Source organism: Silene latifolia, chromosome Y, assembly GCF_048544455.1.
Source record: "Silene latifolia isolate original U9 population chromosome Y, ASM4854445v1, whole genome shotgun sequence".
Classification (NCBI taxonomy): domain Eukaryota; kingdom Viridiplantae; phylum Streptophyta; class Magnoliopsida; order Caryophyllales; family Caryophyllaceae; genus Silene; species Silene latifolia.
The window spans coordinates 442731108-442803196 of NC_133538.1; the positions used below are offsets into that span (position 1 = coordinate 442731108).

Genomic DNA, 72089 nt, shown 5'->3' on the forward strand with positions numbered 1-72089 from the left:
GGCATCACCAACACGATAAATAAGTTTAGTTAGTTAAATTTAAGTTTACAACACAAGTCTATTTATTGGGGAAAAGATATCCCACGAATTAACATAAGTTCAAAAGTAGGTGAGTCTATCAAGTGATAACTAAATAAGGTCCGAGGTAAGAACTCGCTAGCTCACACGGTCTTCCCCACTTAGCTTCATCACCAACCTGTCATTCATAATAGATATGAAAGCCACGGTCGGTGGGGAGTAACTCGGGGTTCTCCCACCACAATATGTCAAAATGCAAGTAATTAAGAATTTAATTAAGCAAACAAGCATAAGAGTAAATACTTACGGTATTAAGAAAATCATGATTTGTGGGCATAAGAAAATAGGAATGGTAAAGCACAAATGAGAGAAGAATTATTAGGTCAAACTGTCACATATCAACTCGACTCAAATGTAAGACAATTACAAAGTATAGACTCAAACAAGACAACCCTCTAGACTCCAACCTCTTGGTAGGACGACGATCATAATACGGTCCTAGTCTAAACCTGGCCAGAATCTCGGGATGGACGACACCCGATTCGACAAACGATACCAAATCGTATCCAAGACTCGAAATATGGTACACCTAACCGTGCCCGAAAGTCGAGTAACCCATCACCGTTACCTTTTTGCACTTCAATCTTCTAAAGACTCGTCAATGATGTAGCTATCCTCCTCCGGGTTGTCCAAATTCTCCCCTAAACACAAAAATAAAGATATTAAGTCAAGAATCCACATCCTTGTAAGATGAGAATTTCGAAATAGAGGAAAAGATGACAACTTTCTTACTTAGAAAGAAGGGAAATGAGAAAAGGAAGAGAATGGCGCGAAAAGGAACGAGATTGGTGAAGAATTGAGTGAATTATGGTGATTTTAGGGTTGAGAGCAAAGGGTTTAACAATGGTGGAGTGGTTGTTGGGGAATTTCAGAAATTAGAATGAGGGAGATGAAGTTGTGAGGGTTTAGTTGGGGGTTAGTGTAGAGGAAAGAGGAGGGAAAAGACCCATGAGCCAAGTTAAGCCCAATAACTCAAAATGAGTCGGTATCCACTAGAATTTTCGTCCCAAGTCTACTATAACTCGAGACGGAGAATAATATTATTAAAATCTACACTATTATTACCGTTACACGGCTATGACGATGTTTTATGAAAATAAGCTTTAAAAAAATAATTATTTAATAAAAATTACTTAAAAATTTATTTAAAATATAAGGAGAGCGCGGGGTGTTACAATCATCCCACCTTTTAAAAAGTTTCGCCCTCGAAACTTGTAACGAAAGGGTATTACCTCAAGAAAACAAACTAGGGTACTTGACACGCATGGAAGCTTCCGGCCCCCAAGTCTCTTCTTCTACATCACCACACTTCCACAAAACCTTTACCAAGGGCACCACTTTGCTCCTTAGCTTCTTGTCCTTCTTATCCAAGATACGAATCGGTCTCTCCTCGAAAGAAAGACTAGGCTCAAGCTCGGGAATCTCATTTTGCAACACATGACTAGGGTCGCTAATGTATTTCCTAAGTTGAGAAACATGAAAGACATCATGAACTTTACCCAAACTCGGGGGCAAATCCAACTTATAAGCCACGGCACCAATCCTCTTTATCACTTCATAAGGGCCAATGTACTTTGGACTCAACTTCCCTTTGACTCCAAATCTCTTTACTCCTTTCATCGGGGACACTTTCAAGAATACTTTATCTCCAACTTCAAACTCCAAGGGTCGATGGCGAACATCGGCATAAGACTTCTGTCGATCTTGGGCGGCTTTCATTCTTTCACGGATGAGCTTCACTTGATCAATCGTCTCGGCTAACTTGTCGGGTCCTAGGTCACGAACATCACTTGCTTGATCCCAACAAATTGGACTTCGGCATTTCCTTCCATAAAGGGCTTCATAAGGGGCCATGTTGATAGAAGCATGATAACTATTGTTGTAAGAAAATTCCACCAAAGGTAAGCTCTTCTCCCAACTAGAATGAAAATCAAGGGCACAAGCACGCAACAAGTCTTCTAAAGTTTGAATCGTCCTCTCGGATTGTCCATCGGTAGCGGCATGAAAAGCGGTACTCATCAACAACTTACTACCCATAGCATCTTGCAAAGCTTTCCAAAATCTTGAACAAAACCTCGGGTCACGATCCGAAACGATTTCCTTAGGAACACCATGGTAACGAACGATCTCATCAACATAGGCACTAGCAAGACGGTCTAAACTCCAAGTCTCTTTGATAGGGATGAACCTAGCACACTTGGTCAACCTATCCACAACAACCCATACGGCATCCTTTCCACCAACGGTCTTAGGCAAAGCCATCACAAAATCCATGGAAATGGACTCCCACTTCCATAAAGGAACATCCAACGGTTGTAGCAAACCACCGGGTCTCTTATGCTCAATCTTTACTTGTTGGCAAGTAAGACATGTTCCCACATAGGACACGATGTCATTCTTCATGTTAGGCCACCAAAACTGAAGCTTCAAATCCTTATACATCTTGTCTCCTCCGGGGTGAATCGAATAAGGTGATAGATGAGCTTCATCTAGAACTCTCTTCCTCAAGTCAACGGCATCGGGCACATACATGCGTCCTCGGTAACGGAGGTAACCTCTAGCATCAATCTCACAATCCTTTGCTTTCCCTTCAAGAAGCTTGGCTTGAAAACTTTTAAATGTAGCATCGTCCACAAGGCTATCTAGAATCTCACGGTGAAGAACGGGTTCGGCAACTATAGCACCAAGATAATCAAAACCACTCTCTACAAGTTGCAAACTTAACTTACGAAACTCGGCACAAAGGTCATCGGGGAGCACACGAATAGCACTCAAGGGATGAGTAGACTTCCTACTAAGGGCATCGGCAACTACATTTGCCTTTCCTTCATGATACAACAACTCCATGTCGTAATCATTCACCAATTCCAACCATCGTCGTTGTCTCATATTCAAATCCTTTTGGGTGAAGATGTACCTCAAACTCTTATGGTCGGTGTAGATACGGCAATGGACTCCAATGAGGTAGTGTCTCCACATCTTCAAAGCATGAACGATGGCGGGTAATTCCAAATCATGAGTGGGATAGTTCACCTCATGAACTCTCAATTGTCGCGAAGCATAGGCAACAACTCTTCTATTTTGCATGAGAACACAACCCAAACCCATCTTGGAAGCATCACAAAACACATCAAAATCAACTCCATCCTCGGGCAAGGTCAACACGGGGGCGGTAGTCAACCTCTTCTTCAACTCTTGGAATGCACTTTCACAAGCTTCGGTCCACACAAACTTGGTCTCTTTCTTCAAAAGTTGAGTCATGGGTCTAGCAAGCTTGGAAAAATCTTTCACAAAGCGACGGTAGTAACCCGCCAAACCCAAGAAACTACGGATTTCACCAACATCGGTTGGACTCTTCCACTCGATCACGGCTTCAATCTTCGAAGGATCTACCATGACACCATCCTTAGATATCACATGGCCTAGGAAAGACACCTTAGACAACCAAAATTCATATTTGGAGAATTTGGCAAACCACTTTTGACGACGGAGGATCTCCAAAATGATACGAAGGTGATCGGCATGCTCTTCTTCGGACTTGGAAAAGATGAGGATATCGTCAATGAAAACCACAACACACTTGTCTAAGAACTCACTAAAGGTCCGGTTCATTTGGTCCATGAAGATAGAAGGGGCATTGGTTAAACCAAAGGGCATCACCTTAAACTCGAAATGTCCATATCTCGTGCTAAAGGCGGTCTTAGGGATATCGGACTCACGAACGGGAATTTGATGGTAACCGGATCTCAAATCAATCTTGGAGAAAGTAGAAGCACCTTTGAGTTGATCAAACAAATCTTCAATCCTTGGTAGAGGATACTTGTTCTTGATGGTAACACGGTTAAGCTCACGGTAGTCAATGCAAAGTCTCATGGATCCATCTTTCTTCTTCACAAAGAGAACGGGAGCACCCCAAGGCGAGGCACTAGGTCTAATGAATCCTTTCTCAATCATGTCATCGAGTTGCTTTCTCAACTCCTTCAACTCGGTTGGCGCCATACGGTACGGGGCTTTAGCAATCGGACCGGTTCCGGGTACAAGGTCGATAGAGAACTCAACATCTCGCTCGGGAGGAATTCCGGGCAACTCTTCGGGAAAGACATCGGGGAACTCACAAACCACGGGCACTTCTTCGATCTTTGGTAAGGAAGGGGAGGTAGAAGTCACCACGCATAGAAAGATTTGGTAACCTTTCCTCCTCATACTCATCAACTTCAAAGCGGAAATCAACTTCACACCTTCTTGGGAACGGACTCCTCTATAAGACACACGAGTGCCTAACGGACTCTTGAGGCGAATCTTTTGGTCTCTACACTCGAATCTTGCATCATACTTTGACAACCAATCCATACCCAAAATTACATCGAATTCCTCAAGGGGAAAACGAAGTAGGTTAGCGGGAAACAAGGTTTCCGAAATAGAGATAGGAATGTCGGAGAAAGTGAGGGAACAAGAGAACATCTCTCCGGAAGGTAAGGATATAGAAGTTTCCTCACTAGGAATAGGTTCAATGGCTAGCTTTTCGGAGAATTTGGAAGATATAAAAGATAAAGATGCGCCGGTATCAAATAAAATGAGGCAAGGTTGATCAAAAATTGAGAACATACCCGTGATGATATCGGGATGAGCGGCGGCTTCGGCTCGACTCATGACAAAGATGGTTCCTCTTGGCCTAGCATTTGGAGTAGGAGCATTCTTCTTCTCGGGGCAATCGGCAACACGATGTCCGGGCTTCTTACAATGAAAGCAAGTCAAGGGCTTGCCATAGCATCCAACTCCGGGGTGTAGAGCTTGTCTACAATGGTAGCACTTACGGTCCTTCTCAAGTTCATTAGTTGGTGTAGGAACTTGTCCTCTAGATTCTTGAACTCTTGGTCCTCGTCCTCCATGGTCTTGTATCCTTGGTACAAACCTTCTCTTGTTGGCATAGTTGGAAGTAGAAGGCACAAATGGTCTTTTGCCATGAAAGGTAGAACGATAAGAATGAGAAGAGGAGTGGGTTTTGGAATCTTCTTCAATGGCCTTCAAAGAGCTTTCGGCCCAAATAGCATCATCATAGACTTCCACAAAGGTAGTTGAGCTTCTTCTCACCATGCTTTCCACTTTAGGATTCAACTTGTTCTTGTAGAAGTAGACACGATCCTCTTCATCTTTCACGAACTTGGAGGCATAATGAGCAAGTTCATTAAACTTGTCGGTGTAGGCTTGAATTGATAGCTTCCCTTGCTTGAATTCCATGAATTCCTTCAATCTTTGTTGCTTGAGCTCCTTAGGGTAGAAGCGAGTCTCCACAAGTGACTTGAAGCGGTTCCAATCAAAGTTGGGGTCTTGAGTAGCGGTAGGACCGGTCAAAGTCCACCACCTATCGGCTTCCTTCACAAGAAAGTGAGAGGCTAACCTCACCTTGTCCTCCTCTCGGGCATCAAAGAGAGAGAAGTTCTTCTCCATATCACGAAACCATTCCGAGAGAGCAACGGGATCCACTTCACCACCATAGGTCTTAGCCTTGTTCCTTGCTAGTTGACTTGCAATCCAAGCATAACTTCCTTGACGGTTGGCTTCATGTGTAGGGGGAGCGGGTTGAGCATTTTGTTGATTAGTAAGCACTTGGGTGAGGGCTTGCATGATCGCATTTTCCACAACGGTTGGTCGTGCCATCTTCTTTGCACAAGAGTAAACAAGTTAGAACCTATCACAAAGCATACACAAAAAGGCTACCGACTTAGGTCCTTAATTCTACCCATCTCTCATTCATTATTCAAGGTCAAGTAATAATTTTAAGTTGGGGTACACGTGTGTGCGTCGGGAGCAATATATGCTCTGATACCAACTGTGACACCCCTCGTTGAAGTAACTAAAAGTAACTAGTAAATCGTGGCGGAAACACGAGATTTTTAAAACTTTTAAGGCTTCTAATGAAGTCCAACGCGAGGCATCACCAACACGATAAATAAGTTTAGTTAGTTAAATTTAAGTTTACAACATAAGTCTATTTATTGGGGAAAAGATATCCCACGAATTAACATAAGTTCAAAAGTAGGTGAGTCTATCAAGTGATAACTAAATAAGGTCCGAGGTAAGAACTCGCTAGCTCACACGGTCTTTCCCACTTAGCTTCATCACCAACCTGTCATTCATAATAGATATGAAAGCCACAAACAAAGTGGGGAGTAACTCGAGTTCTCCCGGCCACAATATGTCAAAATGCAAGTAATTAAGAATTTAATTAAGCAAACAAGCATAAGAGTAAATACTTACGGTATTAAGAAAATCATGATTTGTGGGCATAAGAAAATAGGAATGGTAAAGCACAAATGAGAGAAGAATTATTAGGTCAAACTGTCACATATCAACTCGACTCAAATGTAAGACAATTACAAAGTATAGACTCAAACAAGACAACCCTCTAGACTCCAACCTCTTGGTAGGACGACGATCATAATACGGTCCTAGTCTAAACCTGGCCAGACTCTCGGGATGGACGACACCCGATTCGACAAACGATACCAAATCGTATCCAAGACTCGAAATATGGTACACCTAACCGTGCCCGAAAGTCGAGTAACCCATCACCGTTACCTTTTTGCACTTCAATCTTCTAAAGACTCGTCAATGATGTAGCTATCCTCCTCCGGGTTGTCCAAATTCTCCCCTAAACACAAAAATAAAGATATTAAGTCAAGAATCCAAATCCTTGTAAGATGAGAATTTCGAAATAGAGGAAAAGATGACAACTTTCTTACTTAAAAAGAAGGGAAATGAGAAAAGGAAGAGAATGACGCGAAAAGGAACGAGATTGGTGAAGAATTGAGTGAATTATGGTGATTTTAGGGTTGAAAGCAAAGGGTTTAACAATGGTGGAGTGGTTGTTGGGGAATTTCAGAAATTAGAATGAGGGAGATGAAGTTGTGAGGGTTTAGTTGGGGGTTAGTGTAGAGGAAAGAGGAGGGAAAAGACCCATGAGCCAAGTTAAGCCCAATAACTCAAAATGAGTCGGTATCCACTAGAATTTTCGTCCCAAGTCTACTATAACTCGAGACGGAGAATAATATTATTAAAATCTACACTATTATTACCGTTACACGGCTATGACGATGTTTTATGAAAATAAGCTTTAAAAAAATAATTATTTAATAAAAATTACTTAAAAATTTATTTAAAATATAAGGAGAGCGCGGGGTTTACTGTCTTTGATCGAGAGGTGCTATAATGGAGGTCCTCGATCGAGTAGTCTAAGTACTCGATCGAGAGGCATTTGTTGGGATGTGTTCGATCGAGAAGAATAAAGTTGCTCGATCGAGCACTTTTCTATCAATACGCGAGATTTTATCGCGAGAACTTATTTATTTTATTAAGTTGTGTATTTAATAAATATCTTTCCTATATAAAGGAAAGACGTCATTACGTTTTAATCATCTTTTTTATCATCTCTTAATTACTCTTAAGCATTCAGTTTTCCAGCATTAATCTTGTTCGGCGTTGCTTTGCTCTATATTTCCGGATCTCAACTTTTATAATCTCTCTTACTCTCTTTATTCAATCTAATTCTCTCTTGCATACCTTTAATCCTTGCTTTTAATTTCTGTTTTAATTAGTTTTGTTATTAGTTTAAGTTATTTCTTCTTAATCATCTCTTTATAATGTTTATTATTGCTTTATTAATCGTTATTAGTTTTATTACCATCATGAGTAGCTAATTTGTTAGTGCTAGGATTAGGGGAGCCATGATAGTAAAGCAATAATGTTATAATTGGATTAGGAAGTTTATATGTGAGAATTAATTCATAGCAATTTAATTGTAATTGTTTAGTTGAGTGCACGCTTCTAAATCAATTAACCCGGTTAAGTTCAGACCTAGATCGGAAGATTGGATTGAATAGACTTTCTATGAACAATAGATTACTCTAATGCGGGCGGAAGCTAAGTTAGTAGTATTTTGGGGCGGATAGCAGACCAAAAGGACCTTTACTTTACCCTTCTCACATCAGACCGACTGACCTACCCTTAACATAATTGTGTGATATCATGGTGAACCGACATCCTAGCATTTCTCTCTATTTTTGATCACATCCTCTCATCTTTATTAAATTTTTTTGTCGTCTCTCTCTCTCTCTGCCTTTTATTCCGGTTATTAGTTTAGAAAACAACTCAAACACTCCCCCAATTTGTTACCGTGATGGACTAGAATAAGAAAAAGATACAATAGCCTCCCTGTGGAGTACAATACCCGACTTACCTCTGCTATATTAGTTAGAGCCGGTTGGTTTATTTTTGATAGGGGTGCGACAGCCGTGTCATTTACTAATGTTTTATTACATATGTTGGATGATGTGTTGTATAGAAATGTTGGAAAATGTTTATGGAGGAATGTAGGATGTGGTGAAAAAGGTGAAGTAGTTCATATGATGAAATTTTGTGAATAATGATATGTTGCATGATGGGTGATTTATAGAGTGGGACAAGGTAAGGAAGAGTGTCCTAGATCTGTATCTGAAGCAAGGGAAGCCAGCTATACCGTGGGTTGAGCTTAAGAGAGCTATGCGTCGGGAGTTTGTACCTGCGCATGTTCGTAGTAAGATGAGGGAAGAGTTCGATGCTTTCAAGATGACTTCGGACATGACAATGGCTAATTACTATCATACGTTTAATGAGAAATCGAGGTATGCAAAGGATATGGGGCTGAGTCAGGAGAACTTGGCACTGAGGTTTGAGAAGGGGTTGACCTACCAGATAATGGAGAATTTACCGGTTGGGGTCCTTACGAATGTTAAGGAAGTTTATGAGATGGCAGGAAGAGCTGAGAGATTGGTCGAGATGGCCAAAGAGAATAAGGAGAGAGGTCCTGAAAAGAGAAGTGAGGGTGGTGGACAATCCAGTTACAAGAGGGGTAACCATAACCAGGTGAGGGCTTACTATTCGGGATCGGGTTTTAGAAGTGGAGCTTTCTATGGGCGTGGTCGTGGTAGTAGTAGTAGCAGATGGAGTATATCTTGCTTCAACTGTGGTGGTATGGGCCACAAGAGGCATGAGTGTACTAGTGCCATGGGCAGAGGTTTTCAGAGGCCATCACATGGGAGGTTTTCGCAGGGTCCGTCTCAGAGCTATGCTAGTAACCGACCGGCGGGATCATGGAATAACCAAGGAAAGTCAGAGTAACAACAACGGTGGATCTAACCGCAATGGCGGTAACTCTTATCAGAAACCGGTGGCTAACAACAATCAGAGGTCAGCTGCCAAGCCATCTACTTCAGCTAGTACCGTTTAAGGAGGTGGACAAAAGACCAGTGGCAAGTTATTCATGATGGACAAGAAAGCTGATGAGGATGATGCTCACGTGATCACGGGTACCTTTCTTGATAATGATGTTTCTACCTTTGTTTTGTTTGATGCGGGGGCATCACATTCTTTTGTATCGTCGAGTCATGCTAAGCTTTTAGGTTTGAGAGAGTTTGAGTCTGTAAAAGATGAGGTTTTTATAGCGTCAGGTGAGTCAGTGTCTTGTGGGAGGTTGTATAGGAGTGTATCTATGATAGTTGGGCAGGTTGACCTTCCAGTAGATTTGCTAGAGTTTCTTATGGATGGTTTTGAGATGATAGTTGGTATGGATTGGCTGGGTAAGTACAAGGCTAGAATAAATTGTCACCAAAAGAGAGTCTCTTTGAGAGGTCCTAAGGGAGTTAGTGTGTCTTATCGTGGGCTTGTTGTCAAACCCAAAGTCAAAGTGATTGCAGCGGTGACATTAAAGTCTTATCTGAGGAAGGGGTGTCCATTGATTCTATGCCATGTGAAAGACCATAGTATGGTGGGTCCGACAGCTGATTAGATACCAGTAGTGGGAGAGTTCCCAAATGTTTCAGAGGAGATACCAGGTTTGCCACCGAAGAGAGATATAGATTTCAGTGTGGAGTTAAAACCAGGGATGGGACCAACCGCTAGGGCCCCGTACCGCATGGGTCCCAAAGAGTTAGCAGAATGAAGAAGCAGTTGGATGATTTGATAGATAAGGGATACATTAGACCTACTGTATCGCCGTGGGGAGCACTAGTTCTGTTTATGAAAAAGAAATATGGAAGCTTGAGGTTGTGCATCGACTACAGAGAGCTGAACAATGTTACAGTGAAGAACAAGTATCCTTTGCAAGGATAGATGATCTGTTTCACCAGCTGAGTGGGGCAGGAGTCTTTTCAAAGATTTATTTGAGGTCAGGTTACCATAAGGTGAGGATTCGAGATAAGGACATACCAAAGACAGCTATTCAAACAAGGTATGGTCACTATGAGTATGTGGTGATGCCGTTTGGGTTGTCTAATGCACCGGCAATGTTTATGGATTTGATGAACCGGGTCTTCAGTCGGTTTTTGGATCGGTTTGTGGTAGTGTTCATAGATGATATCTTATTTTATTCCAAGACTAAGGAGGAGCATGAGGAGCACTTGAGATTGGTGTTATAAACTTTGCGCGACAATCAGCTGTATGCAAAGTTGTCTAAGTGTGAGTTCTGGCTCGAGGAAGTTGCCTTTCTGGGGCATGTGATTCTCAAGAGGATGTGTCTGTGCACTACAAGAAAAACTGTTTTAGGCAACAAAACATTTCGTCGCACAAGGCGTGTATTTCGTCGCCCAATCATTTGTGCGACGAAAATAAAGTCGTCGTGGGCTCGATGCCCATTGTAGCATGTGCAACGACATTATTATTCGTCGCCCATGACTTCCAATTAAGCGGATGTGCAAAGAAATAATGTGTTTGTCGCCCATAAAGTACCTTTTGACGTCGACATTTTTTTGTTGCCCATTCCTATATGTCCAATGACATGTTGTCCTTCCTGAACAGCTTTGTACAACAAAACATTTCGTTGCAGAATACTTGTTTTGTGCAACAAAATGATGGTTTTCTTTTCATAATATCACTTGCCTCCGTTCATGCATTTGTCTAGTTATAACAATATCCTACGAAACTTATAACTATCCTACGAAACTCGAGTCAATTCATTTTGCAAATAAATAATTTTCTTAAAAATAGAATACATACAATATGCTTCTTAATACATATTTTATCCACTTCAAAAAGTAAGGTTAATACATACAATATGCTTCTTCATACATATTTCATCCACCTCAAATAAGTTTAATATGTCCCAAAAATAAAACCTTAAAGGAGCTAAAACATTTTACATCTATGGCTTCGGCAAAAAGAATCTGATGCTATGGTGGTAAACTGAAAAAGGAGCTTCAAACGTTAATACAACTTTCAACTGTCCATTTGCCCAAAAATCAATGAAGCGCTTCTGTAACCCCATTTACCGCTACCTCCTGTATGGCTGTATATTAAGACATAAGATATTAAATAAAAGTTTGACATAATTTTAAGTTAAGACGTCGAAGAATGAAGCTTTTTGTATACTAAGATCTTATTGACTACCTTGAGCATTGAAATCAAAAAATATAAAATGAGCTAGTTTAATACTACAGTTTTATGTGTCTTGGTTTGAAAAGTATTCTGCCGGTAGGGTACTCAATCGAGCATCCTGGGTACTTGATCGAGTAAGTGGCACTCGATCGAGTACGTCAGCTACTCGATCGAGTAGCTCGGTTTACGGGTGATGTTTTGTCGGGTTTTGTTAATAACACGGATTAATATTTAAATCGTTCCGTCATCTTCATAATACACTTTTACAAACCTAATCACATTGAAAAGAGATTCAAGTTACGTTCTTCGCATTCATCCGTGTTATTGACAAATCCCGGAGTTCGAGAGGTCGGATTTCATCGTTCTTTACATTTTTGTGATCCTTGCGGCGAGGGTAAGATCTACGTACCGATTTTATAGTATTTAATCAAGTTTGCTTAAACCCTAATTTGGGGGATTGGGTAGTTGTGTTAGTTTTTGTATGGTTAGTGATTATGTGATGATGTGTTAGGAGGAGGATTCGTAAAGGAGGCTTTTTGATACAACTGTTGAGATCGTCTGCGTGTGTTGCATTCAAGGTAAGGTTTCCCTACTCAGTATTAGTCACATAATGTGTTGTTTGTTGGTTGTGATTGTTGTATAATATCGTATTCGTATTGTGACGGTTGTTGGAATTGGTTACTGTTGATAGTTGTAATTGATTGTATCTGTCTGTGGTATTCGGGGTGCATCACTGGCTGAGTGGGGTCACTTGCGGGTGTGGCTTCACGCCCATTATTCGCCTTCTGTGGAACCCGCCACAAAACTGATATGCACAATAAAGGATTTGGGTTATTCGCTCTATGGTATGAGCGGGGCTTAGGTGTGAACGGCTGTGGTCCCCCACTGGCGGAGTGGAGTTACCTGTTGCGACGGGTACTCTGGCAGGACTTGTGTAGTCAGTGATGAGGATTTGATTGTGGAGCTTGGGTTATGTGACGATTGTGATGTATTGGTTTCTGTTTTATAGTAATTATATATGATTGTGTGATTAGTACTGACCCCGTTTAAAGTTTTAAAAAACTGTGGTGATCCATTCGAGGATGGTGAGCAGTTGTTGAGCAGGTATGAGTCGAGACATATGGGCTAGCTGGGATGTGTCACCACGAGATGATAGAGTCTTCCGTTGTAGCTTGAGTAGTTTGTGAGACATTTTATTTAGTTGATTAGACAGTTGGTTTAAGAACATGTAACCGTACTTAATCAGCTAGTTTTGGATTGTATTCACTAAACTTTATAATATTTAAATGTTGTTTCTTTATTGTCTTTTGATTATCATTGCATCGGGAAACCGAGATGGTAACATCTTTATACCTGAGTGGTCCTGGTAAGGCACTTGGAGTATGGGGGTGTCACAAAGTGGTATCAGAGCAGGTTGCTTTCGTGTTTTGGGTTATAGTATGTATGTTTATATCTACCTTTTCTTATATAGTTTCAAGATGCCGCCAAAGAAAACCACTTTGTATGCGAGAGTTGAGAGCATGAACGTCGATGATATAGTTAAGATGTTGGAGCATCAAGATGCTCTTACGGAGGCCCTAAAGAGAGTGGGGAAAGATAAGGAGGTTGATCACTCTAAGATCAGTCTCTATATAGCGAGGTTTAACCCGAAAAAGTATAAGGGAACCGGGGAGCCAATTCTTCATAACAATTGGCATCGTGAGATGGAGAATATTCTGGATCTGGTACATTGTCCGGATGAGAAGAGGGTAGAACAAGCTGCGTTCTACTTGAGGGAGGCAGCAGGAGAGTGGTGGGATAAGGTGAAAGTGAGTGCTAGAGATATGTATGAGAAGCAGGGACTGCCTGCTATTCCTTAGGAAGAGTTTAGGAAAGCTATGAAGAGGGACTTCGTGCCGGAGCATGTGAGGAGTAAGCTGAGGGAGGAGTTTGATGGGTTCAAGATGACCTCTGAGATGTCTCTGGCTGAATACTACAATCAGATTAATGAGAAGTCTACATATGCTGAGGATATGGGATTGAGTGAGGAGAACCTAGCTCTGAGGTTCGAGAAGGGGTTGACCCCCAAGATAATGGATAAGTTACCCGTGGGTGTCCTTACTGATGTTAAGAAAGCTTATGAGAGGGCTAGGAGAGCTGAGAGGTTGGTAGAGATAGCCCGGGAGAGAGGTGATGAGAAAATAAAGGCTGAGAGCGAGGGTGGTGGCCAATCTAGCTACAAGAAGGGCAACCACACTCAGGCTAGAGTATATTCTTCTGGTTCAGGGTTAGTGTCGGGGGCTTCATACGGGCGTGGCCGTGGTAGTATTGGTTGTAGTTGGGGTGTGACCTGCTTTAACTGTGGCGGTGTGGGCCACAAGAGACATGAGTGCACCAGTGCGGTGAACGGGGGTTATCAGAGGCCGGGACAGGGGAGCTTTTCTCAGGGGCCGGCATAGAGTTTTGCGAGTAACAGACCGGCTGGGTCATGGAACAACCGGGGAGGTGAGAGCAACAACGAGGGAGGTAACCATAATGGTGGTCATTCTTATCAGAAGCCAGCTACGAACACCAACAACAACCAGGGGTCGGGTGCTAAGCCGACTACCTCTGCCAGTACTGTCCAGGGAGGTGGGCAGAAGACTAGTGGAAAGCTGTTTATGATGGAGAAACAAGCAGCTGAGGACGACGCACATGTTATCACTAGTACTTTTCTTGTTAATGGTGTTTACACCTTTATTTTGTTTGATTCAGGGGCGTCGCAGTCGTTTGTATCTTCGAGTCATGTTAAACAGTTTGGTTTGAGAGAGTATGAGTCTGTAAGTGAGAAAGTTTTTATACCTTCGGGAGATTCTGTAACATGTGGGAGGTTGTTTAGGGATGTATCTATAATAGTTGGACAAGTTGATCTACCTGTAGACTTGCTAGAGTTTCCTTTAAATGGTTTTGAGATGATAGTCGGGATGGATTGGTTAGGGAAGTACAAAGCAAAGATAGACTGTCATCAAAAGAAAGTGTCTTTGAGAGATCCTAAGGGCATTAGTGTGTCTTATCGTGGGTTTGTTGTCAAACCCAAAGTTAAGTTGATTGCACCTGTGACTTTGAAGCCCTATCTGAGAAAGGGGTGCCCGTTGATCTTGTGCCATGTGAGAGATGACCGGATAGAGAGTCCGACAGTTGATCAGATACTAGTGGTGGGGGAGTTTTCAGATGTCTTTCCAGAGGAGATTCCGGGGTTGCCGCCGAAGAGGGAGATAGATTTCACGGTTGAGCTGAAACTGGGGACGGGGCCAATCTCTAAGGCACCGTACCGGATGGGTCCTAAGGAGTTGGGGGAGCTCAATAAGCAGTTGGATGATCTGATAGAGAAGGGATACATTAGACCTAGTGTATCACCATGGGGAGCACCAGTTCTTTTTGTGAAAAAGAAAGATGGGAGTTTGAGGTTGTACATAGATTACAGGTAGCTAAACCGAGTGGCGGTGAAGAACAAGTATCCTTTGCCAAGGATAGATGACCTATTTGATCAGTTGAGTGGTGCATCAGTCTTTTCCAAGATTGATTTGAGGTCGGGGTACCATCAGGTGAAGATTAGAGAGGTGGACATACCAAAGACAACTTTCACGTCGAGGTATGGTCATTATGAGTATGTGGTGATGCCTTTTGGGTTATCAAATGCACCTGCTGTGTTTATGGATTTGATGAACAGAGTTTTCAGTAAGTTTCTGGACAAGTTTGTGGTGGTTTTTATCGATGACATCTTAGTGTATTCCAAGACTAAGGAGGAACATGAGGAACATCTGAGGATTGTGTTGCAGAACTTGGGGGAGCATGAGTTGTATGCTAAGTTGTCCAAGTGTGAGTTCTGGTTAGAGAAAGTTGCTTTTCTGGGGCATGTGATCTCTAAGGATGGGGTAGCTGTGGATCCTGCAAAGATTGAGGCAGTTACCAAGTGGGAAGCACCAAAGAATGTAGCTGAGATCGGGAGTTTCTTGGGTTTAGCTGGATACTACAGACGGTTCGTGAAGGATTTCTCCAAGATTGCTAGACCTATGACAGCTTTGATGAGGAAAGAGAACAGGTTTCGTTGGGATGAGAGTTGTGAGACGGCGTTCCAAACATTAAAGGAGCGTTTGACCACAGCTCAATCTTAGCATTGCCGAAGGGGAGTGAGAACTTTGAGGTTTATACAGATGCCTCAAAGAATGGGTTGGGATGTGTGTTGATGCAGAACGGTAAAGTCATTGCCTATGCTTCTAGGCAATTGAAGCCTTATGAGGAGAATTATCCTACACACGATCTAGAGTTGGGTGCAGTGGTGTTTGCTCTCAAGATTTGGAGACATTACCTTTATGGGGCGACCTTTAAGGTATTTTGAGATCACAAGAGTCTCAAGTACATCTTCACTCAAAAGGAGTTGAACATGAGACAGAGGAGGTGGATGGAGTTTATTGGCGATTATAACGTGGACATTATCTACCATGAAGGGAAAGCCAATGTAGTTGCAGATGCTTTGAGCAGGAAGAGTGTACATTCCTTGTGCACAGCTATATCTTTGATGAGTTTGAGAGATGAAGTTGGGAAGTTTGCGATACATATGATGCAGAGAGGGGATGCCATGGGAGATTTGACAGTGCAGCCTGATCTATACGATGATATTCGAGGTAAACAAGTGTTGGATCCTAGGATGGTAGAGTGGAGAGCTGGAGTAGAGAAAGGGACAGTGTCTAGATTCTCTATTCATACAGACGGTAGTTTGAGATTTGATGGGAGGTGGTGTGTCCCTAATGATGAGGAGCTGAAAAAGACGATCATGACAGAGGCACATTGTACACCATATTCGATACATCCAGGTGGTGACAAGCTGTACAAGGACTTAAAGAAGACGTTATGGTGGCCTGGGATGAAGAAAGAAACATCTGAGTTTGTGACCCATTGTTTGACATGTCAGAGAGTTAAAGGGGAACAGCGACGACCACAAGGTAAGATTCAATCTCTTGAGGTACCTGAGTGGAAGTGGGAATCCATCTCTATGGATTTTATCGTGGGTTTGCCAAAGAGTCAGCAAGGTAACAACATGATATGGGTTATAGTGGATCGACTGACTAAGTCCGCTCATTTTGTGTCAATGAAAGATACATGGACTAAGGCACAATTAGCTATGGCTTATCGGAAGAATGTGCTAAGGTTACATGGGGTGCCTAAAGACATAGTATCTGACAGAGATGCAAGGTTTATCTCAAGGTTTTGGAAAGAGTTGCAGGAATCTTTGGGAACGACTTTGAAGATGAGTACAAAGATTTCATCCCGCAATGACGGTCGATCGAGAGAACAATCAAGACTCTTGAGGATATGTTACGAGCTTGTGTGATGGATTTTGGTGGTAGCTGGGAACAGAGGTTGGATTTGATTGAGTTTTCTTACAATAACAGCTATCACACTAGTATAGGCATGGCGCCATTTGAGGCCTTATATGGGAGGAGATGTAGGAGTCCGATTTTTTGGGACGACAGTGCAGAGGCAGTGGTTTTAGGGCCAGAGATGGTACATGAGATAGTTGAGCAGATAAAGATGATCAGGGAAAGGATGAGAGCAGCTCAGGATAGGCAAAAGAGTTATGCAGATCTACATCGCCGGGATATCGAGTTTCAGGTTGGAGACAAGGTTCTTCTGAAGGTGTCTCCTATGCGTGAGGTTATGAGATTTGGGAAGAAAGGCAAGTTGAGTCAGAAGTTCATAAGGCCATATGAGATCCTAGACCCGGTTGGAGAGGTTGCTTATCGTTTGGCTTTACCGTCTTATTTGGATAGGGTACATAACGCGTTTCATGTATCTCAGCTGCGCAAGTATGTGAGTGATCTGTTACATGTGTTAGAGGCAGAGCATAGAGCTAGATGAGTCCTTGTAATATCTTGAGGCGCCTAAGCAGATTCTTGACCGGAAGGTTAGGAAGACTAGGAGTGGTGAGACAGTTTTGCTTAAGATCCTTTGGTCTAATCATGAGGTTGAGGAAGCTACATGGGAGGCAGAGGAAGCCATGAGAGAGCGTTACCCTTTCCTTTTTTATCAGGTATGTATAGTTACGGGGACGTAACCTTGTTTCTTTTAGGGGGTAGGAGATGATCGCAAAGAGTTTTTACATCTTTTTGTGTTGTGTCGGTATGTTTTGTAGTGGTTTGAGTTGGGTTGAGTTTGGTTGGTAGCATATTTTATGTTGAGTTTTGTTTTGGTTGTTGTGTCGAGAGTGGGTGGTATGTTTTGTTTTGTTGTGGTTTGAACTTCGGGGACGAAGTTCTTTTTATATAGGGAAGACATTAATACTACGGTTTTATGTGTCTCTGGGTACTCTATCGAGTGGGCCTTACTCTGTCGCGTAAGGGTGTTTTGGTTTTTAGAAAAGTATTCTGCCTGTAGGGTACTCGATCCTGCTCCTGGGTACTCGATGGAGTAAGTGGCACTCGATCGAGTACGTCAGCTACTCGATCGAGTAACTCGGTTTCCGGGTGATATTTTGTCGGGTTTTGTTAATAACACGAATTAATATTTAAATCGTTCCGTCATCTTCATAATACACTTTTACAAACCTAATCACAGTGAAAAGAGATTCAAGTTACGTTCTTCGCATTCATCCGTGTTATTGACAAATCCCGGAGTTCGAGAGGTCGGATTTCATCGTTCTTTACATTCTTGTGATCCTTGCGGCGAGGGTAAGATCTACGTACCGATTTTATAGTATTTAATCAAGTTTGTTTAAACCCTAATTTGGGGGATTGGGGAGTTGTGTTAGTTTTTGTATGGTTAGTGATTATGTGATGATGTGTTAGGAGGAGGATTCGTATAGGAGGCTTTTTGATACAGCTGTTGAGATCGTCTGCGTGTGTTGCATTCCAGGTAGGGTTTCCCTACTCAGTATTAGTCACATAATGTGTTGGTTGTTGGTTGTGATTGTTGTATAATATCGTATTCGTATTGTAACGGTTGTTGGAATTGGTTACTGTTGATAGTTGTAATTGATTGTATCTCTCTGTGGTGTTCGGGGTGTATCCCTGGCTGAGTGGGGTCACTTGCGGGAGTGGCTTCACGCCCATTATTCGCCTTCTGTGGAACCCGCCACAGAAGGGATGTGCACATTAATGAATTTGGGTTATTCGCTCTATAGCATGAGCGGGGCTTAGGTGGGAACGGCTGCGGTCCCCCACTGGAGGAGTGGAGTTACCTGTTGCGACGGGTACTATGGCAGGACTACACACACTTTAGTGTGTAGTCAGTGATAAGGAGTTGATTGTGGGGCTTGGGTTATGTGACGATTGTGATGTATTGGTTTCTGTTTTATAGTAATTATATATGATTGTGTAATTAGTACTGACCCCGTTTAATGTTTTGAAAAACTGTGGTGATCCATTCGGGGATGGTAAGCAATTGTTGAGCAGGTATGAGTCGAGACATATGGGCTAGCTAGGATGCGTCACCACGAGATGATAGAGTCTTCCGCTGTAGCTTGAGTAGTTTGTCAGACATTTTTTTAGTTGATTAGACAGTTGGTTTAAGAACATGTAACCGTACTTTATCAGCTCGTTTTGGATTATATTCACTAAACTTTATACTATTTAAATGTTGTTTCTTTATTATGTTTTGATTATCATTGACTCGGGAAACCGAGATGGTGACATCTTTATACCTGAGTGGTCCTGGTAAGGCACTTGGAGTATGGGGGTGTCACAGCTAGTACTATACACGGAGCACTGGGACAATGCCTAATTATACAGTCAGAATGCAACACAAAAATGGATGGTTAACGGTCTAATTATAATCCAGTGAACACACTCCCTTTATGAATATATGAGAGAGATCATTTGTAATGTTATAGTGATATTTTACTGTATCTAAAGTCACCGCCAGCCACATATAATAATCGTTCATCAGTCATAACTTGCCACAATATTAAAAGAGGACATAGAACTAAGGGAGCAATGGAAGGAAGTGTTTCTATAAATATAAGAAAGGGGTGGTAAAAAAAAATACCTTTTAGTCTTCTCAAACAACCTTTACATACAAGGGACTCGAATATTTCTTCAAGATCTTGAGTTGGTATGTTAGATGGCTGGGTTTCCTGACATACAAGGGATCTTGTTGGGTTGTGTGGATACCTTGGAATAGGCGGGAAATAGAGTAGAACCAACCTTGGAATAAGCAAGAAATGACGTAGAACCAACTGAGGTACACGGATTCTACTACAAACATTATCATTATCTGAACATTCATCAACACCTTGCACAATTTTTTGCTTCCACCTAGGAGCTAAGCATATCGGGCACTTATGCTCATTTGCAAACTCTTTCTGAAAAAGTACACAATGGTTGACACACGCATCAATCGTCATATTCTTGAATGAAAGAGGAAGTGTATCAGAAGAACATAAGGGAAAACTACTCGGTGTATAAATTAAGCTCATGGTAATATTACCATTAGGAAAACAATTCGACAACATTTCATATTTCATCAAATAATTTCATCCACTAACGATAAATGAGAATTTCCTAAGTATAGAAAATATGGGAAGAGTTGATTATTTTTTATGACAAATACTTGTGTAAGACGGCTTAACACTAGTTTGTTGTCAGGGTAGTATATATCTCTCATCAAAAGTGTCAATGCAATTGCCGTTTTATTTGAATATAGCATAAGCTATAGCAAAAAACGTGGTTTGTCATTTGTACATTCAAGAATACTGAAAATTTACCCATAATAACTTATACAAAAGTAAACACTAAATCAGTAAATTTAGTAGTCTTTGAAGAGTTGAAGCAGATCTAGAGAAAAATAACTTACTGAAAAAAGAAAGGCATAAACTTTACCAAGAAATCTAGTTTGAGTAAGGATCTTATCAATTGCCAGGTGATAAAGTTTAAAAAGGAAAAATTCAAGCGAAACCACTGGACAACTAAATCAAGTCTTCCCCTAACTCTCTCTTTACAGTTATCAAAAATAGAAAATGGTAAATCCAAAACAAGTCACCAGATAATATTTATTCACATATTAAAATTGACCCACATACATAACATCACAGACTAAATTTACCAAATTAATGCAAAAGAACCTGCATTTCATTTAAAAATTAAAGACATCCACATAAAGCCATAATTCACATAACACTACAATACATTATACAACTTATTAGTGGATCATAGAAAAAGGGAGACAATTTGTAGCTACTTAAATTAAGGGCTTGCTTGGGATGAGAGTAATTATTAAGGGACTAATAAAAGCTAAAATAAGAAGAAATGGGAGGAGATTGGTGCTTTGTGATGGTTATGGAGGGTGAAAAGAGGAGGTGAGGGAGGAATTATTACCTCTATATGGAGGTAATTATTATTTGGAGAGGGAGGTGGGTAACAATTACTCCCTTAATGGAGGGACTATTACACTATATTTCCCCATTTCTATCCATTTCTATCTTCATCTCGCATCCCTTCCCTCCATTTCCTAGTTCATTTTAGCTCTATTACTCCCTTAATCATTACTCTCATCCCAAGTAAGCCCTAAGGAACAACAATATTGATGTCAATGTAAGCCAAAGTAGCATACACACAAGTAATTTATGAAGGAAGCAACTACTCTTAATTCCAACATCATTTATCCTCATCCTTCTTTCCTAAGTAACTAACAAACATAAAATTTCCACTAAAAGTAAATCAAATAAATTTGGAATTAAAACTAACAAATAAGAAGAACTAACATGCTAGTTGATTCTTATAGACAGTTAAATCGCAAAGGTAGCCGTAACATTAGCACAAATCAGTTCACCTCACCAAAGTCCAGACCAAATTAATAGCTTGTCAAAAAGTCCATGTATTCAAGGATGTTAATTAATTTGAACTGGCAAGCTCCAATTTTCATATCCACTGTTGTAGAATGAAGGCTATGGTCAGATATTTGACTACAGCAATTGAGCTCCACATACACAAGTTAAATCACCAAGGTACCAATGGTCAGAAACTGGACAAAAAGTAAGACATATGAGAGAAATTAGGGGTTCGTTCTTTGCTAAAAGTAATCGTAAATCTGAGTAGTCAAATACTAGCAATTTTATAAACTAAAGAACATATCACAATCAATAAAAAGCTACTAGTAAACCCTTATGTTTGACGCAAGGATCGACCTAATTAATAAACGAAGGCAGAATCATTATTTAAGACAACCGCAACAAATGAGAAGACTACAAATAAATGATTAATCATACAATAAGGGGTTTTTAGGCCGAAGAAATCAAATGATTGATTTAAAATCAATCAGATTCAGAAATTAGGGTTAATATTTTTAGGGAAAATTAAAATTAAAACATCGAAAACTCTAGTTTTGGTAGTGAACGGAGATTAGGTAGGCAGTTGGAAGCAGATGTAGGAAAATAGAGAGAAAGACGGTGGGAATCATACCTACGCAAATATAGAGAGAAAAACGGTGCTGGATTTTCCCAATTTCTGAACAAACCTCAGATGCTTTGTTGAGGAAAATTTTAGGTCTAGTGGCTGACATTTAGACTTGGTATTTTTCGATTTTTTTTAGAATTTTACGGGAAATATTAGGTGGGAAGTTTTTGCTTTTTGTTTTTTTTTTTTCGAGCAAGAGTGACAAAATAAGAAATTTGTAGCACATGACATCGCTAAAGGCAACGAATTTTCGATGTCGTTGCCCAAACAGTAAAATATAGGCGACAAATAACACCATTTATTGTCCAATAGAATATTTGGGCGACAAAAGTTTGTTTTGTTGCACAAAAAATACTTTTAGGCGACAAAAATGAGGTTGACGCCCATATTAACAATGCTTTGCGACGAATAAATAATTTGTTGCCCAGACTGAACTCTTTTGTCGCCTAAAACGATTTTTCTTGTAATGGTGGATCCTACAAAGATAAAGGCAGTGTCTAAGTGGGAATCACCAAAGAATGTGGCAGAGATCAGGAGTTTCTTGGGTTTGGCAGGGTACTATCGTCGGTTCGTGAAAGACTTTTCAAAGATCGCTAGACCTATGACAGCGTTGATGAGGAAAGAGAACAGGTTTCAATGGGATGAAAGTTGTGAGACGGCGTTCCAAACATTAATGGAGCGTTTGACCACAGCTCCAGTCTTAGCTTTACATGAAGGGTGTGAGAACTTTGAGGTATATAGAGATGCTTTGAAGAACGGGTTGGGTTGTGTGTTGATGCGGAATGGGAAAGTCATTGCCTATGCTTCTAGGCAATTGAAGGCTTATGAGGAGAACTATCCGACACATGATCTTGAGTTGGGTGCAGTTGTGTTTGCTCTCAAGATTTGAAGGCACTATCTTTATGTGGCGACCTTTAAGGTGTTTTCAAATCACAAGAGTCTCAAGTACAGCTTTACTCAAAAGGAGCTGAAAATGAGACAGAGGAGGTGGATGGAGCTTATAGGGGACTATGACATGGATATCATATACCATGAAGGGAAATCAAACGTTGTGGCTGATGCGTTGAGAAAGAAGAGTGTGCATTCTCTATGCACATCTATGTCCTTGATGAGGTTGAGAGATGAGGTGAGAAAGATGAGGATACATGCGATACAAAAAGGGGATGCTATAGAGGATTTGACATTGGAGCCGGATCTTTATGATGATATTCGCAGGAAGCAGGCTCTTAATTCTAAGATTCAGTAGTGGAGAGCTGGAGTAGAGAAGGGTATAGTGTCTCGGTTCTCTCTTCATTCAGATGGGAGTGTTTGGTTTGATAGGAGATGGTGTGTACCCAGAGATGAAGAGTTTAAAAAGGTTATCATGGCAGAGGCTCAATGCACATCGTATTCAGTACATCCAGGTAGTGATAAGCTATATAGAGATTTGAAGAAGACTTTTTGGTGTCCTGGGATGAAAAGGGAAACACCTGAGTTCGTGGCGATATGTTTGACATGTCAGAGGGTTAAGGGAGAGCAGCGACGACCATAAGGTAAGATTCAGTCTCTTGAGGTACCTGAGTGGAAGTTGGAGTCTGTCTCCATGGACTTTATAGTGGGTTTACCGAGGAGCCACTAGGGTATTAACATGATATGGGTGATAGTTGACCGTTTGACTAAGTCAACTCACTTTATTCCGATGAAAGATACATGGAGTAAGATTCAGTTGGCTAATGGGTACAGGAAACATGTGGTGAGGTTACATGGAGTCCCTTAGGACAGTGTGTTAGATCGAGATGCGAGGTTTATTTCTCGATTTTGGCAAGAGTTGCAAGAGATAATGGGAACTACCTTAAAGATGAGTACTGCTTTTCATCCTGCAACAGACGGATAGACTGAGCGAACTATCAAAAATTTGGAGGATATGTTGCGAGCTTTTGTGATGGAGTTTGGTGGTAGTTGGGAAGATAGGTTGGATTTGATTGAGTTTTCTTACAACAACAGCTACCACACGAGTATTGGGAGGGCTCCGTTCGAGGCTTTGTATGGGCGGAGGTGTAGGAGTCCAATTTGCTGGGATGATAGAGCTAAGGCAGTGGTTTTAGGACCACAGATAGTATAGGAGATGATAGACCAAATAAAAGTGATTAGACCAAGGATGAAAGTGGCCCAAGATCGACAAAAGAGCTATGCAGACTTACATCGCCGTGACATAGAGTTTCAGGTTGGGGATTAGGTTCTTCTGAATGTATCTCCTATGCGAAGGGTTATGTGGTTTGGTAAAAAAAAGGGAAGCTGAGCCAGAAGTACATTGGACCATATGAGATTTTGGATCGTGTGGAAGAAGTTGCTTACCGGTTAGCTTTACCACCAGCTTTGGATCGTGTACATAATGTGTTTCATGTGTCTCAGTTACGGAAATATATGAGTGATCCTTCCCATGTGTTAGAGGTGGAGAACATTGAGTTGGATGAATCCTTGTCTTATCTGGAGGTGCCAAAACAGATTCTTAATCGCAAGGTTCAGAAAACTAGGTCCGAGGAAACGGTGTTGCTTAAGGTTTTATGGTCTAATCATGAGGTTGAGGAAGCCACTTGGGAGGCGGAAGAGGCTATGAGAGAGCGGTATCCGTCTCTTTTTTATCAGGTATGTGTGGTTACAGGGACGTAACCATGTTTCTTTTAGGGGGTAAGAGATGATCGCATAAGGTTTGTGTGGTTACAGGGACGTAACCATGTTTCTTTTAGGGGGTAAGAGATGATCGCATAAGGTTTTGGTGTGGTTTTATGTTAGTTTTTGTACAGTTAGTAGTTGTTTTGTGTCGGTATGAGTTGTGGTTGGGGTTTTTGTTTTGAGTTTTGTTGCGCTGTGGTGTCGTGGTTGACTTAGTGTGTTTGTTTTTTAGTATGGATTTGAACTTCGGGGACGAAGTTCATTTTTAAGGAGGGAAGACTGTAATACTACGGTTTTCTGTGCTGTTGGGTACTCTATCGAGTAAGGCTTACTCTGTCGAGTAAGTGAGTTTTAGTTACAAACCAGTATACTGTCTTATGGGTACTCGATCGAGTAGGTGTCACTCGATCAAGTAGGGGGCACTCGATCGAGTAAGTGACTTACTCGATCAAGTAAGTCGGTTTTACGGGTTTTTTCGTCGGGTTTTGATAGCAACGTGAGAATGTTATATAAAGTTATTTTATCAATTTGTTTTTACTTTTTCACTGTTTCTAAAAGACTTACACAAAAGAATATTTACGTAGCTTCTTCTTCTCTCATTGCTATCAAATCCTAAGAGCTAGAGTCGTCGGATCGTTGAGTTCTTTATGCCGTTGAGACCGTCGCATCGTGGGTAAGATTCTAGTATGATTTTTATGTCGTTTCATTGATTTTAATTAAAACGCTAATTGAGAATTTTGGGGGTTTTGGGAGTATTGTGATGGTTAGATAGTAATTGTATGTGTAATACTACGGTTTTATGAGTCTGTGGGTACTCTATCGAGTGGGGTTTACTCTGTCGATTAAGTATGTTTGGAATACGAAACAGTAGTCTTCCTGTAGGGTACTCGATCGAGTAGCCTTGGCACTCGATCGAGTAAGTGGCACTCGATCGAGTACGAGACTTACTCGATCAAGTAGGTCGGTTATCGGGTGTTATTTGACGGGTTTTGTTAATAAGGCGGATTAATATATAATACTTTTCGTCATCTTTCTAAAACACTTTTACAAACCTAATTCACTGATTAAAAGAGAATTCAAGTGACGTTGCTTTATTCTTCCGCTTTATTGACAAATCCCGGAGCTAGAGGTGTCAGATTCCTTTGTTCTTTATACCATTGTGATCCTTGCGTCAAGGGAGGAGGATTCGCGGAAGAGCGGTTTTGAGACAGCTGCTAGATCGTCTGAATTGTGATTGCTTTCCAGGTAGGGTTTCCCTACTCGGTACTAATTACATAATGTGTGGTGATTGCTGTATTTAGTGATTGTTGATTGATTCAGATGGTTGAGATTTCGTATTGTTAATTGATTCAGACGGTTATTGATTTTGTGTTGTGATTACTGTTTATTTGTCTGTGATCTTCGGGGTGCGTCCCTGGGTGAGTGGAGTCAATTGCGGGAGTGGCTTTACGCCCTTGATTCGCCTTCTGTGGAACCCGCCACAGAAGGGATGTGCACATTAATGAACATGGGTTTATCGCTCGATGGAGATGAGCGGGGCTTAGGTGGGTACGGCAGCGGTCCCCCACTGGCAGTGTGGACTATCTGTTGCGATGGGTACTCTGGAAAGACTACACACTTTAGTGTGTAGACAGTTATGAGGAGATTGATTACGGAGTTGGGGTTGATGTGACGATTGAGCTGTTTGACATTTGTCTTATTGTGATTTATGTTGTGCAATTAGTACTGACCCCGTTGTTTGTTTTGTAAAACTGTGGTGATCCATTCGGGGATGGTGACCAGTTGTTGAGCAAGTTTGATATGATGCTTTTGGGATAGCTGGGATGAGTCACCACGAGGCAGTTTAGAGTCTTCCGCTGTTATACTTTAGTTGTTGAGACATTTGGATTTTGAGAACTTGTATTGTACTTTTATTGGTTTTGGATTTGAACATGTAATCACTTTAAACCGTATTGCTATGTAAATTATGTTTCTTCATTGTCATTTGATTATCATTGCCTCGGGAAACCGAGATGGTGATGTTCCTATACCTAAGTGGTCCCGGTAAGGCACTTGGAGTATGGGGATGTCACTTTTATGAGTCTGTGGGTACTCTATCGAGTGGGGCTTACTCTGTCGAGTAAGTATGTTTTGATTACGAAATAGTAGTCTGCATATAGGGTACTCGATCGAGTAGCCTTGGCACTCGATCGAGTAAGTGGCACTCGATCGAGTACGAGACTTACTCGATCGAGTATGTCGGTTACTGGGTGTTATTTGACGGGTTTTGTTAATAAGGCAGATTAATATATAATACTTTTCGTCATCTTTCTAAAACACTTTTACAAACCTAATTCACTGATTAAAAGAGAATTCAAGTTACGTTGCTTTATTCTTCCGCTTTATTGACAAATCCCGGATCTAGAGGTGTCGGATTCCTTTGTTCTTTATACCATTATGATCCTTGCGTCAAGGGAGGAGGATTCGTGGAAGAGCGGTTTTAAGACAGCTGCTAGATCATCTGAATTGTGATTGCTTTCCAGGTGAGGTTTCCCTACTCGGTATTAATTACATAATGTGTGGTGATTGCTGTAGTAAGTGATTGTTGATTGATTCAGACGATTGAGATTTCGTATTGTTGATTGATTCAGACGGTTGTTGATTTGATGTTGTGATTACTGTTTATTTGTCTATGATCTTCGGGGTGCATCCCTGGCTGAGTAGAGTCACTTGCGGGAGTGGCTTCACGCCCTTGATTGGCCTTCTGTGGAACCCACCACATAAGGGATGTGCACATTAATGAACATGGGTTTATCGCTCGATGGAGATGAGCGGGGCTTAGGTGGGTACGGCTACAGTCCCCCACTGGCGGTGTGGAGTACCTGTTGCGATGGGTATTCTGGCAAGACTACACATTTAGTGTGTAGTCAATTATGAGGAGATTGATTACGGAGTTGGGGTTGATATGACGATTGAGCTGTTTGAAATTTGTCTTATTGTGATTTTTGTTGTGTAATTAGTACTGACCCCGTTGTTTGTTTTGTAAAACTGTGGTGATCCATTCTGGGATGGTGAGCAGTTGTTGAGCAGGTTTGATATGATGCTTTTGAGATAGCTGGGATGAGTCACCACGAGGTAGTTTAGAGTCTTCCGCTGTTATACTTTAGTTGTTGAGACATTTGGATTTTGAGAACTTGTATTCTACTTTTATTTGTTTTGTATTTGCACATTTAATCACTTTAAACCGTATTGCTATTTAAATTATGTTTCTTCATTGTCAATTGATTATCATTACCTCAGGAAACCGAGATGGTGATGTTCCTATACCTGAGTGGTCCTGGTAAGGCACTTGGAGTATGGGGGTGTCACAAAGTGGTATCAGAGAGACGATCCTGTAACCTGTAATTAATGAACCTAATGAACATAGGGAGTCAAATTAAAATGAACCCGGGGTAGAAGTTGTAGGAGCTAATGCAAAGGCTTGGGAGACGTCCTAAAGTCGCGAACCCGCCCTGCAATTTTGAACCGGTCACTTGGGGTACGTGTCGGGATCGTATGTGTTGTCTTTTGGTTTGTGTACGTAAATAGTGGTATGTGGTGTGAATTGATGGATGTTGAATGTGGAGAATTGGAGGTGTGAAATAAGGGTTGAGAGATATGAGATTTATATGTTGCATTGGATGAAAAGCATGTTGTTTGTTTATGATGTGGCATATTGGTAATATGAAGTAGATCATTTTGTTGATATATAAAGAGTTGCGTGCATATGCATGCGTAGTTGTTGTTGTTGTTGTTGGAATATGTGTCCTCCGACAATAATGTGATCACAACTGTCGATCATGATGATCACATGTTTAAGCCTCACACTACTACAATTTAAGGCTTTAAGAACGCCACTTAAAGAACGGTTGATAGCAGAACCGATCTCTTTCTAATTTTTAGGTTGGCGCGCATATAGAATTTCATTAGAGAATGGTTGGTTATTTTGACCGTGCTTTTAGATTAACAAAGAGAACGGTTCAAGTTGACTAACCGTCTTAAATTAACAAATAGACCGGTTAATTAATATAACCGTTCTCTTAATTTAACAAATAGACCGGTTAAGTAATAAAACCGTTCTTTTAGATAACCAGCGACAATCAAAGAGAACGGTCCCAATCACCGCCCGTTCTCTTTTCAATCCCTAATTAGACTACGCTGGACTACCGTTTACAGTTCTATCTCATTCAAACGCTACACAATCATCACTTTTGCCCTAGCTATCGTTGGTTTTGCCCTAGAACAGTTTGATTGTCGCTGGTTACCCTTGATTGTCGCTGGTTACCCTTGGTTGTCGCTGGTCGCTTCTACTCCGTCCACCACCTGGTTGTACAAGTCCTTCATCGTTGGCGATCGTTCTGCTGGTAAGACCCTAATTAACTTCACTTTATATTCTACTTCTACATAATTGTGGCAAGCCGTAATTGATTTTAGGTTTTATTGAAGCAACCGTGATTGATTTTATGTATTATTGAAGCAGCCCTTGATTGATTTTATTGAAATAATAAAAATAAATTGCGGCTTTAGAGTTTCTGTTTTGGCCTTTCTAAATATTCAACCTTTTATCACACAAGTGACAGTTAAGATATATACAGATGAAAAAGTTGGAAATGTAGAGGATGCAGCAAGGAGTGTATATATTCACAATGTAGACAGAGCAAACTTTGGTATAACAAGTTAATAATTGTATGGTTAAGTCCACAGCTCACGTGTATTCAGAGTAAGAAGTGACTAATGACCAACATATTTGTGATTACATATTGCACAACTCTAATGCGAACTCCAAACACATTTACTCTGACCATTTCTTAAGCCAGGCAATCACCAATTCACCACTATACATAAATTTGAAGATGTATGCATGAAAAGATTAAAGGGGCGAAAAACCCTTAAGAATCAAAATAATTCCAGACAGCTTAACAAATACGAGAACGACAGACCTTCTTTATCTATGTTGAGTTCAAAGATAGTAAATAACTCGGAGCGGCATGTGAGCATCTACTGCAAAGATATATTTTTGCTTCTCTGTGAGGGGGGGCGTTGCGACCAATCACCGCATTGAAGTTCCTGGTGGATTATTGAAGAGGAACATGAAACTGGTGACACAGCCTCGCCATATCATGCGTCATATTTGAGTAATTTGACATGTAGGTTTTCCAATTTTCTGGGAGGAGTTGCTTCAACAACCTTTTCTACATCCTTTTTCTCAGCACTTTTAGAAGACTTCTCACTATCCTCACCCTCCTTCACTTCCTTGTTAGGAATACTTTCATCACTAGCTATTTCCTTGATTCCCTCAGAATCATCTTTTGGGTTTTCGATTCTGGTCTCTTTGCGCATTTGTCGCCGTTTCACCATCTGTCTTGGATGCCTCCATCTCACTGACTTGCTCTTGTGCCCCATTCTGCTTGGAGTCCCCTCCAGAAGACTTGCTCTTTAGTTTAAATGCTACAATCAGGCCTTTAGTGTAGTTGTACATGCAAAAAAATCATTAGGAACTAATGAAAGAGAACATTCTTCTGTGAAATACTTTCAATCTTATTTTCCTTCATATAGAAGCACAAGTAATCGACATACCTGGGTTCTTCAGGCGCTTTACGACTACCCTGCCCTTGAGTCTTTTCATACTCCTCTGTTTGCTTCTCTCTTTCAGCATCAAAGTCTTTCCTATTTTTGCCGAAATCAGTCTCTGCTTGTCATATAGTTCTTGCTTGAATTTTTCACGCTTTGAGAATGATGATTGATCAAACAAGATAACAGTACCAACAGTCAGTATTCAACGCCTAAGAAGTATTTAACGGACATAAATGGAAAAGGGGCCTGTTTTCTTTTCTTTTCCTTCTCTGCTAACATCAAAATTAAGCAAATTTGGTTATATTTGCGAATCTGACATGAAACTGAATTTTATTTATTTCACTTCTTATTTTTTTTTTCCTATTGTGTGACATGTGAATATATTCTGTCCCTTTATAGAAAAACAAGTTTTTTCAACCGTGTCTAATTTGTTACTATGTGACAAACAATCATTCCAAGATTCCATAGAATACATCTTTTGCACTCTTGTCTCTTGGTTTAGAAATACTTATTTTAAGCTAATTTGAGTCAAACCTTACTACACTTGCCATCGTTTTGACTGAACTTGAGCCAAACCCGTGAGCCTACCAATTTGATGTTTAAGCTAATTTGAGTTTTGTTTAAGCTAATTTGAGTTTTACTGAACTTGAGCCAAACCCTTCTAAGACTGCGGTTTAAGTTTTATTTATTTATTTATTTATTTGGAAATGCTTTCAGATTGTATTATTATCCCTTATTGTATGGTTAATTTCCTTGTAATATTTTTTTACATTCTTCTACTATATAGATCAATATGGATCGTACGTGGATGATAGATGGGAAAAGAGGTGATCCTACATATGATGCCGGCTTATCTGAATTTTATGAATTCGTTAGAGAGAATGTTAAAGACACGTCTAATATGCCATGTCTTTGTGATATGTGTTTGAATATTAAATATATGAGTTTCTCGAAAGTTAAAATACATTTGGAAAAGAATAATTTTAATCCAAAGTATAGACGTTGGAGGTTTCACGGGGAGTCTAGAGTGGTACAGAGAATGGAAGAAGATGTTGGTGTTCAGTTAGGAGAGATTGATATTGAGGGGGGAACTCTTCCTATGGAAAAAGGTGTCGGCTTAGTGGATGATTCGGATTGGGATACGAATTCTTGTGATATGTATTCTGCTGACGAGTATGACGATATTAAGTTAGAAACAATATTGAAAGATAGGATAAGTGAAGATAATGTAGAAGAAGATAACCCTGAACTAGATCTCGATGATAAAGATGACATAATATGTGAAGATGAAGATCCCAATGTTACTAATTTAGATGACATCACAAGAATTGTATTAGAAAAGTTAAAAGACCCGAAATGCCTCTCTATAAGAATTGTAAGAATTATACAAAATTGTCAGCTGTTGTTAAGCTGTATAATTGGAAAGCAAAAAATGGGTGGAGTGATAAAAGTTTTACCAACCTGCTCGAATTATTGAAGGACATGCTTCCGGAGGATAATGTTCTTCCTAATCGTACATACGCGGCAAAAAAGATACTTAGAGGAATTGGTATGAAATATGTGAGGATTCATGCATGTCCTAATGATTGTATATTATATCGCAAGGAATATGAGAGTTTGACTCATTGTCCAGTTTGTAATGAATGGCGATATAAAAAGAAGGAGGGGATCCCAGCAAAAGTTTTGTGGTATTTTCCAATAATCCCTAGGTTGCGACGACTCTTTGCAAATAAGGAAGATGCAAAGTTGTTGACATGGCATAAATATGCAAAAGCTAATGATGGCAAATTGAGACACCCGTCTGATGGTTTCGAGTGGAAACACATTGATGCCAAGTATCCCGAATTCGGTAAAGAACCCGGAAATCTTCGACTTGCACTCTCTACTGACGGGATGAATCCTTATGGGAATTTAAGTAGTCAACACAGCACTTGGCCTATACTTTTAGCTATTTACAATTTACCTCCATATGTGTGCATGAAAAGAAAATATTTGATGTTGTCCTTATTGATTTCCGGTCCTAAAGAACCGGGTAATGATATAGATGTTTACTTGGCGCTTCTTCTTGATGATTTGAGAACATTGTGGGATGAAGGGATAGAAGTATTTGATGCCTACCAAAATAGTGTTTTCAATTTGAAAGCTATGTTATTATGCACTATATCTGATTTTCCTGCATACGGTAATCTGTGTGGACATACTGTGCATAGAAAAGAGGCATGCCCCTTGTGTGGGGAAGATGTTGATTCTTGTTATTTGAAGTTTTCTAGAAAGCAAGCTTTCTTAGGATACCGTAAATTTTTGGATGAAGATCATTCATATCGTAGGCAACAAAAACCGTTCAATGGAAAACCTGATCATCGTCCATGTCCTAAGATGTTAAGCGGTGAAGATGTATATCAAAGGGTGAAAGATATTAAAATTACATATGGGAAAAAGGGTTCTAAATTAGCAACTCGTGGATACAAGAAAATGTCACCTCTTTTTGAGCGACTCCCATATTGGTGGGAACTGTCCATAAGACATTGTTTGGATGTTATGCATATTGAAAAGAATGTTTGTGACAATATTATCAACACTCTTTTGAATGTCCCAAATAAGTCAAAAGACAACGCGGAGGCTAGGAAGGATATGATGGATATGAAAATTCGACCCGAGTTAGCCCCGCAAGAGGATGGACTACGGACTTATTTGCCTCCTGCTGCCCATACACTCTCCAAAAAGGAGAAAATAGAGTTTTGTAAGTGTTTGCATGGTGTTAAAGTTCCAGAGGGATATTCTTCGAATATTAGTAGCCTAGTGTCAATGCGGGATCTTAGGCTTAGTGGTCTAAAGTCTCACGATTGTCATGCTTTGATGCAACAGTTACTAGCCGTGGCCATTCGTTCTATTTTACCTAAAAAGGTTCGATATGCCATAACCAGGTTCTGTTTTTTCTTTAATGCCATATGTAACAAAGTTATTGATCCTGGAGAGTTAGATGCTTTGCAAAATCTAATTGTCACTTCTCTTTGTCAATTCGAAATTTATTTTCCTCCTTCATTTTTTACAATCATGGTTCATTTGACTGTACACTTGGTTAGAGAGATCAAGTATCTTGGACCTGTTTACTTAAGGTATCAATATCCTTTTGAAAGATTGATGAAAGTATATAAGGATTATACGTCTAATAGATATCGTCCTGAAGGATGCATCGCTGAGCGTGCTATCATTGATGAAGCACTTTATTATTGTTATACACACTTATCAAATTCTGACTTACTTGGCATTCCTAAAAATCGACATAGTGACTTGATGATGGGCAAAGGTCTTAGGGGTCATGTCCGTCAAAATATGGCAATTGATAAATTCCATATAGCACACACATATGTCCTTCATAACGAGGATGAGGTACAACCTTACATTGAGGAACACATGGTTTTCTAAAGGAAGAATCATCGAAATAAAACCGAGATGTGGATCACAAGTGAGCATAACAAGACATTTAGAGTTTGGTTCAAGGGTCGAGTGATACAAGACCTGAAAAAATATCCTGATTGTATTTCTTCCCGATTGAGAAGACTTTGCTTCGGACCAAATACATATGCATCTTCTTATAGTGGTTATGCCATTAATGGGTGCACCTTTTACACTCGTGAGCAAGATGACAAGAGTACGATGCAAAATAGTGGAGTGTGTCTAGAAGCTGAAGCAATGCACTTTTCTAGTTCAAAAGATAAGAATCCAGTTTTAAGTAAGATGCATTATTACGGAGTTATTGAAGAGATTTGGGTGTTAGATTACACAGATTTCGAAATACCTGTATTTTGGTGCAAATGGTCTCAAAGTAAAACTGCTGTTCATAAGGATGAATTAGTATTTACTTTGGTGAATCTTGATAAATTTGGACATAAGGAAGATCCTTTCATTTTAGCTACTCAAGCAAAGCAGGTGTTTTATGTGACCGATCCATTGGATAAAAACTGGTCAGTTGTTTTATCCGTAAGGAGTAGGCGAGATGTGGATAGTTTTGATGAAGATGTTGTATTTGAGGGTTTTGATCGTAATGTATCCAATTTAGATGATTCGGACACTCTCAACACTTCGAGTTTATATACCCGCGATGATCACAATGAAGGAATATGGATTACTACCGATACCTCTTCGAAAAAACGCCTTCGCGGTGTTGACACATGAGTAAGTTATGGTTTTAAATATTGGTTTATGCTTATATGTAAAACTGCTTTATAAATACTATGTACGTTGTCAAACTTAACACGGTCTATTTATTTTAATACATTTACTGAATTTGATGAATTGCTAATTTCTGAATGCAGGTTTATTAATGGGTCCACAAAGGCGTCAACGAGCTAAGAAGAATAAAAATAACGATGATGGTGAGACAGGCAACAAGAGGAAGAGAAGGTGTAAGGAGAGAGGTCAAACAGTGTTGGACTTAGTGTCAAGAGCTGTGAAAGAGAAAAAAACAATTGAATTGGAGTAGGATAAAGAAGACAGATTGCCTACAGGAATATACGCTGGGAAGTTTAGTAGCTAGATTGGCGTTACTGCTCGGAGGCATGTTAGTTGCACAGTAGAATCGTGGGACGATGTTGATGATGTCACGAGGGAAGAAATTTTGGATAGTATCACGGTGAGGCAAAAAAATACATACTTCATTGTTAGTGCAAGTCGCCTCTTTTTTTTTCGTTAATTGCTTCTTCTTTGTGAATTGGTAGTAGTTGGTTGGTTGATACATCTATCGTATCATATCATATCATATAAACGACTATATCTTCTTCTGCATCTTCTTCTTCTTCTTGCTTGCTTGCTTGCTTTTCCCACCTATAATTCCATGCTGTATCCTTTCACTTATTACTACTGCTGTCTCCTATTATATTACTCCCTCCCTCCCTTACATTATCTAGCTATACTTTATTTAGTACAAGTATATGTTGTTAGATGAACTAACTTTGACGGACTAAACAAAGACATACTTACATTCTTCCTATAGTACTATTTCTGATAACATTTTACACGTCTTCTTCTATTTCTTTCTTTCTTTATTTATTTTCGTCTGCAATACATTAATTAGGTAGCTACGATTATCCACCTATCAACATTTTGTGTTGCCACCCCTTTCTTATTTCTCAAACATTTACCATTCTTTTTTAGTACCTGGCCACTATATATAATTTGTAATTTGTGGGAATTTGATCGTTTGATTTAATAAGACAAATAATATGAATAATAATAATGGTAGTACTAGTTGTAGGACATTTTGTAATGGATCTATCCATCCTTCAAATGCCAATCAAGATAAGCTGGATGAGCTCAGAACCTTACTCGGAAAGGCTGATGTGTATACTTCATTGTTCCAAGAGACACCCAATTAACCAACCAACCAACTTTTTTTGTGAGTTTGATGTGTATAGGGCGCTTTCACCGTCATCGAAGACCGTTATGAATGGTGTCTTCAGAAGGCCGGGAGTTTATGGAGAAAGTGGAAATGCACCTTAGTCCGTGAGTGGCTATACGACGAGACGGGAGCAATAAAGAGGACACCACCAGAATTGTATGACCATATAACACCAGATGAATGGCGTGTGTTTGTGACATCCCACACTACTGCTGCATTTAAGGTAATATTCACTTATTAGTGCAAAATACCAGATGAATGGCATTTGTGTTGTGTTTAAATTATGAGTACATTGTTAGGAAATGGCATTTAGCTGGTGTTTATAGTCATTTGAGTGTATTTTGGTCGGGTTTTTTGGTTCTTAAACTGATAGTACTCCTCCTAATATCCCTTCTGTTGATGAGGATGTCTTGTCTCGATGACTTCTTCAAATAAATTTCAAGTCCTTGCATCGTGTGCATCCTTGAAATGTCAAAGTGACTTGTGTTATGTTGTATCAGCTACTATTGCTGGATTTCAGAGCAGTAATCATTTGTTCTGTTTAGTTCATTTTCTATTCTTTGTCTGGGCGTTTTAAATTATGAGTACATTGATAGGCCCCCATTTAGAGACTTTGGTATTAAGTGACAATCGCTAAGCTTGAAATTCAAAGACTAGTTGGAGGCCCCCATTTCGAGTGCTTACACTTCTCTTAGGTTCTTGTAGAATAGGTGGTCGGATTCCTGAATGGATCAAATCACACACCTCCATACAAGACATGGACCTATCTGAACAACAATTCACTTGAAGGGAGAATTCAAGTTTGTTAAACAATCTGATAGTACCAGAAACCTGGCTTCTGAATTGTTGGGCCTCTCATCCTAGTTTCATATATATTGTTGTTATGAAGATATTCATCTTCAGCACTGGTAAAATTTATCCACCAGTATTAGTACTAAAAGACTGATAATAACAGCTGCCAAGACAGAGAAATGTTACCGAGTAGTTGAAGATAAATCTAATTGTACCAGTGTTGAAGATAAATCTAATTGTACCGATTATTCACATTAATTAATCCTTTTTTTTTGGTGAAATGTTAACTCGTAAGACATTTCTACAATATATATATATAACTATACTTTTGTAAAATGTCAGGAAATAAGTGCAAAAAACAAGATGAATGCTTCTATGAAGAAGACAAGGTTCTATGGCTCTCGAGCAGGTTACCGTGGGATTACAATTAAAGTCGTAAGTACTTGGATAAGTCGAGTCTGATTTAGAGTCTTAACAAGACTTGTCAGTTTCCTTGTTGACTTAAAAGTCTAAAATAATCATAATTTTTTTTTATAGAAGAAAGACTTTGCCGCTAAAGGACACATATTGGAGAAAGTTGACCGACACTTAACTTGGCTAAAGGGTCAGACGCCTAATAATGGAAATTTGACCGAATATGATAAGGAAGTCACTTTGAAAATTGTAAGTTCTTCAATTTTTATATGAATCATTATTTTTTTTTTTTGGTGTAAGGTAAGATATATTGATCTCAAAAAATAGGTACACAGTGTCAAAATTGTTACAACCAAAGCCTATATTCTTTGCAAAACTGGATAAGAATAACAATTAAATGGCGAGGCAAGACTGTAGAACCTGAGAAACTTGGAAACATGTCGGGATATTTAATTGGACAGAGTATAGTGTTGTACAAATCAGTTTGACTATGGCTTCTAGCAAGAAGTCACAAGCAGGACAAAAATTTCCTGTATATTGAAAGTTGAAACAAAAGACCTGCAGAGTTTTCAACTTTTCACATGTGAATTTGGTTGTACTGCTGAGTGTACTGCTGAGTGTTGAGCTTGTTTACTTGGTTGCCTATGTTTGCAGTATATAAAGTAGTGATTATGGTCACCTTAGTTTAACATGTCTGGAGTCTGGACGGGAGTCAGAATAAGGGAAAAGTTGGGATGATAGAATTAGTGATACGGACATGAGAAATGAGGGCTCTGATTCGTTGACCAGCATCGATTCCTGTTACTGAACTTTGTCCTAATAATCAGTTCTCCGTCCTAATTGCTATTGAATGAGTTGGTGAAATCCCAGTACTTGCACACTAGAGGTATAAGAATAGTCTGTCGTCAAAGATACAACACTACAGAGACGGATCATCCCAGGAACATTGAGTCTATTCCAGCAAACCTACCTCCATAATACTTGACAATATATGAATCATTATTTATTTCTAGGAATTTAGAGAAATATGTATTTATATAATATTATGAATGGGTGTAGAAAGAACTAGAAAAGGAGGTGGAGGCAGGTACATTTGTACCTAAAGGACGAGAAGATATACTTGCTAAAGCACTCGGCAAACCTGAACATGGTGGCCGTGTACGAGGAGTTCCTGATGGCATATGCATAACCGAGTATTTTGGAAAGGCTCCCAAAAGACCGACGACAGAAGTAGAGCGTCTCAAACAGACGGTAATTTATTATGTATATAATGCAAAGAATTTGTTAAAAGGTCTAAATATATTTATTGTTTGTAGATTATTTTACATTAAACTTGATTTGAGAATTTATTTTTACGACATGCAGATAAACACTTTGCAAACACAAGTGTCAGATATGCAAAAGATGATGGTGCATTTTTGGCAAAGTGGTGAGAAGCCAAGTCAAGAAGTATTAGAATGTTTCATAAAGGGAATGTCTATGAGTACTCAAGGATCGAATGCTGGTGCATCTACGGATGGTTCTCATGGTATCTCAATACAAGAGAGCGAGGAGCAATCCGGTCAAGAGACACACTCTGAACAGCCACCCCAAGAAAAAATACCGCTGCGTGAAGAGCCTCCTAGTGGGCAACAGGTATATCTTTTGATTTATCACTTTGATTTGCACAAAATTTCTGTTTATATGTGCGAGAATTAGTTTCAAATTCTGATTTTACTAAATTTTAAGGGTTGGAGAGACTGTGAATTATCATTACCCGGAAATCCAAATAAGATGGTGGCATCAGGCTTGATGTACATGGAAAGTAAATCGGAATTCATAAGTGTTCATGGCACTTCACTACTAGATGGTTATAAGAAAGTACAAGTTAAGAAAGTCCATTCTGGATCGGAAAATGCTAAGTTGCCTGTGCCAGTTAGAGAAGACTTGGTAGTATTGATTGACGCGAAGGACTCATATGTCCTAGTAAGGTAATTTTATATTTTCTAAAAATTAAGTGTATTATGTTATACTTAGTTATTAAGAATGTTAACTTTTTGGAGAAAAATTAAAAAAGATGGAGATCGTAATGAAGAAGATGAAGAAGAAGACTCAAAGGTTTCCACAACCTTTGGTCCCGACTTTTCTGGGTGTAGAAGTTAGTAGTGAGTTTAAGCAAAAGTTGAGAACCCCGCTGATGAATTCTTTACTTCTCGAGGCTCGTATATTGAAGACGAGCGGAGCACTTATTAATGTTCCTGTTGATGACCACATATTACACCTTGATCAATACACTGCTTTGATTTCTTATGAGGAGCTTATTCATTGGTGTGACGAAGGCGAGATAGGTGTCTCTCACATTTCTATTTTTATGAGGTAAGAATATTTAACATTTTATAACATTAAAGTAAGTTCCATTGTTCTTATGAACTATATGAACAAGTTTAGTTGAAATTGTTGTAGGTATTTGAGTGATCTTACTGATACTTTGAAGTCTACTGTTTTATATGGATTCTTGTTCCCCGAGACGTTGTCTAAATTTGCAGCCGTAAGTGAAGAGTATCGTTCGGATTATATTGCTAGAGCTATGACTTGTAGGGAGTGTGGCAGGGGTCGAAAACTTATATTTGCACCTTATCACGAAGGGTATACATAAACTTTCCCTTTTTTCAACCTTGCTTCTATTTATTTATTCGTGGCTAATTACTTGAAGATATTATCATGGTTCCCTTGTTTTAATTGTAGTGATCATTGGATGTTGGGTGCGATTAGTCCATCTGATAGTACTGTGTATTGGTGTGATCCTGCTGGATATATGGAGCCTCGACAGTTTTTCGTGGAAACTATTACTAGGTAAATCGTGTATTATACTTGTTATTAGTGCATTGATTTATGTTTGAAGTAACGGCTTATTTTAGTTAATTGAAATGTAGAGCGTTCGAGAAAAGAAACTCTATCGATCCACTTGTCGGGTTCAAGGCGAAACCGCTTACTTGGAAAATTATTAAGGTATATCGAACTTTTATATTGTTAATATTTTTATAGCTTTATAGAGTCAACCTTAGTCTTAGGGCTTAATATTGTTGTACCTGAATGATGGGACGAGGAAGGATAATAACCGGAATGAGGAGGGTACGGTCCAGGGGGAGGATAAGCTGCAAGGGGATAACCAGGGGGATAACCACCTGGTGGTGGGTACTCTGAAGGTGGATATGACTGATGTGAATGATTGTGATGATGATGAGAAGGCGGGTACCCAAATGGAGGAGGGTACGCACCATGATGATTGTATCGTTCTGCTCCATACCCCATCAGACCTGACATTAGACCTTTGTCTGTAGGATCATTCCGGTCATCCATTCTTCCAACTTCGATCAGTGATACATATTGATCGGGGCATACCAACTTGTGGTCCTGTGAATATGCAAGTAATGGTTACATATAAGGGTGTTGAAAATTGGCTTATACCTACTAAGAAGACCAAAAATAGATACTTGTGCTTTTCACTTTTTCGTTTTGATAAACATCAGTAGCTAGTTAGATTTATCTACGCATACCTTTGTTCGTATTTACTATGGACATCATTGCTTACATGTAGTACTAATACTATTGCTTCAAAGGTATGTAAATCATGTTGTGAATGCTAATTGTGTTGGTAAATGCTTTTGTGGCTAAGCTAATAAGATGACTAGAATGATGATTGTACCATTGTGGGGCATAATGAATAGGGTATCTACTGTAATTACTCATTTTGCAAATCTCATTATGGGTTTTTATTTTCGTGTCCTCGGCAGCCGGTTGGGAGCGTATTATGCGGATATTATGTTTGCCGATATATGTTGGACCTTATCAAAGCAAGATATGTTAATATCACCCCAAATGTATGTTCTTTTCCTTGTCATTTCAATCATTTTTCATCTCTTTGTATTTCTCATTTTCATCATAGTAATTATTTTATTTTACATGTCGTATATAGTGTATTAACTTAAATTTTTGGTGTCTTATGTATGTAGTTCATGTTAACCGCCCCACCATCATATACGGTTGAGCAAATTGACGATGTGCGAAATATTTGGGCTGAATTCACACTCAATTTCAAACCCTAAAGTAATGTTGGATGAAGACCATGCTGGTAGCTTCTTCTTGGCGTTTAATTATTTTTGCACTTTAGGCAACTAAGTGATGAGGAATTAAGGATTTTTATTTATGTTTTGTACTTATTTTCGATATTTGTAGCCTTTAGGCTCTTAAAGACATGATAAGAGTTGGTATAATTTTACAAGGATTTGTCTTGTGAATTCAAATTAAATTTGAATGTTCATTCAGGTTCTTGTTGCGTAAAACTTGCTTGAGTATATGAATTGCAGGTATAATTTATATGCGCTATCCGATTCAATCGTGTAGGGATACGAAAAAATCGTAAATATTAAAAAAAAAATATCAGAATCAAAGAGACCGGTTACATGTTAAACCTGTTCTATTTGAAAATATAAAATAAAGGCGCGAAATTCAAATATCAGAAACAACGAGAACGGTTACATGTTAAACCTGTTCTCTTTGAAAATAGGCGCCAAATTTAACATTTATCAAAGACAACGGTTCTCAACCAAAAACCGTTCTCCTTGATAAATCAATGAGCACGGTTAAGTAATTCCACCGTTCTGGTTGTTATAACAAAGAGAACGGTTAAGTAATGCAACCGTTCTGGTTGTTATTACAAAGAGAACGGGTTGACTTCGTACCAACCGTTCTCTTACATAAAAGAGAACGCTTGGCCACAGGACGGTTCAAAGTGGCTTCAAGAACGATGTTTAACCGTTCTCTTTGAGCAAAATTATAGTAGTGTCATTTTAAAGAATACAATTGGGAAGTAATATTTTACTGTCAACTGGTCCACACATATCGGTAATGATTGGCTGACTAGAGTTTGACATTACTGTCGTGCGACGGTGGTGATCAGTTGATCCCCTTAGGTCATACCTAAAGGGTAACACTCTTAATTGATTATTTTAATTGATCGTATGACGATACGGGTTGATTAAATTACTTAAAATTGACAGACGATTTTGGAAGTAATATTTACGTATCTCATTATAATTTGATTAAATAAGATACGGTCTAAGTGACCGAATTGTTTTATTACTTAGATGAAATTATTGTTTAAGGAAACAATTGCATTTGAATGACTAATTTATTATAAATACAAGATGTTGTGATTTATAATTGGTAAAATATTTTGGTACAAGTAATTATGAATTACTAAGTCAATTTTTTATATGACGTATTTTTATTAATGCGTTGATTTTTAATATGTTAAAAATACATAACAATTTTACATGACATGTGACATGTGATAATTTGACAAATTGACAAAGATAAAATGGAATCCATTTTATCTTAATATGGACCGAAATATGGATGATTTAGGCTAAATATTGTGTTAATTAATCCTTGAGTGGAAAGCATAATCATTTACCTAAACCTAGCCATGCATACCTAATGGTTATTGTGAAGAGCACTTTGATCATGCATTGGGCATCACCACCTCCCCCTTCTACCCGGTTTTACATAGAGAAAAGCCATAGGTTTTTCCTCTATGATTGACCATATACACTACTAAAAAGATTAGTGTATTATTCATTCTCACATCCATCTAAAATAAGAGTTTTAGAAAGATAAAAACTTCTTCCTATTTTCTCCCTTCTCTTAGCCGAAATATTAAGAGAACAAAATAATATTTTGGTCAATTTTATTCCAAATTAATATTGTTCTAGTAATAATAATATTAATTTTATTAAGTAGTTACCTTGGGTATTATTCCTTGGGAGGGATTCTCTACTTGAATCCTTGTTCATCCATTTTAGGAAGCTCAAGAACAAGTGAGTAGGAGAACTCATTTGTGCCCAAATAATCCGAAATCTTCAATGTAAGATGATGATTTCTTCCTTATTCTTATTATTGTTTGCATGCATAAGATCAATATTTAATTTTATGACTAAATTAAATCATCACATATATGAATATGTATAGTAATGAGATATAGATTCCTAACAAGTGGTATCATGAGCCTTAGGTTGTTTGCATGCAAATCGGTTATAGTTTTTCCGAGTTATACGAATAACATATAAAACTAATAAATTTGTGTTATTATGATATATCACGGAAAAAAAAATTGCATGTTAAAGTTTCTGGTCCTAAAATGTATTTAGGATATTTTGCTTAATTTATGGATTTTTATTGTTCATCTAAAAAAATAATGGCATTAAAAATGTGATTTTAGGATAAAAATGTCATTTTCGGACTAAAATTAGCTAAACTTCGAATTTTCCAGTGGTTTTTGGATATGTTTTCACATATATATTTTTAGATGACCGGTAATTTTTCAGATTTTTTGGAGTTTTTATGCTCGAAATATGGATTTTTCATGATAAAAATCGAATTAAAATGAAAAATAGGTTAATATGAGATAAATTTCGAATCTGGTCATATAAATTTAGTATGTTGTCACATGCAATTTTACAAGATGTGTGTAAAATAATACGCTATAATGAAGTCTTTATGCATGATTTATGAATTTTTGATGAAAAATAGCATAAATAGTGACTTTAATTAGTGAATAATTGCTAAAACATACTTCATGACTAAGGAAAAACGTCACATGTTGCATTTTATTACCTATTTCAGATCTAAAATTGAAAAGTTGGTAAATATAATTTTTCTCATGTTTTTATGATTATATTTGATAAATCCGATAAACCGCAACATTGTTTTTCCCGATAAATTTCGAAATTTTTAACCTAAGTTTTTGAACATTATGAGTGTCATGGTATTTTTTTAGAATGTTCATGAGTTTAAATTTCAAATTTCAAATTTATTTGAAATTTTTATGATTTATTTGGAGTTTATAGCATTTTATTGTAATTTTGGGTCCATTAATGAACAATTTTAAGAAATATAAGTTAATTATAGACAAATAGTTAGTGGAGACTAATTTTGAGTCCTAAGTTGGTTAGGGTAATTAACTTGTGCATAAATATGATTTTATGTAATTCATTGTGATTTTAAAAGGTTGAATCACGCAAATCCGTAAAAACCGTTTAATATACGATATTGGCTCCTTAAAGGCGATTTAGCATACAATTGGGCATGTTCATACATATTATAATGCTGCATTTTATTTATAATTGTCATAATTTTATTTTATGTAATTTTTTTACTTAGTATGGCCTTAATTTTTAATTGGTATTACCCGAAATGTATGGGAATATCGATTCGGTTGTAATTTATTGTGATCTCGTATCACCGTTTTATAATTTAATATATTTATTTTATTGTAATTACGAATGTATAATAGGAAATTATGTAATTTGTTATGTAATTTATTTATTTCGGAGTTCCTTGAAGACGGTGTCACTCAAAAAGGCGATACATAAAGACGGTGTTACCTCGAGATGCGTGACCAAAACCGAAGTTCAAGGGACCAATGGAGTTGGTTTCCGAATATGTAATAGTTAATTAGATTTTCTATTTTAGGAAGGCCATACTAGGATTTAATTTATGCTTTGCATTTTATTTATATGTTGCATGCATCGCTAAATCGCCATAACTAAAACATGCATTGTCATTATAATCGAGTTTATCGACCGTGTCAATTAGAATTATCGTAGTTCACCGCTTTAGTTCACTTAAAACGTGATAGATAATAAATTGACATGACCTCTCGCTAAAATAAACAATTGAGACTTAGCCTTACCAAAAAGTAGAAACCAGGAAAACCTATTTCGCGAGGGAGTGCACTCGGCCACCCCGGGGTACAAACCTTGTTACGTAGGGGAAGTGGGTGATAAATGTCTATCCATCGAATTCATGTTGATGAGGGTTTCATCGGCTACCCCGTGCCCAAGTTAATGTGAATTTGGATCATGGATACATTTATTCGAAATTTGGTTTGACCTCAACGGAAGTATTCGTGACCGTAGTTGCATGTGTTCCGGGCTATAGATAAACATTAGAGTAATTTTATCGACCAAGAGTTCTAAATGTAGAATCGATTAAAAGGTTAATCCACCTAGTTATATTGATAAGGGTTTCATCGGCTACCCCGTACCTAAGTTGATATGAATTTGGGTCGTGGAATCATTTATCTAGTTGGGTAGAGGTCACTAGATAAATGCAATAAAACTTGTTTAAATTAATTTTACGAGTCTTATTATTTTGAAAACGACAAATGTTTTATTCCTTCTATATTTTGTTTTGTAGACCGCTTCTATTTCTCATAACAAATGGCCACTCCAAACACCAACGCCACACATCTCACTAATACTTCATGGCTCCGATCCTTCATGGATCAATGTAAACTTGAAAAGAATGGGTCAAATTTCTCCGATTGGGATGCCCAACTCAAACTAGCCGCCCAAGGTGACGACAAGCTTCGTTACCTTACCGAGGCCTCTCCACCCAAACCTAATGCTAGGTCGAGTGCCGCTACTAGGGAAGCATATGAGGCTTACCACAAGGAATCCGCCGCAATGAATAATGTGTTGATCTTTGCGATGGAGGCGGATCTCCAAAGGAGAGCCTTTAAGATGGGCAGCGCTAATGAAATCTATTCCAAGCTTGTGACAATGTTTTCACAAACTCCGCGGATCGTCCAATATGAGGCGGCCGCGGCATTCTTTGATCTCGACTTTAAGGAGGGTCAAAAGGTTAGCCCTCACGTGCTCAAATTGATGGAGCTAGTCGAGACCTTGAAGATTCAAAAAGTTGAAATCCCCAAAGAACTCGTTGTAGATAGGATTCTACACTCCTTATCCAAAGTCAAAGCGTATGTTCAATTCCGGGTGAATTTTAACATGCAAGACAAGGACGTATCTCTTGAAGAGTTGCACAAGTTACTTGTGCAAGCCGAAAGAGATATGGGGTTAAATGTTAACCCACCTAAGGATGTGCTTAACATAAGCACCAAAAGCAAGGGGAAGTTCAAGAAGAATGGGAAGAAAGGTAAGAAGCAAGCTCCCACATTCACCAAAGCTAAGACTTATGAAGCTAGCACTTCCAAAATCAAGAAGGGTCCTCTTGATAAATGCCATTATTGTAATGGTGTTGGACATTGGAAAAGAAATTGTTCCAAATATCTTGGTGACATTAAAGCTGGAAAGATCACTCCAGTAGGTAAATGACTATCCTTTCTTTTATGTTTCTAATTCAACTATGGTATTGTGATACAAAGTTGTGATAATGTATCCCCTTTTTATTGTAAATAGGGCCTCCACCAATCAAGGACAAGGGAAAAGAAAAGCAAGCTTGAGAAACCATCAAGAAGCTAGGAGTAGCTTCCATGAAGCTTGGCTTTTTATTGTCTTATTTTAATTTATGTTTCGGATTTTAGAACCTTTTGATTTCCGTGTTTGACATGGAAATGTATTTTGGATAATGGTTGTATTTTGGATAATGGTGGCTTGGTTTGCAACCCAAGTCACCCGTTTTATCGTATTTTATCCTTGTTCTAAAATTTGTCTTTATATGCTTGCACATAGAAACATATGATCATTCACTTAAAGTGATCTAATGGACAACTATAATGATGGGATTCATTATATGTCCACAAGCTTAAGGCTTGTGTATGATCATTCATAAAGTGATATTGAGTTGATGAACTCTCTTAAAGGAATGTCAATCACCAAGTACACTTATCAAATCTAAAACAATTAGTCAACCTATGACATAGTCCTCCTTATACTTCAAAAATCATTATTTGTGTCTCATATGCTATCTTTGAATCTCTAGTGTATTCATTCTAAAGATAGAGTGGGAGAAAATAAAGACACAAAGAACACCAAGCAAAATTTGTATACTTGTATAAATGAGATCTACACAAGAAAGAATGATTTGTATACCTATATAGATAGTATACACGAATAGATGAGATCTATGGTCTCGAATAGATGAAATCTACATGACAAGTGAGACCAAGTGAAGTAATCAAAAGAATATGTTCTCAAGATAACTACACGAGGAGACCAAAAGAAAGTTTTGGAATAAGGAATGACTAATGTAAAGTCATAACAAGAGTTTTGACTAGTTTATGAACAACATTTGACCAATAGTTTCAATATTGATATTTACTTAAGAGCCTAAATGAATCAAAGTTGCATCCTAGAAAATAAATGAGATTTATGACTAAAAGTTGCAAAGATTGATATGCCGATATCCACAAGAGCTAAGTTAAATATTAACCACGCTAATGTCAATACTTAACCTCATTATGAAAATGAAATGGTTAAACCTCCTTCCGAAAAGGGTATTTTGAGAAGGACGTGTATTAGATATAATTCACATTTAAATAATGACATTGCTACGCATCATTACAAAATAAATGAGTTAGAGATTAAAATCTCTTTCCATAAGGTTAAGATTTAAACCTTTTCAAAATAGGTATTTTGAAAGGATATGATGGGAACATATATGGTTTTATTTTAATAACTTAGCAAAGCAAAAATATTTCAACTCTTGAAATGTTTCGATTGAGTAGTCAATTGCGAAACATGTGGAATTAAGTGGGAGTTGGAAATTATCATGTGAAGACATGGAATTTAATGGGAGCAATCATCTTGTAAAAGTTTATAACTCATTACTCATTGAGAATGACGAGCTAGTACTTTCTTTCACAAAGAAGTATGTGAGTTTTCAATTCTGGATGAAAATGGACTATGATAAATCCAATTACATCATGAGATGTTGGATAGGTATTGAGATATACACATCGAATCAACAAGAAACGTAGGTTATTCATGTCAATGAAAATGGAATTGTCATTAGAAGTCATGGTCGTTCATTGAACCTAAGAATGGTTGATCACATGATTATTAGTTACTAATGTTTCCGCCATTAGAATAATCATGCACTTGTCCAATAATGAATCATATGCATAAGAGCATGATGAATCATTGGCAAGCCATAGAAGAATCGTCATGAATTCTCGAGGAGAATCCGATGAGCGATTTCTGTGTTGGACAGAACGCTCTGTTATGTGACAAGAGGTTGGACATATTAAAGTTCGAACACGCGTAAGGATTTATGAAAATCCTAAGCTTTTCAAGCTAAAAGGAGAAATAAGAAGTTAGGAAAGATACTTAGTTGAAGTAAGAAGTTACTCAAAACTAATATTTTCTAATATGCTAGGACTTGTGAGAAGTGCTAGGCTAATCATCTTGACAATTGTTGCAAGACTCTACAAAACATATACCTAGTGCATTGTGAGTTGGTAGAACACTTGACCAGTGCAAGTTATATCATCCACCAAAAATTCGTTGGTTGTGTGATAAACAACCAGAAAGTTCTTTCAAGATAAAGAACCCAAACCGAGGTTGGGAACCTATATGTGTACTTGGTAAGGTTCATGCTATGAGAGATAACATGAATATAAAGGACAATGCAATATAAGAAGTTTGAACACATGGGCACATGGTATATTAAACTTCTATTGCAATCGACTAGTGTTTACACACTTACGATATGCATCACAAGGTTGTAATATGGTATTGACTACCCGAATGTAATGTCGACATTTGTCGTTTGAGTTATTATTAACTCACGTTATACCTTGTTACATCCAAACGGGTTGTAGAGACAATTGAACCCCGTTAAAGTGAACACGGATTAGCATTGTATTCGCCCATAGTTACTTACATGAGGTGACGTCTCGAAGTGACTAGAATGTGATGCGCTTGATGACAAGTTCAAGTGCCATGGAGTCATATGAGAATGACTAGTCGATCACATAGGCAGACTGTTAGGAACACTTTGTCGGGCCTTATGACCGCTTATAGAGTTCTGGCAAATTTATATACCTGGTTGTGGCGACAGCTACTATAGTATTCTAATGAGTCGATTCTTTTAACTAAAGACTATTCGCCTAAGATGGCACAGTTTCAGATTAACTTTGATTTGTGTTACTACGACCTTCGTAAATGGAGTCAAATGGGCATATTTTGGGTTCTGATGGTTGTGGCTAGTTGAAGGGAATGAGTGCGATAGGAATTTTCCACCCCTAGTCAGGGTTATAACAATATCTCAGGGCCACTCGAGTAGTAATGAATTGGAAATGCGTGGCCACGCTCGGAAGATATCTATGGTAGATAAATCCGGTCAATCAGTTATTCCCCAGATCGAGGAAACCACTCTCGATATGATTACTTGCAAGTACGACCTGAAAGACACCATGCATTGAGTGGGAGATACTAATAGGACAAGAGAATTGGTGACGCACACTTGTCGAGGACAAGTGGGAGATTGTTGGAATATGTGTCCTCCGACAATAATGCTATCACAACTGTCTATCATGATGATCACATGTTTAAGCCTCATTTTAAAGAATACAATTGGGAAGTAATATTTTACTGTCAACTGGTCCACACATATCAGTAATGATTGGCTGACTAGAGTTTGACATTACTGTCGTGCGACGGTAGTGATCAGTTGATCCCTTTAGGTCATACACACTCTTAATTGATTATTTTAATTGATCGTATGACGATACGGGTTGATTTAATTACTTAAAATTGACGGACGATTTTGGAAGTAATATTTACGTATCTCATTATAATTTGATTAAATAAGATCGATACGGTCTAAGTGATCGAATTGTTTTATTACTTAGATGAAATTATTGTTTAAAGAAACAATTGCATTTGAAAGAATAATTTATTATAAATACAAGATGTTGTGATTTATAATTGGTAAAATATTTTGGTACAAGTAATTATGAATTACTAAGTCAATTTTGTATATGACGTATTTTTATTAATGCGTTGATTTTTAATATGTTAAAAATATATAACAATTTTACATGACATGTGACATGTGACAATTTGACAAATTGACAAAGATAAAATGGAATCCATTTTATCTTAATATGGACTGAAATATGGGTGATTTAGGCTAAATATTGTGTTAATTAATCCTTGAGTGGAAAGCATAATCATTTACCTAAACCTAGCCATGCATACCTAATGGTTATTGTGAAGAGCACTTTGATCATGCATTGGGCATCACCACCTCCCCCTTCTACCCGGTTTTTCATAGAGAAAAGCCATGGGTTTTTCCTCTATGATTGACCATAGACACTACTAAAAAGATTAGTGTATTATTCATTCTCACATCCATCTAAAATAAGAGTTTTAGAGAGATAAAAACTTCTTCCTATTTTCTCCCTTCTCTTAGCCGAAATATTAAGAGAACAAAATAATATTTTGGTCAATTTTATTCCAAATTAATATTGTTCTAGTAATAATAATATTAATTTTATTAAGTAGTTACCTTGGGTATTATTCCTTGGGAGGGATTCTCTACATGAATCCTTGTTCATCCATTTTAGGAAGCTCAAGAACAAGTGAGTAGGAGAACTCACTTGTGCCCAAATAATCCGAAATCTTCAATGTAAGATGATGATTTCTTCCTTATTCTTATTATTGTTTGCATGCATAAGATCAATATTTAATTTTATGACTAAATTAAATCATCACATATATGAATTTGTATAGTAATGAGATATAGATTTCTAACAGTTATTATGTTGAAAGTATAGAAGTGGTATATAATGTTGGGAAAGTAAGATGAACATGCGGGTAGTGTTTACGAGTCAGCATGGCTCGATCGAGTGGGTCTGACTCGATCGAGTGGGTAGTTTATGTTTTCTGGGCAGAAGCGTGTTTTTGGGAACTCGATCGAGTAAGTAGGGGAACTCAATCGAGTGGGGTCAGCTCGATCGAGTGGGTTAGAGGCTCAATCGAGTATGTGTTAGAAAAGTTTCTTGTCAGATTCTGGAGTTGAGGCACTCGATCGAGTAGGTTGGGCACTCGATCGAGTGGCCTCAACTCGATCGAGTAGGTTTTGGTACTCGATTGAGTGGGTTCTATACAGGTCGTGTGCGTGTTTTGGGTTATAGTATGCATGTTTATGTCTACCTTTCCTTATATAGTTGCAAGATGCCGCCGAAAAGAAACGCCTTATATGCTAGAGCTGAGAGTATGACCGTTGATGATATAGTAAAGATGTTGGAGCACCAAGATGCTCTTATGGAAGCTTTGAAGAGAGTGGGGAAGGATAAGGAGGTTGATCACTCCAAGATCAGTATCCACATATTTAGGTTAAGTCCGAAAGAGTATAAGGGAACCAGGCGCCAATTCTTCTGGATAATTGGCACAGAGAGATGGAGAATATCTTGGAATTAGTTCATTGTCCGGATGAGTTGAAAGTGGAACAAGCTGCGTTCTACTTGAGGGAAGCGGCAGGTGAGTGGTGGGATAAGGTCAAGGTGAGTGCTAGTGAGATGTATATGAAGCAGGGATTACCTGCAATACCTTGGGATGAGTTCAGGAAAGCTATGAGACGTGAGTTTGTGCCAGAGCATGTGAGGAGTAAGCTGAGGGAAGAGTTTGATGAGTTTAAGATGACATCTGACATGACGGTGGCTGAGTACTACCGCCAGTTTAATGAGAAGTCCAGATATGCTGAGGACATGGGATTGAGTGAAGAGAATCTAGCTTTGAGGTTTAAGAAGGGGTTGACCCCTAAGATTATGGAGAAGCTACCGGTAGGAGTCCTTACAGATGTTAAGGATATTTATGAGAGAGCTGGGAGGGCTGAGAGGCTGGTGGAGATGACCAGGGAGAGGGGTACTGAGAAGAGGAAGGCTGAGAGCGAGGGTGTCGGTCAATCCAACTATAAGAAGGGTAACCACACTCAGGCGAGAGCATATTCATCTGGCTCGAGGTTTAGTGCTGGGGCTTCTTATGGGCGTTGCCGTGGGAGTGGTAGCAGTAGCTAGGGGATGACCTGTTTTAACTATGGTGGTGTAGACCACAAGAGACATGAGTGCACCAGTGTGGTGAGTGGGGGTTTCTAGAGACCGTTACAGGGGAGCTTTTCACAGGGTCCTGCACAGAGTTATGTGAGTAACAGACCGGCTGGGTCATGGAACAACAGGGGAGGTCAGAACAACAACGGTGGGGGTAACCGCAATGGCGGTAATTCTTATCAGAAACCAGCTACGAACACCAACAACCAGGGGTCGGGTGCTAAGCCGGCTACCTCAGCTAGTACTGTCCAGGGAGGTGGGCAGAAAACCAGTGGTAAGCTGTTTAGGATGGAGAAGAAAGCAGCTGAGGAAGATGCTCACGTTAGCACTAGTACTTTTCTTGTTAATGGTGTTTATACCTTTGTTTTGTTTGAGTCGGGTGCGTCACAGTCATTTGTATCTTCGAGTCATGTTAAACAGTTGGGTTTGAGTGAGTATGAGTCTGTAAGAGAGGAAGTTTTTATACCTTCGGGTGAGTCTGTATCGTGTGGAAGGTTGTATAGAGGTGTATCCATGATAGTTGGGCAAGTTGATCTACCTGTAGACTTGCTAGAGTTTCCTTTAGACGGTTTTGAGATGATAGTCGGGATGGATTGGTTGGGAAAGTACAAGGCTAAGATAGATTGTCATCAAAAGAAAGTTTCTCTAAGAGGTCCTAAGGGGATTAGTGTGTCTTATCGTGGGTTTGTTGTCAAACCCAAAGTTAAGTTGATTGCAGCAGTGACCTTGAAGTCCTATCTGAGGAAGGGGTGCCCGTTGATCTTGTGCCATGTGAGGGATCACAGAGTGGAGAGTCTGACAGTTGAGCAGATACCAGTTGTGGGAGAGTTTCCAGATGTCTTTCCAGAGGAGATTCCGGGATTGCCACCGAAGAGGGAGATAGATTTCAGTGTAGAGTTGAAACCAGGGACGGGGCCAATCTCTATGGCACCGTACCATTATGATCTGATTGAGAGAGGATATATTAGACCGAGTGTATCACCATGGGGAGCACCAGTGTTGTTTGTGAAAAAGAAAGATGGGAGCCTGAGGTTATGCATAGATTACAGGGAGCTGAACAGAGCGACGGTGAAGAACAAGTATCCTTTTCCAAGGATAGATGACATGTTTGATCAGTTGAGTGATGCAACAGTCTTTTCTAAGATTGATTTGAGGTCGGGGTACCATCAGGTGAAGATTAGAGATGAGGACATACCAAAGACAGCTTTCACGTCGAGGTATGGCCATTATGAGTATGTGGTGATGCCGTTTGGGTTATCTAATGCACCAGCTGTGTTTATGGATTTGATGAACCGAGTCTTTAGTCAGTTCTTGGACAAGTTTGTGGTGGTTTTCATAGATGACATCTTAGTCTTCTCTAAGACTAAGGAGGAGCATCTGAGGATTGTGTTCCAGACCTTGAGGGAACATGAGTTGTATGCAAAATTCTCCAAGTGTGAGTTCTGGTTAGAGGAGGTTGCTTTTCTGGGGCATGTGATTTCAAAGAAAGGGGTAGCTGTAGATCTTGCGAAGATTGAAGCAGTTACCAAGTGGGAAGCACCAAAGAATGTAGCCGAGATCAGGAGTTTCTTAGGTTTAGCTGGGTATTATCGACGGTTCGTGAAAGATTTCTCCAAGATTGCTAGGCCTATGACAGCTTTGATGAGGAAAGAGAACAGGTTTCGCTGGGATGAAAGTTGTGAGTTGACGTTCCAAAAATTAAAGGAGCGTTTGACCACAGCTCCAATCTTAGCATTGCCTGAAGGGAGTGAGAACTTTGAGGTGTATACGGATGATTCAAAGAATAGTTTGGGTTGTGTGTTGATGCAGAAGGGGAAAGTGATTGCCTATGCTTCTAGGTAATTGAAGCCTTAGAAGGAGAATTATCCTACACATGATCTTAAGTTGGGTGCAGTTGTGTTTGCTCTTAAGATTTGGAGACATTACCTATATGGGGCGACCTTTAAGGTATTTTCAGATCACAAGAATCTCAAGTACATCTTCACTCAAAAGGAGTTGAACATGAGACAGAGGAGGTGGATTGAGTTGATTGGCGATTATGACATGGATATTATCTACCATGAAGGGAAAGCCAATGTGGTTGCAGATGCTTTGAGCAGGAAGAGTGTGCATTCTTTGTGCACAGCTATATCTTTGATGAGATTGAGAGATGAGGTGGGGAAGTTCGGGATACATACGATCCAGAAAGGGGATGCAATGTGAGATTTGACAAAGGCAAATTGATCTTTATGATGATATTCGCAAAAAAGTGTTGGATCCCAAGATGGTGGAGTGGAGAGCTGGAGTAGAGAAAGGGACGGTGTCTAGATTCTCTATTCATACAGATGGTAGTTTGAGGTTTGATGGGAGGTGGTGTGTCCCTAATGATGAGGAGCTGAAAAAGATGATCATAATAGAGGCTCACACTACAACACAGCCCGCCATTTTCCGACGCTTTTTTAGTCTGTTTTCGACGCTTAAAAGCGTCGGCATTTTATTTCTCGATGCTTTAAAAGCGTGGGTATTTGAGGTGTCAGGATTTTCTGACGCCTTTTAGCGTCAACCTTGTCGACACTTTTTGGTGTCAAGAGTCGCGACGCCTTTAAACGTCAGTGTTTCTCTGCACTTTTTTATGTCGCAATTTCAAAATTTCTCGACGCTTTTCCAGCACTAGAAAAATTCACTATGGCTACAATTTTTTCAATACGATTGAATTAAATTATATAGATTACAAGATATGACATATCATAGAGAGTATAAATCAAACAACATTAATTTGACAAGAATATATCAAAATAAAATTATATAGCATATATTAAAATTCCATTATCAAATTACATGCTTTCAAATTTAATAGAACTACGTAATTATTTCATCCGAACGATAGAAATTTTTCCACGCAAAAATAATAAAATGTCCTCAAAGATTAAATGCAAGACAAAAGGTATGGGAAAATGCAAAACCGTAAGTAGTAAAAGTCCTTGATATAGACGAGAAATGCTAGAGAGAGAAATGAGAGCATATTTCCAAAAATAGAAATTCTGCATATAATTCAGTAAACCTAGATCTTCAATAATGACGGCGGTTAAACCTTCGTCGTCTTCAATCATCAAAAATCATAAAAATTGCAACAAAAAACGCATTAATTCTGTGGATTTTTCAATCTCAGGTTCTTCCTCTGTTGTCAAGCTTGCTTCAAATCCGGTTGAAATTGAGCCGTTGGACCTTGATGACCTTATTGCTGATGAAGAAGCAGAGGCTTGGGTTACTCAGGGAAGAAAAAAAGGGACATCGCAGCTGTCGACTATACATGAAGTACCTGAAGGTATGTTACAATTCACTGAAACAGAGGTGCAAAAGGAGCTTGCTTTTTGGAAGAATTCTGTCATTTGTTTCATTCTTGGGGGTAGTCCTCCTTGGGATGTTGTTGAAGAATTTATTTTGGGATTATGGGATGAATATGGTATTGACAGGATTTCCTTCATGCCTTCTGGTGTTTTTCTTGTTCGTTTCAAGAGGTCAAAGGATCATGAGGCTGTCTTAAACCATGGTCACTTCCTCTTTGAGAATAAGCCATTGATTGTTCGTCCTTTGAATACTCAGGATCCTCTAACTAAATATGATGTTTCAGTTGTTCTTGTATGGGTTAGATTGTTGAATTTGCCATTAAAATTTTGGGGACAAGGGATACCTAAAATTTCAGGTTTTATTGGAGACTATGTTAGATGTGATGAACAAACAGAGGCTAGAACAAGGCTTGGGTATGCTAGGGTTCTGATTGATGTTCCTTTCAATCAACATCCTCCCAAAACTGTTAACTTTCTAGATGAAGCAGGGAATTTGGTTACCATAAATGTTGAGTTTGAATGGCTTCCAATATTGTGTAAGACTTGTGGTGGCATAGGACACATTGATAATGCTTGTAAGAAACCCAAACGTGCTACTCAGCCTAAGCAGAGGGTAGTGTAGAGGTGGAAACCAAAGGCCCTAGTGACTAAACCACAGTCACATGTGCCTGTTACTACACCTCCTTCTCCTAAGGTTACAGTGCCTAGGGTCCCTACTAGTCCAAATATTGTACATGTAGTCTATACTCCTAGGGCCTCAAGAGCTCATACTGGGAATATTCCATTGGCCACCCCTGCTAGAGCAGTCATCAGGCATGAGTTATTAGATCAGGGTAGTCAGACTGCTAAATTTGGGCAGTACACTTTCATGGATGCCCTAAACAACGCTACCCCAAAAGTTGGCATTGGGACTGGTCTAATACCCCCTAGTAAGGGGGGTCACAATGATGGGTTTTTGGAATGTAAGGGGGTTGAACAGTCCAGCAAAATAGAAACATATTAAGTGGTTCTTGCATCATCATCAAGTTGGATTGTTTGGCCTCCTTGAGACGAAGGTTAAGCCTTCTTCTCTAAATAAAATTAGTTCTAATATTTGTACTGAATGGAGTATTTCTACTAACTCTTCTTATCATAAGAGTGGTAGGGTTTGGCTGTTATCGAAGCTTAACCTTTTTTATTTACAGTTTATTGAATACAATGCTCAGTTCATACATGTCCTAGTGCATGAGTTGGCTACTGGTTCTCAGTTTTACCTTACTATGGTGTATGCGTTTAATGGTTTATCTGAAAGGAAGGCTTTATGGAGTAGACTTCAGGACATGAGTGGTTACATTCATAGTCCATGGCTCATCTGTGGGGATTTCAATACTGTGTTGGCTCCTAGTGAAAGGTTAGGAGGGAGTACTACTGAGGAAGAAATAGAGGATTTTCAAAACTGTCTTGATGTTTGTCATATGATTGATATGCCTGCTACTGGATCCTTATTTACTTGGAATAACAAATAGGAGGCGGCTACAAGGGTTTTTAGCAGACTTGATAGAGCACTTGTAAACCATGAATGGATTGATCAGAAAAAAGAGTTCTATGCTCATTTTCATCTTGAAGGGTGCTTTGATCACACTCCTTGCATCATTCAGAGACTGAGTGATATGGGACAAAGGAAAGGAAGCTTTAAGTATTTTAATATGTGGAGTACTACTGAACATTTCTTACCTTGTGTAACTCAGGCTTGGGGGCATAGGACTACTGGTACTCCCATGTTTAAGTTTGTGAGAAAACTTAAAATTCTTAAACAACCTCTTAAGCAGTTGAATAGAGAGCTCTTTGCTGATGTAGAGAACAATACTATGAGAGCTTGGAAACATTTGGAATCTATTCAGTCTCAAATCATGTCTGATCCCACTAATCCAGACTTGATTGGGATTGAAATCAAAGCTGCTAAGGAATATCAGGAACTTCAGAAGGCCTGTGACAGCTTCTTGCTACAAAAATCTAAGGCCACTTGGATTCATGAAGGGGATAATAATATTAAAAGTTTTCATAGTTACGTGAAGAGTAGACAGGCTAGAAATAACGTGCTGAGGATTGCTTCTGTAAGGGGCAGTGGCTCACTGAGCCAGGACAAATCCAATCTGCCTTTGTGTCCTTCTATCAGAAGCTCTTGGGGGAGACACAGCCTATGAAAGCTGTTAATGCAGCTATTGTTAAACGAGGGGCTGTCTATAGTCAGGAACATTGGGACTGGTTGAATAAGCCTGTCACAAATGATGAGATCAAGGAGGCTTTATTTCAAATCCCTAATCATAAAGCTCCTGGTCCTGATGGATACTCTAGTGCATTTTTTAAAGATGCTTGGAGTGTTGTGGGAGAGGAACTTTGTGAGGTAGTTAAGGATTTCTTCATTCATGGCAGATTACTCAAGCAGTTGAATCATACCTTGGTCACCCTTGTTCCAAAAGTGGAATTACCTCAGGATGTGACTCAATTTAGGCCTATTTCCTATTGTAATGTGGTTTACAAGATTATCTCCAAATTGCTTTGTTCCAGGTTGACTAGGGTGCTACCTCATATTATCAGTCCTACTGAGGGAGGGTTTATTAAAGGACGCAACATTATTGAAAATATTTTAGTGTGTCAGGAGGTTATAAGACTTTATGTTGGGGCTGTTGTCCTCTACAGTTAGTGCAATAACATTTAAATCTCTAAAAGGATCAAAGGGTATACTTTTGTATTATTATCAGTTGGTCTACGTTTATCAATAACGGTTGGCTTGCTAGATAAGTTTGACGTTATTGTCATACAGATGGCGGTGATCAACTGGTCCCTAAAAGTCACACCTATAGGATACGTTTGAGAGATGTGACGGTATGAAAATACAGTCATGTTGATGCCAAAGTTGACTAAGCAGTTAGTCGGAGTCATTGACTAATAATTACTCAAACGCGATGTTGAGATGATTATTTAATACGGATTAAATAATAATGGCTAAGACGAATTAAGCGGTTAATTCGTAAATTAAATATAAACGATTATATTTAATTGATGTATGTTGAATTAATTATACAATATTGTCTTTGTCGGACATGTATTAATATTTCAACTAATCCGTGTTATTAGTTGATATTTTAATAACCGATAACCGATGACGATTTATAATAAAAACCGCGTCATATACATTTTAGCATCGGACCACGAGTTAAAATAAGGAGAAAATGAAAGCCCATTTCCTCCCCTTGCACTCGGTTTGGCCGAACCAAGAGAACAAAAGGAGAGCTTTCTCTCCTTTTGTAACCTAATTCATTTTGAAACAAAAATTAGGGTTTTTGAGAACATTTTTCTCTCAAAAACCTAGATCTCACATCTAGCAAAACTCACAACAATTCTCTCAATATTGCAAGCCAATTAGAGAATACATTCTAGCACAAGGGCATAGTCTCAGACGGTCTTGGGTGCAACGATTAGGAGGAAATCTACGTTGATTTCTATCTTAGGCCGCATTTCAAAGGACCCGAGGTTAATTCTTATGCTTTATCGTTTTTCTCTTGTAATTTTGTTTTATGACAATAATCACGTATAAAATTTGCGTTATAGTCCTAAATTTTAAGGGTATTATACGGATATTACCCCACAAGTGGTATCAGAGCGAGGCCACGTAAATTTTTCTTTGTGATTTTCATCAAACGAATTTGAATCGATAAATTTTTGCATAAAAATTATAAACTGTGTGGCTGTTTTGTCTCGGCAAAATTTTTTTTTGTTTTTGTCTCGACCTGTTTTTTTTTTATGCTTTGGAAATCGTGCCTTTTGGCTTCCGTCTGATCAGACGATGTTTTGTTTTCATTTTGTTCTTTGCATATTGTAATTTTAAACGATAATTATTGCAATATGTTAAAGTTATATCAATTGTAGTTTCAATTCTATACGGATTAGGTTAAATTGCAATTGGTTTTATCAAATCGTTTTTGATAATTTGTTAATGCTCACGTTTTTTTTTTAGCTGCTGTTATTTATTTATTTTTTTTGCCTTGGTCTCGGCATTCCTGCTGAAAAAAAAAAAATGGGTTGCTCTCGGTCAAGCCGTGGGAAGAAAGAATTTTTTTTTTGTTTTGTTCCTTTTTGCTGCTCTCGGCATTTGCAGCTAAAATAAAAAAAAATTCGGTTTTTGGCCATATCATATGCATAATACGGATTTTATGCATTTGCTTGATAGTGAAACGGTTCACCCACGTACCATTTAGTTATTTTAAAGCGATTTAAAGTAACGGATTGTAATGAATTAAAATTAAGTTGATTAAAGCGGTTTTGTCACATAATTTTAATTATTAAAGGTGGTTTGGATAAATTTAACATAATTACGGAATTATGTCACGAATAAATTTTATTTTAGTTGATGCATTTTTATTTATCGTTATTTTGAATGCCTTGAATGTTTTATTACGTATTTAATTTTTACAAACAGTTGTAACTTAGTGTGGCCTTAGTAGAACGTGTTACCGTAATGATGGAACACGGTCTTGGTTGTATTTTGAGATCTCGCATCTCCATTTTGTTTTTTTTATATAATTACAGTTTTTATTTAGAATGTAAATAGGTTTATATTTTGTAAATTTTAATTGTAATTTTGAGAAGACCAAGATGGAGACCGGATGCTCACTCCCGCTACAATGAAAAAGATGGAACATCAAGACAAGCTTCTCGGGTCCAACGGTGGATTCCAAAGTTGTATTTTTTTACTAGGATAGGCCACACTAGGAATTTTTATTTACGTTTTGCATTCTTTTATTTATTTTATCGTAACGATAGATTGCATCATATTCCGCCTAAAACCAAACCACCTAATAATTGCATGAAAACTGACTCATATAGAGGTCACGCGTTAGTTCTCTATGACATTCTTATGTCACACGATCTTTTAAGCCATCACCTAAGTTAATTCATTCACGTAATGCTAGTTATTCGTTCACTTAAAATGAATTAAAACTAAGTTGATGGGATCTTCCTTGTATAACCAAAAATTGAGAATAGTCTTTATAGGTCAAACTCCAATGAATCCCTTCTTCGTCGGTAGGCATAATATGACCCCTTCTACGTCGGGTAAGTTGGAACTGATTGACTTATTTTATCTCAACACTATGGTCACTCGTACGATCCTGTGATTATGGTGGACTATAGATAGGATTTACGGAAATCTATCGACCAAGAGTTCTTACGGAAGAACTAGCTAAACAGTTGGTTTATCAATTTACGGAAATTGAGTCATGGGATCACTTGTATTATTCTTGAGGGAGATCAATTATGCAAGTGCAATGAGTCTACACGATTAAAATGAATTTTTAATAGACTTAAATCACCTCGATGAGTTGCTTATTTCGTTTTTGTTTTTATTTCTTTTTCAGCGTAGATCACGATTTTTAAACTGCTAATAACTTAATGGCTGGCATCCTCGATGACCCAATGCCAAGTGCCACATTGGACCGTGAGTCCTGGCTTCGGATCTTCATGAATCGATGAATCGCCTACTAGATCAAGAATGATGGATCAAACTTCGCGGAATGGGAGGAGACATTACGGAATGCTGCCACTGCTGACGGGAAGCTCAAGTATCTGACTGAGCCCCTCCCGCCAGCCCCAGGCCCCACGGCTCGAGTTAACGAGGTCTCCAAGTATAGCGACTTCGTCATGGAAGCGGGTGCGATTAAAAACGTACTCATTTTTGCAATGGAATCCAATTTGCAGAAACGCTTCATAGCCCAAGGTGCAAACAAGATTTTCAGCACGCTCACTAAGGAATTCTTGAAAGCACCGAGAATCGTGACCTATGAGCATACCACTCGCTTCTTTGATGCGAGACTCCAGAAGGGCCAACCGGTTAGCCCACACATTCTCAGCATGATTGAGAATGTCGAGAGACTGGAGGCGCTTGATTGTAAAATCAGCGAGAACATCGTGATTGACCGCATGCTTCATTCACTCCACGATGGTTTTGCGCTCTTTAGAGCGACTTACTATATGAATGATTTGAAGAAAAGTCCTCATGAACTACACTCCCTTCTCGTACAGACCGAGAAGGACATGAAGTTCAGTGGGAGCTTGAAATGGGATGTTCTCGTTGTGTCAAACAAGGGCAAGGGTAAGGGCAAAGCTCAAGCAGACCTAGCGGTAGGTAAACCGAAGTTTAAGAAGTCGGGATCAGGTAAGAGTGGGCCTGGTGAGGCAAGTAACTCATCATGCGTGACAAAGAGCAAGACCGAAAACATGGAATGCCATCACTGCCACAAGACTGGGCATTGGAGGCGTACATGTCCTGTTTACCATGAGGACATAAAAGCAGGTCGTGTTAAACCTGTTGGTATGTTTTCTTCTTCTTCTACTTTTATCCATATGATTGAGATTAACCACGCAAGTTACGGAACTTGGGTACTAGATACTGGTTGTGGTTCTCATCTGTGTAATCATGTGCAGGGGCTCCGAAACATCGAACCCCTCGTAAAGGGTGAGGTGGACCTGCGTGTTAGGAATGGAGCACGAGTGGCTGCCGTCTCAAGGGGAACATATGTGATCCAGCTTCCTAGCGGATTTGAGTTATTTTTATATAACTGCTATTATGTACCCAGTCTTTCTAAAAACATTATTTCAGTTTCTGCACTTGACAAACTTGATTTTTCATTTGTAATAGAGAATAATTCTTGCATTTTCTCATTACACGATATGATTTATGGCAAGGCAGTCTCCATGAACGGAATTTATGTTTTAGATCAGACCACCGAAATATTACACGTAATGAATAAGAAGTTAAAGGTCGGTGACAAAGATCAACCATACCTATGGCACTGCCGTATGGGACACATTAATGAGAAACGCGTAAAACAGCTCATAAAGAATGGAGCTATCTCGGCCTTTGATTTTCAATCATTTGGTACGTGTGAATCATGTCTCATCGGTATGATGACTCGAATTTCCTTCAAAGGTGTTGGAATGCGCGCTGCTGACCTATTAGGACTCATACATATGGATGTGTGTGGACCTATGTCAATCACCGCACGAGAAGGCTATAGGTATTTTATCACTTTCACGGATGATTTAAGTAGATATGGTTATGTCTACTTAATGAAGCACAAAAGTGAATCCTTTGAGAAATTCAAGGAATACCAGAATCGGGTACAGAACCTACTGGGTAGAAAGATTAAAACACTGCGCTCAGACCGTGGTGGCGAGTATCTTTCTCACGAGTTTGATCAACACCTCAAAGACTCGTGGGATTGCCTTACGCTTAACTCCACCGAACACCTCGGTTGAATAGTGTGTCCGAACGGAGAAATCGAACACTACTTGATATGGTTCGATCCATGATGAGTCACACCGTGTTGCCCGACTCATTGTGGGGTTATGCTCTTCTTCACCGCTCTAATACTTAACCGAAGTCCGTCTAAAGCTGTTGACAAGACTCCATATGAATTATGGAAGGGAACGGTCCCTAACTTGTCCTTTATACGGGTTTGGGGCTGCGAGGCTTATGTCAAGTGGAGACACGAGGATAAGTTCGGCCCGCGATCGGTCAAGACATACTTTATAGGTTATCCTAAAGGAACACTTGGTCATTACTTCTATTCGCCAACCGAACAACGTGTATTTGTTGCGGCTAGTGCGACATTCTTAGAGAAGGAATTTCTCGAGAATGCAAAGAGTGATAGAACCTTCGAGCTGTCGGAGGTTCCAACCAAATACAGAGCAACCATTGAAGGAACCAATTCCTTCAATCCCGGCTGCGGTGAATATTCCTGAGGAACCTAGGAGGTCGGGAAGAGTCTCTATTCCTCCGGACATATACATTGGTATGGTCGAGGAACATGACATAGATGACATTCTACTCTTAACGAGTAGTGAACCCGCAACCTATAAAGGTGCCATGACTAGTTCTGACTCAAAGCTATGGCTTGAGGCCATGCAATCCAAGATGGACTCCATGTATGAGAACAACGTATGGGATCTTGTTGATTTACCTGCTAAGGTTCGTCCCCTTCAATGCAAATGGCTTTACAAGATAAAGCATTCTGTGGAAGGTCAACAAGATATCTATAAAGCACGACTAGTTGCTAAAGGTTTCACCCAAGTGCCAGGTTTGCACTACGATGAAATTTTCGCACCCGTAGTCATGCTGCGTTCCATTCGGATTATCTTAGCGATTGCCGCTTTTCATGACTATGAAATTTGGAAGATGGATGTGAAAACCGCCTTCTTAAACGGTTATTTGGAGGAAGAGTTGTACATGGTACAACCCGAAGGTTTCATCGATCCTGAACATCCTAAGAAAGTGTGCAAGCTTAAGCGTTCCATTTATGGACTTAAGCAAGCTTCTAGGAGTTGGAATCATCGTTTCGACCAAGTGATAAAAGAAAATGGATTTACTCGATCGGTCGAGGAACCATGTCTATATATCAAGTCGAGTGGGAGCAAGATTGTCTTCTTGATATTGTATGTCGATGACATACTCCTGATTGGGAATGACATACCTCTCTTAACTTCGGTAAAAGTATGGTTGAAGAACCATTTCCAGATGAAAGATCTGGGTGAGGTACAAAGAATTTTGGGCATCCGTATCTATCGAGATAGATCACGTCGGATGTTATCTCTCGCCAGAGTCTTACATAGACAAGATCCTAGAGAGATTCAGCATGACTAACTCCAAAAGGGGTTTCTTCCTATGGCTCCAGGGGTGCATTTGAGCAAGTCTCGTGCACCGAGACACCGGAAGAGAAAGAGCGCATGACACGGATTCCTTATGCCTCGGCTATAGGATCAATCATGTATGCCATAATATGCACACGTCCGGACGTGGCATATGCATTGAGTATGACAAGTCGATTCCAACAAAGATCCAGGTGAATCACATTGGATGGCTGTCAAGAACATTCTTAAGTACCTACGGAGGACTAAAGATTGGGCATTGACTTATGGAGGCGATCAAAAGCTATGCGCAACCGGTTACGCAGATGCTAGCTTCCAAACGGATCGAGATGACTCAAAATCTTAGTCTGGATTCGTTTTTACTCTTAATGGCGCTGCAGTCAGCTGGAAGAGTTCCAAACAAAGTGTTACAGCAGATTCTACGACTGAGTCCGAGTACTATGCCGCGTCTGAAGCTGCAAAGGAAGCGATATGGATGCGTCAATTCTTACAAGGACTATCCGTAGTGCCTAGTTCGAATGACCCGATCACCATCTATTGTGACAATAGAGGTGCCATATTCCAAGCTAAGGAGCCAAAGTCTAGCAACAAGTCTAGACATGTACAACGGAAAGCTCATCTAATCCGAGATTACGTGGAGCAAAAGGAAGTGGTGATAGAAAAGATTACTACAGATGATAATATAGCAGATCCTCTCACTAAGCCATTACGACAAGATAAGCATGAAGGGCATGTTAATTCCATGGGAATTAAACGTGTTCCTAAGTTGTAGTACTCTTTTATGGATTAGATTCTTTTTCTTGTGTACTCTATACAACATCATCGTTTTGATATTTATATATATTTTGTTTTTCATGTGGATTTGTACGACAATTTTGAACACCACAAAGTGAACTGAACAAACATTATATTTTAGTCCTTAATTGCCCACGTGAGCTGATAACTCTGGCAATTATTTTGTGACGTTGGTTGATGGTGGGTTCAACGAGCCATAAGTCAAAAGGTTGACTGACCAATCACAGAGGCGATTTATACGGATATCTCGTAGGACACAATTATGACATCGACGTGGAGTCCTAAATGATTTATAACATTCGGTGCCCGGTCGTGGATAGGACCTCCATGGTGATCCTAAGAGTCGATTCTTTTGACTATCGACTGTCTCTTGAGATTAAGGCAGATTTTGGGTGACTTTGGTTTCTTTCTCACGGTCATCCGTAACAGGGGGCCAAGTAGATTTTTTCTGGGTCATTTCATGTTGTGCTTAGTTCGGAAGGAGTCGAGTTGAAGGAAATATTCAGCCTTTATCAGGTACTCGATATTTCTCAGGGCCACTCGAGGAGCTGTAACTGAAATGCATGGCAATGCTCGAATACGAATTCATTTTATCAGTTAAGTTACTCTCTAGTCGGGGAAACCACTCTTGATATAGATCGATTGTAAAATACGACCTTTGCGGATCCGGATCTGCAAATTGTTTTACATTGAGTGGGAGAAATTTTAAATGAATATGAGAATCGGTTATCGCACATACACTTGTATGGACAAGTGGGAGTTTGTTGGAGCTGTGTCCTCCAGTTAGTGCGGATAACGTTATTACAAATACACTTGTACGAACAAGTGGGAGCTTGTTGGGGCTGGTGTCCTCTACAGTTAGTGCAATAACATTTAAATCTCTAAAAGGATCAAAGGGTATACTTTTGTATTATTATCAGTTGGTCTACGTTTATCAATAATGGTTGGCTTGCTAGATAAGTTTGACGTTATTGTCATACAGATGGTGGTGATCAACTGGTCCCTAAAAGTCACACCTATAGGATACGTTTGAGAGATGTGACGGTATGAAAATACAGTCATGTTGATGCCAAAGTTGACTAAGCAGTTAGTCGGAGTCATTACTAATAATTAGTCAAACGCGATGTTGAGATGATTATTTAATACGGATTAAATAATAATGGCTAAGACGAATTAAGCGGTTAATTCGTAAATTAAATATAAACGATTATATTTAATTGATGTATGTTGAATTAATTATACAATATTGTCTTTGTCGGACATGTATTAATATTTCAACTAATCCATGTTATTAGTTGATATTTTAATAACCGATAACCGATGACGATTTATAATAAAAAACCGCGTCATATACATTTTAAGCATCGGACCACGAGTTAAAATAAGGAGAAAATGAAAGCCCATTTCCTTCCCTTGCACTCGGTTTGGCCGAACCAAGAGAACAAAAGGAGAGCTTTCTCTCCTTTTGTAACCTAATTCATTTTGAAACAAAAATTAGGGTTTTTGAGAACATTTTTCTCTCAAAAACCTAGATCTCACATCTAGCAAAACTCACAACAATTCTCGCAATATTGCAAGGCAATTAGAGAATACATTCTAGCACAAGGGCATAGTCTCAGACGGTCTTGGGTGCAACGATTAGGAGGAAATCTACGTTGATTTCTATCTTAGGCCGCATTTCAAAGGACCCGAGGTTAATTCTTATGCTTTATCGTTTTTCTCTTGTAATTTTGTTTTATGACAATAATCACGTATAAAATTTGCGTTATAGTCCTAAATTTTAAGGGTATTATACGGATATTACCCCACACTTTACAACAGAGCTTCTGTATCACCTAGATGTTTGATCAAGGTTGACCTAAAGAAAGCTTATGACTCGGTTAACTGGGGTTTCTTGCAACAGATGTTGGATGCACTGAGCTTTCCTGAGCATTTCAAGCACCTTATTATGGAATGTGTTACTACTGCATCATATTCTTTGGTGTTAAATGGAGAGACCTTTGGACACTTTCATGGAAAGAAGGGGCTCAGGCAGGGGGACCCTTTATCCCCCCTACTCTTCACTATTGCCATGGAGTATCTTTCTAGAGTGCTCAACTTTACCACTGAAGTTTTGGATTTCAGGTATCATTCTTTGTGTGGGAAACTGAAGCTTCATCACCTGATGTTTACAGATGATCTGCTTCTGTTTTCTAGAGGAGATTCTCAATGTATAATGCTGCTTTTACGTTCCTTTGCTTCATTCTCTGCTGCATCTGGATTGGAAATGAACAAGAACAAGTCTAATATTTACTTTAATAGAGTTCCTAAGAGAGTAAAAGATCAATTTTTTTCCAAGTCTGGTTGTGTTGAGGGCAAGCTTCCCTTCAAGTATCTTGGTATTCCCATTACTGCAGGCAAGCTGGGGAAGAGGGAGTGTCAGGTCCTTGTGGAGAAAATTGTTGAGCGGATCAGAACGTTTGGGTCCAGGCACATTTCTTATGCAAGAAGATTAACTTTAGTCCAGTCTGTTCTCACTTCTCTGTATATATACTGGGCAAACATTTTTCTACTTCCTAAAGGGGTCCTCCAAAAGATTAATAGTATCTGTCGCAACTACTTATGGGATGGGACAAGTACTTATGGTAGAGTACCTCTGGTTGGATGGGAGCAATTATGTACTCCGAAACATGAGAGAGGTTTGGGTATTCGAGATAGCTTTCACTGGAATATTGCCTCCATTGGTAAATTGGTTTAGTGGGTTTATAGCAAGCCAGACAGTCTTTGGGTGAAATGGGTACATCAGTTATTCTTAAAAGGGTGTCCCTGGTCTACTTATCTTCCTAAGTCCCATTTGAGTGGCAATTGGAAGGCAATCTGTAAGACTAGCGATGCTCTTTCTACTGGTTACCTGAATGGTATTTGGCTTGCTGATCCTAAGGGATATAGTGTTCAGTCTAGCTATGAATGGCTTCGTCACAAAGAACCAAAAGTTGGCTGGGCTAAGCTAGTCTGGTGTAATTGGGCTATACCTAAGCATTGCTTCCTGAACTGGCTCATTCTGAAGAATGCTTTAAATACTAAAGTTCGCTTGTATAAAATTGGTATATGTCTTGATGAGCTGTGTTGCATCTGTGGTACTGATAAGGAGAAAATCCCACATCTCTTCCAGCATTGCCCGTATGTCATTGCTGTGCTGAGCTCCCTGTGAAGCTGGTTGCAGATCCTTATGCCTTGTGGGAATGGAATTATCTGGTTAGGAAGAAGGAAATGGCATGTTCTTAAGAAGCTTGTATGTGTAGTTGTCTTTATGAGTGGATATTATGCTGTCTGGCAGCAAAGAAATGCTGCTAGGATAGAAGGTGTACTGTTGCGTCCTGATATCCTGTCTATGCAATGTAGAGCTTTGATGAAAATCAAATTGTTAGGACAGATGAGTAGAGTTAAGAGGATTAGTGATAGGCAATGGCTTGAACAAATCTTGATGTAAGCTAGTATAACTTATGATATATCATGTAACCTTGGTTTGTGCTTAATGAGATTGCTTACATTTCACCAAAAAAGACAAAAGGTATGACTAAACTACTCCCAAAAAAGTGAATTCCGGAATTTTTCCTTTTATCTCGATGCACCGCCACCATTTGTCGAGTCCGATATCTACGTGCAAAGAAATTAAATATCGTCAACAAGTCAATCATGTAGGAAGTTGTGCTACTAATAATGAAAAGATGAAATCACACTACTACTTAGGAAACTATGAAAGTCTAGTTGACATGAATCTTCATATCCCTTACACAAATGCAAACGCAAAGTATAGCTGACAAACTATAAAAGTATAGCTGACGTGAAACAAGTATATAGTTGCATACATGCAAAATGATTTGGGCAAGAGTGTTAAGCAGAGGGTTATAAGCAAAAAGACAGACAATAACCAACCAAGTAGAGTATACTTTACACTATCTATTAGTGCAACTTCGTACCTTTGTATTCTTTTGCTATTCTTATCCACCCATTGTAAAGGCATACCCACATAAATCAACAATATCAGCACAACATAAGCTAATATTCTCTAGTAAAAGGCGAAAGACTAGTTCGCACGTTGACACCTGAAGGAGCACATGAACATGAACAGAAGCTAATATTCTATTGGAGTTGTGTTACGGGGATCTATAAGGCTGCTTTCTTCTTAGTCGTCTTCTCTCTGGTGCTTTTGGCAATATTCTTCTTCTACTTCTGATAGAAGCGTGATTTCAGGTATTTATATATCCATATTTTCATCATATTATGAGTCGTTCCTTTTGGCTGTCATAAAAGGTACAATCTACAATGCTACTACAACAGGGTAGAGCTAGACTTGGAAAATAGGTCATTAGGGTCGAGTGTCCGCTAAGTCATTTACTTCAAATACGTGTCAAACTGTCAATTCACATCAGGTCAATCGGTTAAGAGTCGGTCTCCCTTAAGACGGCCATATCCATCTTAAGTGTAAAATGGGTCAAATACTACCCTATGTAGATAGCCATTCCCTAGCCATTCTTCTTTTTGTCGCACCTATCCATATAGATAGCCATTCACTATTTGAAATGTTAAAGGTCATGTCGAACGATGTATAAAATATTTGTCAGTAGATAAACACACACGTACAATACAATTTCAAATTAGTTATTTCTAGTCAATTCAAGTCAGTTCATTCTTGGATCTTAAATTACCAACATTCCTATAAAAACTTTCAGCATAGACGAAACCATCATATATGAAACTAGCTACCAACAACATCATACTACAATTCCAGCTCCAATGCATTTACATGTATTAAATTTAAAGACAACATAAACATAAAAATACCTGTGAATTCAAGGTCGATTTGAGCTGAGCTATCTCGGGCGACGGCATTCCAGAACTCATGCCTTCCAAGATTTTATACAAGATGATATTCGTCTCATTCAACTTGCTTTGCAACTCTTCTTTGTCCTTGTTCAAACTTATAACAGCCTTTTCCATTTTTTCCATTTTTTCCTTATTCTCGAGTGCCAAAGAACTATTATCTCCTGATTTAAAAGCCTCTTTCCTTAAGATACCATGCACTCCAAATACATCACTTCCTTTTACACCGAAACCATAGCCTAAAGGGCGTTTAGGGATATCTTCCCCATATATTAGTTTGCTGAAAGCTTCATTTTGGATTTGCACTTTGGGTTTGGTAGGATTAATCGCAAGTTCAGATTCAACATAAGTATCAGCATCCAACTGCACACATTTAAAAAGTGCTAAGTATGTGTCAATTTACAAGAAAATCTAGAGTACATCAAACTTTGTTTTCTATATGTGTACCACAAATTCTTCAGTTGCGGTATCTTTCACATAGGACCCATCTTTTCTCTTATGAGTTTGCTTGAAAACCTCCAATTCAGTTGGTTCCCTTTTGTTTTTTTCTTCCTGTTAGTCATCACCACATAAATACTTAGCTTCTAACTAAACTTGTATTAAATTCTAAATAAATGTAAAGATGGTATAGTATAATCATCAATAAAAGAAAGAATATTTACAAACTTCTCCCGTATATTAGCATAGCTTGTTGAACCGGTGGTGTGAACATGATTTTGTGATGCACGTGCCTCTTTTCCGCATTCAGCAAATTTATGCATTAAACAAATACGACTATCAAAATACCAATTATGACTAGATGCATTCTATAGTGAAGATAATGGAGCTAAACGAATCAGCCAACATCTGCATTAAACAAATTATGACTAGATGCAGCTAAACGAATTCAGCCAACATCTTTTATGTGAATGCAGCTAAACGAATCCAACTATCAGAATACCAATTTCTGCATTAAACAAATTATGACTAGTAATTATGACTAGAAGCATTCTATAGTGAAGATAATGAAAGCGACTATTTAATATTTGGGCAAATACCTTTCCCTTCTCAGAATACCAATAATCCACTAAACGAATCCAACTATCACGAGGGACCCCATCTGGTACAGCTCGACATATTTCTTCTCTAGTTTTTGTCGAGGGTTTAAAAAAAACCTTCTTTAGGTCATGTCTATATTGTCTCACACTCTTGCCTACACGTTTCAGAATACCTTTGTCATAGCCATCATCATCCGGAATAACAAAATCCTCCTAGGAAAAAAACAAGAAAAAAAACATAAAAACTGTTAATCTAAAAAAATAAGTTGATCAAACAAGCACAAATATCTAAATTAGTTTACATTCATCGGTCAATGAAATGAAAATACTTGTTATCAAGTTATCAACAACATACCCGAATACACTTAATCATATCAACTTTGAATGTCTCAGGCACATGGTGCCAATTTGTATCTCTAATTGGACAAAAGTTTTCCTTCCGAGCCATATCACCAATAAATCTAACAAGGATGTGTCCTCCCTTTTTGAGTGGCTGATAAAATTCATTAAAAATGACACAGTACCTCGCATTTTTAGCATACCATACATCATGCGGCTGAACTGAATTGTTGACCTTTTTTATATTTTCTTCTCCATATGTCGAAACACATATTAAATAAAAAAGCAAGATCAATGTGCTCTCAATAGAGTAAGTACCAACCATGTGGCAGGTCGGGTCAGCCAGATTTGAATTGTTGACCTTTTTGCTATTTGTTTTGGTGTTCCTGTTTGGTTGAGAAAGTAATGGACAAGATAAGAGGCATGGGATCTAGAAAGTTATCTTATGAAGGCATATTAGTCTTAATCAAATACGGAGTATGTTTTAAGACAATGCATAACTACTGGCCACACATATTAATAATCCCTAAAGTTGTGATTGACAAGATAGAGGTTTTGTATAGAGCCTATTTGTGGCATGCATATGGACAGTTGTTTATAAAAACTGTTTATTAAACAAAATAAAACAAGTCATAAAACATATCAATTATAATGGAGAACTTACCCATAACTAAAACCTCTTCATTTTCATCAAATTCTACATTATCAGGTCAATCGTGGACCACCCTACGACGTCTCGTTTTGAAAGTTTTTAAACTAGTTTGATTAGCATCTTGATGGTTCAAAACTTCTTCTTCTTGAGGCTGAACTGATGAATTCTCAAGAGTATTAGACCCATTGTTGGTTGTGCCAACAATTTCAGATGTCCGTTGAGAAAGTGAAAATGCAGGCTTTATACTACTAGTGGACTTCAGAGTGAAAACTCGGGACGGGTTAGTAGAACTTTTCCACAAGACATTAGATAGTTTAACTCCTCCTACTTGTGTTCGTTCCCCAAATTTTTGAGATGCTTCGAGCCGTTTGGCAGAAAGTTCTCGGGATTTTCTATTAGCAGGTTCATGCAAATTTGGGGTGGCATGGGTCTTTGAATGTAGGTGGTTTGTAATAAAACACCGGCCAGGTTTCGTAGTAGAATTTTTCCACAACGAAGAAGGTGGTTTAACTCCTCCTACTTGTGCTTGTTCCCCCGTCTTTTGATTTGTATCAAGTTGTAAGGCAGAAGCAAGATCATAAGAATCTTAAGGGGCATGGGTCTTTGAAAATAGGGGGTTTGTAGAAAAAGATCCATCAGGTTTCTTAGTAAAAATTTTGCACAATGAACCAGATGGTTGAACTCCTAATTGTGCTTGTTCCCCCGTTTTTTGGGATGCATCAAGTTGCTTGGCAGAAAGTTCTCGGGCTTTTCTCGCAGCAAGACCATGAGAATTTACGGTGGCGTGGGTCTTTGAAAGTAGGGGGTTTGTAGTAAGA

At 38.9% G+C, this 72089-nt stretch overlaps 4 protein-coding genes and 1 long non-coding RNA gene across 5 annotated transcripts; 4 read left to right on the forward strand and 1 right to left on the reverse strand.

Moving 5' to 3' along the window:
• Nucleotides 1-11089: 11089 nt before the first annotated feature.
• Nucleotides 11090-22031, reverse strand: LOC141626893 (uncharacterized). Its single transcript, XR_012536462.1, has 3 exons — nucleotides 21897-22031; nucleotides 19486-19801; nucleotides 11090-11395 (listed from the first exon to the last, which is right to left on the reverse strand). It is a non-coding gene; the product is annotated as an uncharacterized LOC141626893 (long non-coding RNA).
• A 994-nt stretch (nucleotides 22032-23025) lies between these two features.
• On the forward strand, nucleotides 23026-41021 carry LOC141632688 (uncharacterized). Its single transcript, XM_074445210.1, has 6 exons — nucleotides 23026-23132; nucleotides 28737-28924; nucleotides 34451-34767; nucleotides 35549-35755; nucleotides 36667-36759; nucleotides 40731-41021. The coding sequence occupies exons 1-3, from the start codon at nucleotides 23026-23028 to the stop codon at nucleotides 34615-34617; spliced, it is 462 nt and encodes a 153-aa protein (XP_074301311.1). The 3' UTR covers nucleotides 34618-34767; nucleotides 35549-35755; nucleotides 36667-36759; nucleotides 40731-41021.
• Nucleotides 35357-38712, forward strand: LOC141632689 (uncharacterized). The gene is made up of 7 exons (XM_074445211.1): nucleotides 35357-35473; nucleotides 35549-35755; nucleotides 36667-36759; nucleotides 36862-36987; nucleotides 37798-37989; nucleotides 38104-38373; nucleotides 38467-38712. Exons 1-7 carry the CDS (start codon nucleotides 35357-35359, stop codon nucleotides 38710-38712), a joined length of 1251 nt encoding a protein of 416 aa, XP_074301312.1.
• LOC141632690 (uncharacterized) lies at nucleotides 38795-40058 on the forward strand. The gene is made up of 5 exons (XM_074445212.1): nucleotides 38795-39093; nucleotides 39181-39363; nucleotides 39463-39570; nucleotides 39651-39726; nucleotides 39828-40058. The coding sequence occupies exons 1-5, from the start codon at nucleotides 38795-38797 to the stop codon at nucleotides 40056-40058; spliced, it is 897 nt and encodes a 298-aa protein (XP_074301313.1).
• Nucleotides 41022-54628: 13607 nt separating the features above from the next.
• LOC141632691 (uncharacterized) lies at nucleotides 54629-67849 on the forward strand. Its single transcript, XM_074445213.1, has 9 exons — nucleotides 54629-55513; nucleotides 55595-55862; nucleotides 56122-56345; nucleotides 56406-56993; nucleotides 57056-57283; nucleotides 66284-67018; nucleotides 67118-67463; nucleotides 67508-67614; nucleotides 67697-67849. The coding sequence occupies exons 1-9, from the start codon at nucleotides 54629-54631 to the stop codon at nucleotides 67847-67849; spliced, it is 3534 nt and encodes a 1177-aa protein (XP_074301314.1).
• The last annotated feature ends 4240 nt before the right edge of the window (nucleotides 67850-72089 follow it).

Bases quoted from the DNA above. Each gene is read 5' to 3' on its own strand.
- LOC141632691 (XM_074445213.1), top strand. From the start codon at position 54,629: ATGACGGCGGTTAAACCTTCGTCGTCTTCAATCATCAAAAATCATAAA. The intron at 67,464-67,507 runs GTATATGTCTTG...GGTACTGATAAG, and splicing joins AGTTCGCTTGTATAAAATTG to GAGAAAATCCCACATCTCTT. The intron at 67,615-67,696 runs GTTAGGAAGAAG...GCTGTCTGGCAG, and splicing joins TGTGGGAATGGAATTATCTG to CAAAGAAATGCTGCTAGGAT.
- LOC141632688 (XM_074445210.1), top strand. From the start codon at position 23,026: ATGAGGATACATGCGATACAAAAAGGGGATGCTATAGAGGATTTGACA. The intron at 23,133-28,736 runs GTAGTGGAGAGC...TACCGTTTACAG, and splicing joins GCTCTTAATTCTAAGATTCA to TTCTATCTCATTCAAACGCT. The intron at 28,925-34,450 runs GTAAGACCCTAA...TTCTGAATGCAG, and splicing joins CGTTGGCGATCGTTCTGCTG to GTTTATTAATGGGTCCACAA.
- LOC141632689 (XM_074445211.1), top strand. From the start codon at position 35,357: ATGAATAATAATAATGGTAGTACTAGTTGTAGGACATTTTGTAATGGA. The intron at 36,760-36,861 runs GTAAGTACTTGG...TTTTTTTTATAG, and splicing joins GTGGGATTACAATTAAAGTC to AAGAAAGACTTTGCCGCTAA. The intron at 38,374-38,466 runs GTATATCTTTTG...CTAAATTTTAAG, and splicing joins AGCCTCCTAGTGGGCAACAG to GGTTGGAGAGACTGTGAATT.
- LOC141632690 (XM_074445212.1), top strand. From the start codon at position 38,795: ATGGAGATCGTAATGAAGAAGATGAAGAAGAAGACTCAAAGGTTTCCA. The intron at 39,094-39,180 runs GTAAGAATATTT...AAATTGTTGTAG, and splicing joins CACATTTCTATTTTTATGAG to GTATTTGAGTGATCTTACTG. The intron at 39,727-39,827 runs GTATATCGAACT...GGGACGAGGAAG, and splicing joins TTACTTGGAAAATTATTAAG to GATAATAACCGGAATGAGGA.